The following is a 72,089-nucleotide window of genomic DNA, read 5'->3' as shown; positions in this document are numbered from 1 at the left end:
AAACGTTATGATGCGTTTGAACTTAACAGAGCTAGCACACTCAAGTCCCGAATCAGAAATGATTGTCATGAACGCCGGATAGTTCCATGACCATGAGGCTTTCAGAATTCTGCAACGATTCAAGTAGGGGGATTTTTTGTTAGCAGTCGACCCAACACCATCCTCCAAAAAAATTACAAATTTTTGAGGGAGCCGCGGGAACCCAAATTAAACTGAAAACCAAATCATCACCCCCAACGTAGGTCCTTGAAGCAAACGATAAGCAGACTGAACCGTGTATTCTCTTATGGTGTGTTTGGAGTTGTACTATTATGCTTAAACTTGACACTATTTGGCTTACCAGAGACCAAAGGAATTGTCCTTTGTGCTACTCTCGATCAGCAGAAGGGAGTCACTAGTCTACCATAGGTCACCTGCTAGTAATGTAATTGTTCAAGTTTCACTTTCCCTCTATCAAAATCTGTAATGAACTATGAACAATAATAAAAGCAGGATTTCAGAACATTTTCCCTTTTTTCCACATATTTGATGTTTTTACTTTGTTGAGTTTCAAGGAACTCTAAACAACTATGTATGGGTCTTGAAAGATACTTCCAGCGAGGTGTGCACGGTGTGCACTATGTGTGCAAGCCTGTGCGTGCACTATGTGTGCAAGGTCAGAGAGCTGGCAGGATGAAGGAGTAAGGCACGCTGTACTTTTTAGTTTCTAACCTGGTCATGATTGAGCTGGCACACTCAAGTCCCCAATCGGAAATGATTGTCATGAACGCCGAATAGTTCCATGACCATGATTGCGGTGCCACCTTGGGTAATCGTCAGCATAAATTCCAATGAAGCATTGTTGTGCCTCGAAACACATGGAAACTGCGACAAGAACATCTTGGAGGAACTCACTCCATCCAAAATGTCCCAAACTTTCCTCGATCAGTTCATCCAATTGCCGCTGCGTCAACTCTTTAGGTTCAGGGTGGGAAGCCACCTCCATTTGAGTGTCTTGATGCGTCAGCTCTATAGGATGAGAAACCGGCTCCATTGGAGTTATCTCCTTGGTCTCCATTTGAATTTGTCGTTGAACTCCAATCACTTCATCCCACGATGCAGAGAGAGATGAAGAAGACGCCTCCATGTGGGCTCTGTTTTTTTTTTCTTTTCTTAGGATATTGTTGCTGAGGCAAGAGGCTTGGGTGGTGGCAAGAAGAAGATGTAGAACTCTTTTATGTTGGTTTCAAGATGGTGAACACCTTCTTTTTGACCCTGATTTGGTGCAACAAACAACCGAGAAGGTGAATAAAAAACAAGCGAATATGAAGACGTCACAGAGTAGGCAAAAGAGTTATGCTAACACGCGACAGAGAGAGTTGGAGTTTGAGACGGGAGATCATGTGTTTCTTCGTGTGACACAACCTACCGGAGTGGGAAGACCGATAAAGTCAAGGAAGCTAACACCGAAGTTCATTGGACCATACCAGATCATCGAGCGAGTCGGTAACGTAGCTTATCGTACTGTGTTGCCACCTTTTCTATACAAGATTCATGACATGTTACACGTGTCACAATTGAGAAGGTACATCCCTGATCCCTCTCATATTATCAAGGAAGACGATATTCAGCTTATAGACAACCTGTCTTTTGAAGTGAAGCCAATAAGGATCGAAGCAGATAAGGAACAAGCAGGTCCTTTTGGTGAAAGTAATTTTGAATCAAGTCACGGGGCGATGCTACTTGGGAGCTAGACGAGAAGATCAAGGAACAGTATCCGGAAATCTTCGTTGAGGCTTAAGTTTCATGAGCGTTATTAAGTGACATTCAGGAGTTTTCGTTCTCCGTCTGCCCCGTCTTTTATGGGCGCTATTAAGTGGCAGTTCAGGGGAGTCCGTTCCTCGTTCTCACCCGTCTTACGAGACATTATTGATCGATCCATTATGGTAGTAGCATATAGCCGCATTTAAGGCACTTACATATGATGTTATGTTGTTCAATGATTCGCCAATTAACCTAATTTAAGTTGTTAGTTTACTTACTATGTTTTGAATTCGAATAGCATGTTTTCTCTTTTTATGTGAGGTAATTACATGGAGTTAACCCTTTGTGTTTGCTACGTGTTGTTTGGGCGCTTAACGCTATTAGGCGATGAAGAGCCTCCTGTCGATGCTTAGTTGTGTATGAGTGATAAGTGCCAAATTTACCTGATTTTCTATATTAATTTGGGTACTTATCTGTTCTAAATGTGTAAGTTATATTTCAAATTATCCCTCAAATAGGTTAATTTAGTAAGTAGATAGTTTATATATAGATATTATGTAAGATGTGTTAGTTTTATCATTTAGACTCTTTGGTTTTTATTGTAGGAGAAAAGTCAAGAAGATCCAACTATTTGAAGATCAAAAGGGGCTAAAAATATTGAAGTTCGCTTAAGCCAAAAGTTGGCTCGCTTAAGCCAAACTACATGGCAGTAGCAGTGGCAGATATATTGAAGTTCGCTTAAGCCAAATGTTGCCTCGCTTAAGCCAAATTACATGGCAGTAGCAGTGGTTCTGGAAGACAATTCGGCTTAAGCGAGAAATGGTCTCGCTTAAGCCAAAGACCTTACCTGAACGTGAAGAAACCTGCTCGCTTAAGCGACATCTTTATCAGCTTAAGCGAGATTGTTGTCCTGTTTTATAAAAAGCTCGACCAAATCAGAATTGAACGATCTCTTGACATATTTTGGACCTCTTAGAGAGAAAATTGCATAGAGAAGAAGGAAAGGAACTTTGGGAGCTTTGATCCACCATCCATCGTGCTGGAGACACACCGAGGACGGCACGGGTCACCGCTTTCACCTTAGTTTCCTCTTGTAAGCTTTGTAAGCAATCCATGGATATGGGTTGCTAAGTTTCTTTGTTTGATTTGGATGTAGCCTTTAACTATGATTTGTTCTTCTTGATTTCTATATGTAATATAGTTTCTATCACATGATTCAATGGTTGTCTCTTGTTTTTAATGCTATGTTTTAGTTTGCGCACCTAGAACATATCGCTTGATTCGGCGTAAGAGCGGAAGCTACGGCGTCTAGAGTTCGACCTAGAGTTAACCATCTAATAAATCTAATTGCTAGGAATAGATTTAGGTTTGTTAGTCCCTTAAACATCTGAGCTTAAAGATAACTTAGCTTTTCTATGCATGTGAGGAATCAATGTTTAGGAAAGTAAGTTATAGATATCCACTCATGTGAGGAATCAATGAAGTAGGGTAGAAATGGTGTAGATGAATCATGGATAGGAATGAATATTCATGTAGAATCATAGGACACTAATAGTTAAACGGTGAACTCCAATTCCAACAGCTTTCTCTCGTGATATCAATCATCTTTTATTCTCGCTTTATTTAATTTACATTAGCATATTTGATCACTAAAATCATCAACCCTTTTGGAAATCCATTGCTTGAGTAATTTCACTAGAGAATGGCATTTGTATTAGCAATTCCCTGCGGATACGACAAAAACCCTATGCTATACTACAATTGAATCTTGAGGATTTTGAAAGTAGTATCAGTGTAGAAAAATCTTTCAACAAAATGGCGCCGTTGCCGGGGAATTGCGACAATACAAAAGCATTGCTTTAGTTTTCTTACTTTGAGCAATTGTGAATATAGTGTATAGTTTTAATTTCAGTTAAATTTTCCTTGTTGTTGCTAATCTCTTGTGTTAGCTTGTGTTTTCTTGTTCATTCAATCGACTAGCTTAAGAGAAAATAGCAACAAGAAGCTTCTGAATCACCCACTTCCAAAGATGCAACAACCATCCTTAAGAGATCAGGTAATGTGGTGTGATATTTGTTTTGATACTCACTATGTGGGTTATTGTCATTTACAAGAAGAACAAGTTCCACCACCACCATACCTACCATATTACTCCCCAGAACATGATAAGATTGCTAGGCTTGAGGATACCTTGGTCCAATTCATGCAGATTTCAATAGTAACCAAAAGAATACCGAGGCTTCCATCAAGAACCTAGAAAATCAAGTGGGGCATCTAGCACATCAAATAGCTGAATATGGTAAGGTTGTTGTGGAAACAAAAGAAATTGATAAAGAAAATAAGGAAGAAGGTGAGGAGGAAGAAGAAGTAAAAGAAAAAAATGATCCACCAATTCACAACTCACCTCAAAATTCCCCAAAGGTAAAACATGAAGAGGTTGAGGTAAGCTTTGAAGTTTTTTATGATTTTCAGCATCACCAATGCAATGGTATGATTTATATCGTTGAACATACAGATTCTGTATTTGGTGATAGGTTTGATGAAAATATTTCATTGAATACTTCAAAGAATGTATATAGCTTAAATTGTGAATTAGGGTTGATTGAAAAAAGAAAGAAAAAGAATGATTTTTGGATGGCTTGGAAAGGTTTTGATAGAACACTTGATGAAAACCAGGTCAAAATGCCAAAGAAGCGGAAGGGGTTATACTATAACCCTTGTTTGTGGTCACCATGATAGTTTTTGTGTCAAGCTAATGACGTTAAACAAGCGCTTCCTGGGAGGCAACCCAGTGTTTAGTTAGATTTTCCAGTTTTCTAGTTATTTTAGTAAGTGACATGGCGATTTTGTGAAGTTTCACTTTAATTTGTGTTTTCATGTGCTTCACAGCTTTTGATCACCATATTGAGTATGTTCAAAGGCTTAGAGATCAATGATTTGATGGATTTGTAAAAGATAGGGTTGTGACTTGTTTTTGCATGTGAACTTGAGTAAATTGTGCATTCTGTGATTTTCTGTTTAAAACCTGAGTTTCAAAGTTATAGCAGGTCTAATTTGATGCTTACCATGCATATGAATTGATGATTTTTGAGGTTGGTGTGTTTTGAGAAAATTGAGGTATGTAGTAGTGTGCTCATGATGAAAAACAAGTCACTCTAGGTGATTTTCTGCATTAACTGTGCAAAATTGCTTTCCATAACTTTTGAACAAACTCATGTTTGTGTTTTAATGTTATTTTTCAAATATTAGAATAGGATCCAATGTGAACTATTTGGCTTTGAAGTGAAAATGCATTAAGATTGCTCATTGTGGAGTTTTCTTGATCTTGGAGTGTGCCATATGGCGATGTACTTCAGCTGTGCAGTTTAAGGCCTCTCACAAGTTTTAAATGATATGAATGGTAAGTCTAAGGACTTAGAAAGCTAGGAAAATGTGAAAAGAAGAAATTGAGGTGTTGGGTTGTGAAAATAGCAGAATTGTGTGTAAAGGATGAGTTAGAGTATGAAATAAGAATCTTTTGTCTCTTTTCATGATTTTAGTCTTCACACAAGTTTCTTAGATGATAAGTAAGTGATTTATCCTCTTATGAAGCATTGAGAATTGATGAATCAAAATTTGAGGTATCCACTTATGTAAATAGTCAAAAAGAGTGCTAAATTGAATTCATGTTCTTTAATGATTAACATGTGGAATTCAAGTGAATCACAGGTTTAAATTGAAGATAGAAATGCCTCATCATGATTGAAAATCAAGGAAGAAGAGAAATACAAATTTTGGAGGTTAGACTTGTGAATTTTGGCAAGACTTAACAGTATTATGCTGCATAATTGCAGGTACTTCGCTTAAGCCAGCCAAATGATCGCTTAAGCCAAAATCAGAAAGCAGTTACAGTGTACCAGGGTTCAATTTCGCTTAAGCCAGAGCAAGTTCCGCTTAAGCGACACTCTAGAAAGAAAAGATAGCACAAGAACTGGCATGTTCACTTAAGCAAGGAAATGTCTCGCTTAAGCGAGATACCTATTAAAAACAAAAAAAAAAACCAATCACTCTTTAAAAACACAAACCCTACCTCACACACAAAATCATGTATCACTTCCTCTCACACACAAGAGCACGTAACTTAGTTCCATTGCACACACGTGAGCAGGATTTTCAACTCTTTGGTTCAGTTTTCTCCATTCTCTCCTTGTCAATTGTACCAGGGATTTTGATTGTGTAAGCACTGATGAGCATTGAGGAATTTGTGATCTCATTGGGAAAAGAATTGCATGCTTTGAATAGGACTGTTTGAGGCTCTTAAGTTTGGTTACGGGATTGTAAACTCAAATTGTTATATGCTTCATATGTTAAAGGTTGTGCACCCTAGGTGTTTGACAAAATGCATGAATGAAAATGTTAAAATTGTCTTCTACCTAATGCATTAGATCTAGGCTGTTCAGGAGCATATGTTGCAGCACAGACAGGATCGTGATGCTTGGCCTGAGGACATGCCAAATTCCAGGGAGGAGGAGAGAGCTGCTGGACATGGAGATGGAGATGAAGCTACTACTTCTGCAGCAGCTAACTTGAGAGCTGATGATTACATGTTTGATGATCAGGAGCAGGATGGAGTTGAGGATTGATGACCACAGCCACTGATCCAAGTTCACTTTTATTTTCTGTCATTTCATTTTCTAGCTTTATTACTTTTATTTGTTTATAGTACTTGTTAGTATGAACTTGGTATTTTGTGTTATTTTGTTGTGTTCTTAATTGCTAGCACATGTTTGGATTTTGGATTAGGAGTTTGTTTTTCTCACTGTTCTGAATTGCAAATGATTGGTTGTTGGTTTAGGTAATGAGCATGGGCTATGAAAAGCTAGGTTGAGCATGATGTGTGTTTTTAAAAGTTCATAGTTCATTGTGATTGCACTCACTTGGGGTCATTATATGATATGAATGCATCATTCACATGAATGTCATAGGCTCATTTTCAAAATGCTTGAAATCAGGGACTCCTAAGCCTAGTGAGGAGTGTAGCCAAACACTTGGTGAGATTCGAGAGATTCGCCATTGTTTTGCACAGTTTTACTTGTTTGAGTCTCTAACTGTTGAATTGCATGGGAATGATAGAAAATGATCAAGGCAATTTTGTTCTTTAGTGTACATAAACTACTTAGCCAAATAAGCCTACCATTGATTAGGAATTCCAATTGCACCCCTTTTGAGCTTGAATTAAAATTTTGTTGTTCTTTGTATATGATCCCGAACTTAAATGGAAAAAAAAAATGTTTCTCCCATACTTTTTAAGTTAAAAGAGCATTTATGTGAGGATTGTATGCTAATGTGCTAAGTTGGGGGGAGTGGAGGCTTTGATATCTTTTTGTTTAGTTTTCTATCCTTTGTACATATACTGATAAAAAAAAATGCTTGTGTATAGTCTATCAAAAACAAAAAAACAAAAAAAGAAAATGATTGAAAAAGAATGGAAATGAGAAGAAAAGGGGTTATGTGCATGAAATTGTGTAAAAGGGGTGAAAAAGAGGGTTGGTAGAAGGAGAGCGAAAAAAAAAATTCATAATTATTGTGTGAATCCAAATGTAATTGCTCTCTTGACTTGAAAGTATCTTGAAAATCTAGAAAAACCAATTTTCTTGATAACCCTGGCCACATTACAACCCAGAAAGACCTTTGTGATTCTTGAGTTTCCATGCAGTTTTAATAGTTGATGAGACAGGTAACAAGTTTGACATGTTGTGATTCAATGGCTGATTAGTGTGAAACACTTACCTCATAGAGAATTGAAGAGTAGTGAACAGTTTGATGAGAATTTGAATGGTTCCCTGATTGAATAGTATTAGATTCAATATTATGCCAATGGTTTCATGCTGGTGTGTTTTTGTATCATTACTGTAACCATTTGTTGTGGGATTCACATGTTCTAGTTGGTAATTGATACTTGAATCATGCTTGTGAAAAGAAACTGAGATTAGTAGTTCATAAGCCATGCTCGTTCAAGAACCTTTGTGAATATGTTTTTTTTATAGCCAATACCTTTTGTTTGAGGACAAACAAAGTTCCAAGTTTGGGGGAGTTGATAAGTGCCAAATTTACCTGATTTTCTATATTAATTTGGGTACTTATCTGTTCTAAATGTGTAAGTTATATTTCAAATTATCCCTCAAATAGGTTAATTTAGTAAGTAGATAGTTTATATATAGATATTATGTAAGATGTGTTAGTTTTATCATTTAGACTCTTTGGTTTTTATTGTAGGAGAAAAGTCAAGAAGATCCAACTATTTGAAGATCAAAAGGGGCTAAAAATATTGAAGTTCGCTTAAGCCAAAAGTTGGCTCGCTTAAGCCAAACTACATGGCAGTAGCAGTGGCAGATATATTGAAGTTCGCTTAAGCCAAATGTTGCCTCGCTTAAGCCAAATTACATGGCAGTAGCAGTGGTTCTGGAAGACAATTCGGCTTAAGCGAGAAATGGTCTCGCTTAAGCCAAAGACCTTACCTGAACGTGAAGAAACCTGCTCGCTTAAGCGACATCTTTATCAGCTTAAGCGAGATTGTTGTCCTGTTTTATAAAAAGCTCGACCAAATCAGAATTGAACGATCTCTTGACATATTTTGGACCTCTTAGAGAGAAAATTGCATAGAGAAGAAGGAAAGGAACTTTGGGAGCTTTGATCCACCATCCATCGTGCTGGAGACACACCGAGGACGGCACGGGTCACCGCTTTCACCTTAGTTTCCTCTTGTAAGCTTTGTAAGCAATCCATGGATATGGGTTGCTAAGTTTCTTTGTTTGATTTGGATGTAGCCTTTAACTATGATTTGTTCTTCTTGATTTCTATATGTAATATAGTTTCTATCACATGATTCAATGGTTGTCTCTTGTTTTTAATGCTATGTTTTAGTTTGCGCACCTAGAACATATCGCTTGATTCGGCGTAAGAGCGGAAGCTACGGCGTCTAGAGTTCGACCTAGAGTTAACCATCTAATAAATCTAATTGCTAGGAATAGATTTAGGTTTGTTAGTCCCTTAAACATCTGAGCTTAAAGATAACTTAGCTTTTCTATGCATGTGAGGAATCAATGTTTAGGAAAGTAAGTTATAGATATCCACTCATGTGAGGAATCAATGAAGTAGGGTAGAAATGGTGTAGATGAATCATGGATAGGAATGAATATTCATGTAGAATCATAGGACACTAATAGTTAAACGGTGAACTCCAATTCCAACAGCTTTCTCTCGTGATATCAATCATCTTTTATTCTCGCTTTATTTAATTTACATTAGCATTTGATCACTAAAATCATCAACCCTTTTGGAAATCCATTGCTTGAGTAATTTCACTAGAGAACGGCATTTGTATTAGCAATTCCCTGCGGATACGACAAAAACCCTATGCTATACTACAATTGAATCTTGAGGATTTTGAAAGTAGTATCAGTGTAGAAAAATCTTTCAACAATGAGCTGGAAAAGGGATAGTAAGCGGCGGAGTGAAGATGCGAGGAGAGGTTTGATTTTCTTTTGCGGGTTGTAATTGAGTCCTCTTCGTTATCTGCAAACTCCATTACTAAAACCCTGTTTTTACCACTGTCTGAGTATGTGTACTTATTTTGGAACTCTTTTTAGAATGATGCGAACTACTCTATAATTATGTATATATTATTATGTTGGGTACAGGTTTAAGGTTTGCTATTATGTTTCGAAAACCCTTTGGCTGGAAAGTCTTACTAGTCAAGGTGACATGTGTGCTTGATTTAGCGACAATGTGTTTAGTCCTTTCAAAAAAATTGCCCTTGGATTTTAAGATTGCAAAATAGTCCTTAGACTTTGATAGGTTTCCAATGTGATTCCTCAGTTGAGAAATTGGGGCGTTACAAAGGGGTATTTAAAACCGTGATTACTTTAGAGCGAGAAAACTCATGAGCCACACTCTTTAATCGTGGGAAAAGGTAATTGAACATAAATTAGGGGAAGAGACGAGGATAATAGAGAACCAATTTGGTCTTATGCAAGGAAGGAATACAAAAAAAAAAACCATCTACCTCAAATGAAGGCTGATGGAAATGTATCGAAGTAAAGAGACTTGGATATAATTTTTATTGGCATAGAAAAAGCATATGATTGTATTCAAGGGAAGTGCTGTGGAAGGCTTTAGAAAAGAAAGGTGTTAGCGTGGCTTATATTTGAGTTATACTAAACATGTATAAGGGTCCACTACAAGTGTGAGAACTCCTGGAGTGTTACTTATGACTTCCTTATAAGGATAGGCTTACCAAAAGGTTCAACCACCTTGAGTCCTTACCAGTTTAATCTGGTTATGAACGTGCTTACCAAGGATATATAGAAAAACATTCCTAACTTCACGATGTTTGTAGGTGATATAGTTTTAATTGAAGAATCAAGGGAGAGAACTGTAAATTTGGAGAACGACTTCGGAATCTAAGGGTTTACCGATTAAGGAGTAAGATAGAGTATCTACATTGCAATCAAGTGAATACTCATTTTCATCCCTGAAACTGTATGTGTCGGGCAAGTTTGTCCTTGAGTTTTCACCCAGATGATGGGTTTTAAACTCCTTAGTTAGTCTTAGGGTTTTAATTTCCCATTGTAATCATGCTTGAGTTCTATTTTCATTGTTATATTTTGTTTTATTAATGGAACTGGCTTAAATTTCATTTATCTAAGTTTTGAATATGTTCTTAATTTCTTATCGATCGACAAAGTTTAATTTCATATTACGTTTTAATTCTAATCTAAGGAAGTTATAAATCAAGGAGAGTATTCTTGAATAGACTAAAAGGATGAAGTGATTGTGGATTTCACTTTCTAAATTGTTTAAGCCTCTAACACTTATTGGTTATTAGATTTGGGGCTTCTGGGACTAAAATGGTTCTTGTATCTTGAAGAGGCAATTTTCACTTCTTAACTTGAACAAATTGAATTTTACACAATTGTATAGTTGAGTATCACAAACTCCCAATTCACAATTGCGGGTAACCCAAGGATTCTATAAATAATTTGAACTAAATATCTTTTGCAATCAAAGATTGTCGTCTAAAAGAGGAATTAATTCTCAATGATTGATGCTTTTTCTTGTTAATTTCAATCATCATGTCGTTGTGACACGCACCCACCCGTGAAATACTTTGAAGGCAAAATACTTTTGACATCTTGACGTCCTTACACCTTGTACTGCATTACGAGCAAAATACTTTTGACACGCACCCGTGAAATACTTTGAAGGCATGGATAGTCTTTGAAGAAGTAGTATCTAAGACTTTGGCAATGGGTACCTTTTGATGGATCATTATGGCTGCATAAACAAAATCATATTTCAAAGTGTCTGGGATGGAGAAATAAGGATAATTTTCAGATTATCAAGAGGAAGTAGATGGTCGTGGACAAGCCTTAATAATTTAAACGGGCTTCAAACCTATTAAGGATAAAACTAGAAGGGAATTTGTAGTGTACAAGCGTTGAAAGAGCATGCATGGATTACATGATCATCAGTTCTTTGGCAATTCGGCCCCTTTGCTAAGCAATTACTAATTAATAATAACTGATGATAATTATTGAGATTTTCTCTTTTAGGTCTCTGCTAGGGTTTTGACCTAAAAGCTTAAGGTTAAACCAACCCAGAGTGCACCCTAAGAAGAGTTACTTTCCTCTAGATTATGCTAGAGTTGCTTTTGTCTGTGACCTTCCTTTCTTCTGGCTTTTGGTTTCTCAGCTCTTTCTTGGATCCTGAAGGCGGGAGAAAGTCCTTTTGTTACACTTACAAAACCATGGCTTCTTCAAGTAGAATGGAAGAGGATCAGAATATGGAACATGACCAAACTTTGGATGGAGCTACTATAGAGTTGCAGGTAGATGAAGCAAACAGTGAAGAGCTAGCAAGAAGAACAGTAGCAGCGAAGATAGTGTCCAACAAACCACTTAACAAGAACACCACCAGAGGCATGATCACAAGAGCATGGGGTTCTCCTCAGGACCTCCAAGATACAAATATGGGAGTCAACACCTTCCTATTCACCTTTATAAGCGAGGAGGAGGCAGAGAGGATAATGAAGGAAGCACCATGGCATGTTATGGGGAACGTGCTCAGCCTTCAACATTGGGCACCTCAGATCTCGATCTTTGAAGTAAACTTTGACTTGATTCCTTTTTGGGTCCAGATCCACGGTCTACCGTTGGATGTCATGACCACTAGCAACGTTTACAAAGTGGCAGTGCAAATAGGGGAGGTTTTGGGGGTAGAAAACCCCAATGTAGGAGGGAAATTACTGAGAACTTTCTTTCGAGTTAGGGTAAACTTGAACATCACCAAACCCATTCCAACGGGGTTCTGGGTACCAAGTAAAAACCTACCTAAACTCTGGGTTTATTTGCGCTACGAAAAACTCCAGGGTCTATGCTTTAAATGTGGGGTGATGGGGCATGAGCAAAAGGAATGCAAGAAACCAAGAGCTATGTCAGCGGTAAACCAAAGGAACCCCAGATACTCCCCGAGTTTGGGGGTTAGCCAGGCCAGGTCACTTGCAAACATAGCTACCACCAAACCAGCAACGAATACCAACAAAGGAAAAGAGCAGGATGATAATCCAGGAACAAACCAAACGAGAACTGAGCTTGATTACTGGAAGATGAAACTAGGACCAACTCCAAAAAGCTTCGTCATCATTCCCCCTGGGCAGGATAGGATAAACAAGTATCAGGAGGACAATACTATAGGCAGAGAAAAGACAAAGGAAAGCTCGACCCAGCACTCGAAAACCAGAAGCAAGATGGAAGAGGATCCAGGTAGCGAGGAGGTAAATTCCCAAGGGTCTTCGTCAGTCAGGGCTAGATCTACAATGGGGGAAACAATTATCCCACAATCCAAAGTTGAAAAAGCAGTAAATGAACCTGAGGAAGCCCTATCTCGTAACGCAGGCGAGGGGGAAGGAAAATTGATAACAAGAGAGGATAACAAGGGAACACACAATGAGCTTGCCCAGAAGGAGGACCACCGAGGCGCTCAGGATAATTGGTATAAATATGACCCAATCAAAAGAATGATGGTTAAAGAAGATAGTGAAAAGTTTATCAAGAAATTCTCAGGCTCCTAGGAAATAAGGATTGAGGAAGTGACAGAGGATGAAACCATACCAGAACCCCTAGTAAATCAGAACACGGGAAAACAAAGCGGGGGAAAAGGTGCTAATCAGGCAGAAAATCAGGATAATGGCCAATTGGACCCTGGAGAAGGTTCCTCAACCAGAAGCAACTCAAACCTGAATGAAGTCGAAGCAGAGGTCACTCGTCGCCCTCTGGGATCTCATAAGGAGAGTGCAGGTCTAGGGCCACAACACTTAGATGATCTAGGCCTAATCCCAGAGGATATTGGGCTGAAAAAGAAAGTGATAATTCTGGACTACCTTAGCCCATAGAAGGGAAACTCAAGCGGATTTGGAGCTGAATTAACTGAGGACGAGATTGCTAGAGCAAGAACCACAATCACTAGACCAGCCAAGAAGAAACCAATGGAGAGAAAGCATGCTTACTTGGTAGACCTACCGGAGGATGAGGAGAGTGACAAGGAGACCACAGAAAGGGCTATGCTGGATGGAGAAAGTGAAAATAAGCTGGCAGTAGGGTTCCACCTAGCACTAACACTCAAGAGAAAGGCTTTTGGCATAGAGGAGGGATACAGGACAGGAGAGAAACAGAAGAAACACCAGAGAACAAGCTCCTTCTTTGAAGGAATGGAATCAAAGGCTGAGGAGGCGGGCCACCCCATGCCCCCAACTTCACCATGAATATACTAAGCTGGAACTGTCGGGGGATGGCTGCGCCCGCGAAAGCTCTTGAACTCAAGGATCTTTGCAGCAAGATTCAGCCGGCCGTGGTTTTTCTGATGGAGACCAGAGCTCCAAAGGAAAGAGTCAGTAGATTAGCAAGAACCCTAAAATATCCAAACTGGTTTTGTGTGGAAGCGGAGGGGACTTCAGGGGGTCTATGCTTGCTTTGGAAGGACAATTTCAAAGTCTCAGTTTTGCAGGCAAATACAAACTTTATTCACACCAGGATTAGAGACAACCAGAGAGCTACTGAATGGTGGGGATCTTTCATTTATGCTAACCCCACTTTCAATGCCAGGAGGAATTTTTGGATGACGCTGAAGAACCTTCAACCGCTAAACCAGAGACCCTGGATGTGCGTTGGTGACTTTAATGAGGTAATTAGCAACAGTGAAAAGGATGGCCTTCACCCGCCAGTGAGAAGCAGAATGGAATTATTCAGAGATTTTCTTGATCAAGCAGAATTAATGGACATCGACCTCAAAGGCAACAAATTCACATGGATTAGCAATCCAAGACAGGGTAGAATCACGAGAGAGAAACTGGATAGGGTGTTGGCAAACTGGAATTGGAGGAAAATATACCCCAATGCTGTAGCCAGGGCACTACCAATCATAAGTTCTGATCATACCCCAATCCATCTGGAATTAGTGCCTAAGGTGAGGACTGAGGCCTATTTCAAATATGAGGCGTATTGGGAAGAGGAAGAGGACTGCCCGAGAGTGGTAGAGGAAGGCTGAAAGATGAGCAGGGAGGGTTGTAGTGGCTGGCAAGAATTCCTAAATCGAAGTAGTGACTGCAAGAAGAATCTAAATAGGTGGAGCAAGGAAAAATTCAAACAGGCAGACAAGGAAATTTTCTCTATAAAGAAAAGGCTGCAGAGACTTCAGAATGAAGACCCCAATCAAGATGTAAGGGATGAGATAGCGTAGCTTCAGGATAGGGTGATGGAGTTGTGGAAGCGTGAAGAGATCTACTGGAGCCAGCGGTCCAGAGTCAAGTGGCTGAGGTGGGGCGATAAAAATACGAGATTTTTCCATGCGTCCACAGTGCAACGAAGGGACCGAAACAGGATAGACCGACTCAGAATGGAATCAGGGGATTGGATTGAGAATGAAGCGGACATTCACCAGACAGTTCTTGAGCACTTCAAAGGTGTTTATGAGAAAGCACAGATAAATGAGGTGGAAAAATGTTTAGAAGGAATTCCCAAGTTGGTGGATAATAGAATCAATGGCATGCTCAATGCACCTGTCAGCGAGAGTGAGATTAAAGAAGCAGTTTTTGACCTAGGTGATCTAAAATCTCCAGGCCCTAATGGGCTTAATGGGATGTTCTTTCAGAAGCAATGGGCCACAGTTAAAGGGGTGGTAATCTCTTCAATCAAAAGCTTCTTTGAGAAAGGTGAGCTCCCTGATGAAATCAACGAGACCCAAGTGGTTTTAATACCTAAAGTGCAACAACCTGAAACTATGAACAACTATAGACCCATAAGTTGTTGTAACTTCATCTCAAAGGTGATCTCACGCATAATTGTGTCCAGACTTAAACCTATCATGGAGAACCTGATTTCCCCTTTCCAGAGCGCTTTCGTGGGTGGTAGACAGATTTAGGACAACTTACTCTTAGTCCAAGAAGCTTTCCACTTCATTAAAAAAACAAACAAGAATGGGAAGGAAAATGCAATCATCAAGCTCGACATGAACAACACTTATGATCGTTTGGATTGGAATTTTCTGGAAAGAGCGCTCAAAGCCTACGGGTTCGATGGGGGCTGGATCTATCTGGTGATGAAGCTTGTCAAAAGCGTCTCTTACAGATACAAAATCAACGGGAAGCTTGGAAAAAAATTGATTCCAGAGAGGGGAATCCGACAGGGTGATCCCCTCTCTCCATACCTCTTCATCCTAGCTATGGACAGTCTATCTCGCATGATTACGAAAGCTGAAAGTGAAGGCCTACTGAAAGGAATGAAACTGGGACCAACAGCCCCCCCTCTCACACACCTCTTCTTCGCCGATAATGCGATCCTTTTCACAAAGGCAAAGGAGGAGGATTTATTTCAACTCCAATCCATTCTGAATACTTTCTCAAAGGCTTCGGGGAAGAGGGTAAACACGTTGAAATCTGGATTAATAGGAGGCACCAAGATGGATGCAAGAAGGAAGAAAGAACTGGCAGATATTCTCCACATCCAAGTTTGGGACTCCCCGGGAATGTATCTAGGAATTCCAGCTCAATGGGGAAGGTCTAAGGTGAATGCTCTGGCGTGGATTAAAGAGCGGCTAGTAGACAAAATTCAGGGATGGAAAGGAAGACTCTTGAATCTGGCAGGAAAGGAAACACTCATTAAAGCGGTACTCCAGGCCATACCGACATATGTTATGTCTATAGTTAAATTCCCGAGAACTTTCAGCAAAGACCTCAGCAGCAAAATTGCTAATTTCTGGTGGAGAGGGGACAAGGAACGTGGAATCCACTGCCGCAAATGGGAAACTTTAACTCAAAGGAAAATGGATGGCGGCCTAGGCTTTAAGGACTTAGAGCTCCTCAATATTTCTCTGCTAGCGAAACAGGCTTGGAGGTTGTATTGTAACGAAGAGTCCTTATGGGCTAGAATTCTGAAAAGCATATACTTTGCAGACACTAAATTCTTGGACGCCAAACTGAGCAGAGGCCCTTCGTGGGCATGGAAAAGTCTGATGGAAGGTAAAGATTTCTTAGTAAAAAATGCAAAATGGATTATTGGCGATGGTCAGATGATAGAGATCTGGGGACATGACTGGGTAAGCGGAGGTGGAAGACTGGACAGAGGATCCTCGCCTGCAGGAACAAAGTCAGTGAGCTGATAGATGGTGTAAATAAAAGATGGAATATCCAAAAGATAAGGGAATTGTGCGACCCAACTGATCTAGGAAGAATACTCCAGACACCTTTCAGCTGGTCAGATGGGCTGGACAAACTTGTTTGGCCCCATGTGGTATCAGGGAATTACTCTGTGAAATCAGGATATGCTCAAGCCAAGAAGACTGCCTCCAACTCTCAATTCAGCGCCTCCTCCTCCACTTCCCCTGCTAGCTCTCTCTGGAATGTTATTTGGGGAGCTACTCTGCCACTCAAAGTAAAAATTTTCCTCTGGAAACTCTGCAAGAATGCGGTAGCAGTCAAAGAAAACTTAAATAGAAGAAACTGTGCAAGAGATAGCTACTGCCCTGTCTGTAAAGATAAGAAGGAATCAGTGATCCATACCTTCCTAGATTGTGAGTGGACTAGAGCAGTATGGTTCGGGGGGCCACTACAGATCAACCCAGGGGACCATAGGGAAACAGACTTCGCAGCTTGGTTGGCCAAAACCTTTGATAGCTTTAGAAACAGAGGTTGTAACACCCCGATTTCGGTGGCGTCACTTTAGTAACCGAAAGTAAACTTAATGCGGAAAAACGTGAAATATTTTTTTTTCGATAATAACTAAGACAAGACTGAATTAAATAAAACCCAAAAGCGAAAAGTAATAGAGCTAATATACAATATATAAACAGTCCCCGCTGTAAGTAACAACCTCGTCACGAGTAACCTCCAGTGACGGAAAGAAAAGTGTAGCGCCCGAAGGCAAAATGTACAAACCAAATCTAAAGGTAAGTGTCCGCAACACTATCCCTCAAAACTGAGAATAAGCTGGCCCATCGGCCTGAAACAAGACCTCCTAAGTCCAACCAACTCTCTGTGATTCCCGTAAAGAAACCACACAAAAAGCTATAGGTGGGAAACTACCCTGTCCCGAATGAAACAAATAATGTTCAGAGCTAAGACTCTACTCCTACACTAATCCCATCTCGAGGAGCTCACACTAACACTCAATCCTACATGCTGGCATGATCGTCGTCCGAATTCGAAATCCAGAACGACCTAGTCTATGTACACCATCCGTCCTCCGCTCGCTATCGCGATGCGCTCCTGTTCCATCATCCCAACTCTAGTTTCCCCCGAAGGGTGAACCGTTGTGAACCAGTCCGCCAAAGACATCTGACAAAGGGCGTTTGTCCGCCAAAGCACACACAGAAGACGCGAGGGTCAACTCCAAAGAATTACATAAATAATAGCACCAATAGATATAGATAAGAGAATAGCCACTTAGGCTTATAGCTAGGGATAACATCCTAGGGTTGCATATTTCCACAAAGAATATAACGACTGTAAATCACAGTTAACATGCATCAAGTAGAACTAACAAGTATCAAACACACTGATCATGTAGTCAGATCAGCATAAAACCCGAATAACGTCACTCTGCTTGGCGACGGAACAAACCGACAACGTCACTCTGCTTGGCGACGGAACAAAACAACAACGTCACTCTGCTTGGCGACGGAACAAAACAACTACGTCACTCTGCTTGGCGACGGAACAAAACAACAACGTCACTCTGCTTGGCGACGGAACAAAACAACAACGTCACTCTGCTTGGCGACGGAACAAAACAACTACGTCACTCTGCTTGGCGACGGGACAAACCAAAGGTATTGCCACTTATAGGCTGGGCACCTCGAGACGGTCGTAACACTAGCCTCGTGTTTAACCATTTCTGCTCGGGCGTCGCTTATCACCTTTGGCTATAGTCAAGACGGTACAAACTCTACATGGTTTGACCATTTCTGCTTGCTATGCCGAACATCAACAGGCACGATACAACTCTACATGGATGATCGTTACCTCCTGTTGTGCCAGGTATAGTCAGGACCGATCCAACTCTGCATGGCTGATCGTTACTTCCTGCTATACCGAAGTACTCTGCTTGGCACTTCATCGCGCACATACATGGGTGCAACCACTCACGATGACTCTTCGGGTCACCAATGCTCTCACGAAGTCTCACGCTTCAGTGAAGTTTCATGCTCTCACAAGGTCTCACGCCTCAGTGGAGTTCCATGCTTTCCACAAGGTCTCACGCCTCAGTGGAGTATCCCGCATTCACAAGGTCACACGCCTCAGTGAAGCTTCTCGGCTCATCCCTTGGATGGCTATCAAACTGCTCAACGAGCGAAGGAGTACCAACATACTCAGAACTTACCAAACTCCTCAACACTTGGATCCGACGACACTCCTCGCTTTTCCAAAACTATGATTTGACTTCCAATGCCTTCCTTCGAGGTTGTTATCATTACTTAAAGATTTTGAGGTTATTTAAGGTCTTATGAATTTTCTTTATAAAATAGATTCCCTTTTGTCTTATCGCAAGTCTTATACATTTGCAGGATCTCCCAATCCCAAGTCGCTTCCAGAGGAGGTCTCGATCCACTAAACAAAATTAAGGCCCGAACCTCGTTCGTCCTATCAAACTTTCTCCAAACTCTCAAAATAAAATCGGCATGACCTGCCCGCTATTCTCACCATTCAGAATCTCAGATTCCAGTACAGAGCATATTTAAATCATCACAATCAACAACATGTCATATATCAATAAATCGCATCATAAACACTTAGCACTTAGCATATAAAGCATGCACCACACATCCTAGATTACCCACATAGCACATAGCATGTAAGACAATCTCAAAAACATTCAGTAGATGAATCATCTACATTGTCAGCCGAAGCCTCAGAAAACATTTTCCAATCACACACAATTCCAGTGCATAAACGGTAAACAATGTCGAAACATCGACCCTAAGCATTAACTAGAGATTCAGTGAGAAGCCCTCACCTGCAGATTCTCCAGGATTATCTTCTAACTCTTCCTCACAAGCAAAGCGTTGCTCCTCAGGAAATTCCTCAAAAGTTCCTTTAAAGCAAGGTCACAGAAATACTATCAGAATCTATCGAAAACTAAGTTATCGATACTTACTAAGGTTACTCGAAGTAATCTATACTCTAAGGTACGATAATCTAGCGCGAAAAGACAAGTTTTCGGAAAAGGAAATTTTTCCCTTCCTCCCCTATAGGGCTCGGCCACTTTTCACAATTGTGGGGCTCGATTTTTCTTCGATCAAACTTGGTTCCTATGCTTTCATTAGCCGTAACTAAGGGTATTCTGAACTCGGAAAAATTATCGGATCAAAAACTGTCGCAGGGGTACTTTGGTCATGATTTTTAACTTAGAAATTTCAAAACTGAAATCCCAAAAACCAAATTTTGCAGGGACGTTACTAACGACGTTTATGACAACTAATCCTACTAACACTAAGCTAAGGCGATAGTTTTTAGCCTAAAGGTTGAAGCTTTACCTCAAAAACTCCAAAAATGGGTATTTAAGGCTAAAATTGATTCCGGCGGAATTCCGGCGACATAACGGAAAATCTAATCCGGCAGAAGTGATCTTGGGCACATATAGAAGAGGTTTAGAATCAGAAATGAAAGATTCAGGATAGTTTTGCAAAAACCCATAAACTATCCACTCAGAAAACTCTACAGAAAAGCTATGGAAAAAGCGATCAGAGGTAAGGATTAGCGACTATACCTCGAAGCCTTGAAGTAGCAACTGATTGATCGAAGATCAAGCAAGAATTGAAGAAAAGCTCTTCTTCCTCTTCCTTCTATGGAGCTCGCGGCCTTGGAGAGAAAATGGAGGAGTTTTTGCAATTTTTCTCACCTTTCTTGCTATATATAGAAAATGGTAATTCGCGGGAAAATGAAAGTTTCGCGAATCTGATTTTTCCGGCATCATTCTCCATGAATTCTAAGATAGGTTTTGGCAAAAGAATTCCTAAGCTAAGAAGATGTCTCCTTGTATTTTTGGCAACTAATGCAAAGTCGGTGCAAAGTCGGTGTAAAACTATTTTACCCGATAAGTTGCTTTTTGCATCGAATGTCGGAATGGAAAACTTCCTTCTGAAGAAAGATTGAAATCATCAAGAGAAATGGGTGTACGCGTGTAGAATATCCATTTGAAGCTCTGAATAGATAAAGTCTTCATTGTCGAGAAATTCTAGGGTTTTGAAATACCAGGGATTCGGTTTCGGCAAACTTCCGATGATTGGAATCGGACGTTCGTAGATCCTAGAGTTTCGCCTCGAAACGATTGTGATATATGGAAAAAGAGAAGTTCTAACATTTCTCTGAAGATTTTTGGAATTAACTTCCGTCGTGCCTAAAAGTGAAAATTAGCTATATACTAGGGTTTCTGACCTAGGTTAAGCGTATAACGATCGTGCTATAACTTAAATCGACTTCGATAAAATCCTTTGACTTTTCCTGAACTTTCTCCTTCATAAATATATTTCCTTTAATAAACTTTTGTTCAGGTTTCCCTTCTCAATACGTCAAACCTAATCGTGAATAAGATTTTATTCACTTAGCATAAGCTTAAAAACTTGGGTCTTACAGAGGTGATCTCTTTGACCAAACTGTCTCCTTGCTGAGCTACACATTGTGGGGAATCTGGAAGGCAAGGAATGAATGCACCTTTAAAGGCACAATTCCAAATCCCAGAATAGTGATAGAAAGAGCCAATGCCTGCCCGAAGGAATTCACTGAGTCTTCCTGCAAAAATCAACATAGAACTGACCAAATTACAATTTCAAGGGAAGAACCAGGCTGGAGAAAGCCACAACAGGGATATCTAAAATGCAATACTGATTCAACTTTCCATACCTCAACCAAGAAGGCCACTACAGGGATAATAGCAAGAGACTCCCAAGGACACATGGTACACGGAGCCTTTTTCAGATCGGTGACCTCTACGGCCTTAACAGCAAAAGCTGTAGCTCTAAGACAAGCGGTATGTATTGCCTCCAACATGGGATGGGAAAAAGTTACCTTTGAGTCAGACAACCTGCAACTTATTCGGGCATGCAAAGAAGAAGGTCAATACTGGGAAATTGAACAGATTATCCAGGACATCAAAGGGATGAGAGCAGGGAAAGAATTTTGGAACGTCAACTGGACCAAGAGGGCTGGAAATGGAGCGCCTCACCTTATTGCAACCCTGGCAGAACAGAGATCTTTACCTCTGGATTGGATTTGGAACCAGCCTTTGATTCTGCAGCAACAGTTGAATCGAGACATCCTTGCAAGCAACCACCACGCACAAACCACCTAAGGAACTTGCTCAGTGCTCCCTCTTCCAGCGGGATTTGGGTTTGGCACCCCACCCTTTAGGCTACGCGCCCCAGCATTTTTTTTTTATTCCAAAACTACCCATCGGTAAATGATTTGCCGATGTCAAAATAACAATCGGTAAATGTCAAAATATCCTCAGTATGAACACCTTTATCCCATTACCCAGAACACGAAGAACAATATCGGTCAATCATTAACCGATTCTTATATTGATATCGGTATATCATTTACCGATTGGTAATCTGGCAGTTTGATCACCTTTTTCACCATTACTCCTCCCTCCACCAACCCCTCCACCATTACTCCTCCCTCCAACAACCCCCCACCAGCCCCCCATGACTCGCCCAAACTACCTTATTCTACCATTACTCCACTCCTCCCTCACATTTCACCTTCCCACCACCACCACCATCTCCACATTTCCACCACCACCACCACCACCACCAAGGGAAAGCTTTTAACTTCTGGTAAGTGGTGTTAGCTTTGGTACTTTATTTATAGTTAGTTTAAGTAGTTAGTTGTTAGTTTAAGTAGTTAGTTTAGTTAGTTAAGTTGGTAATTTAGGCTGCTGAATCGTGAATCGAATCGGTAAATGAATTGCCGTTAATGTATCGGATTATGATTTACCGTTATTATACCGGAATTTGATTTACCGTTATAGGGTCGGTTATTGATTTACCGTTTTTGTTCCAGGGATGACAGAGTCCTTTTTCTTTGGTGAATCACAATTGATACATGCTGCTGGATTGGAAAATGATAATCCAGAGGAGCAATCATCACTAGCTGAACCTCCGATTATATCTATAGATGTCTCTCATTTGTATCATACTGATCAGGTACTCATTGCACAAATTTTTGCATGCTTTGTTTGCTTTGTTTATGCCTTGTTTTATGCCTTATGCCTTGTTTATCCTGAAACAGCGTTTCCCTTTGAAAGATGATCTTATGAAATGGGTTCGCGACATTTCTATGGCAAATAATTTTGTTTTGGTGACAACAAAGTCTGATAGTGGTGCGAAGGGAAGAAAAGAATATGTCATTCTGGGGTGTGAGAAGCATGGTGCGTATATTCCCTACAGAGAACCGGATCTTGTTGAAGGAACGTCAACACAAAAGACAGGTTGTCCTTTTAGGCTATGTTGTTTTCGGTGTTGCTTATGTTTAATTTGGTTGTGTAACCGTTTAACTTATTGTCATGGATTACTACATGCTTTGAATTATTTATATGTTGTCGTTGTTTCTGTTTTTTTCATTATAAGAGTCATAATATTAAGACTAAAAATATAACACATGTAAATAAAACGAGGCAAGAGTCATAACATAACATAAAAAGTCCTAACATATACATAATAATGGATCCCACATAACAAGTGTAATAAAATCACTCTCCCCGACCCTGCCCCCTGCGACCTCTGGGTCCACGAGATCGACCTCCACGAACACCCTCTCCAGGATCACCCTCTCCACGAGCTCTGCCTCCACGAGCTCCGCCTCCACGGGGTCTGCCTCCACGAGCTCTGCCTCCACGAGCTCTGCCTCCCGCAGCTGCGGCTCCTCGAATAGCAGAAAAGGCAACTCCCTGGGTACCAACGAAGGAACTCCGTCGAAAGAGATCGAGCGCCCTCTCCGTGAGGATCCGGGGCTGTGTCCCTGGAGCAAGAGCACCTGGCACCTCCAGGGACTGCTCCAACAACTCCACACCCCTACGTATGGCAGACTGCATAAAAATAATATACAAAAATAATTTCATTAACAAAAATCACAATTGAATGAATAAAAATAATATACAAGTTTAGAATCCAAACTTACCACGGCACTAAGCTCCTCCCTCCTATCCTCAGGGATGATGAACACATGTGACACTCTGCTATACCACCTCATGTAACCCTCCACCGCCTCTCCCGGATATGTAGCAGGTATCCCCTGAGGGCGGAGGTGCGGCTCAAACTCAGCATAGGCAGCATCTGTGGTCTCAGCAAGGGACCCCGTCGTCTGGATCTCAGAGGGGTGTCGAGGGATGTCCTGTATGAAGCCAAACTGGCGCATAACCCGCTCTGGTAGATGTCGGCTCACAGACCGGCCGTAAGGTGTCCGGATGTAGCCGGAATAGAGGGCCCTGGGATCCCGCGGTCGAACATCTCGATGGTCCTCAAAAGGGGTCCATGTGATATCATCCACTGTAAGCTCATCGAGCATGACTCGTCTCTCATCCAGTCCGGAATGCGCGATCCGAGACGTGGACCACCGCTGCGCCCTAGGCTGGTCCTGTGTGTAGCCGGGGACCTCCGTCCTGATAATGACGCTGCTGGATATGTACTCATACGCCCATGACAGCACGAGGGAGGTGAACCCACCGATCTGCGCTGTCTTCCTGCGGGATGCACGACTCAGCTGTTTGTACAACGAAGCCAGCGCAATCGCACCCCACGCGTACTCCGACACGCGACCGAGGTCCTCAAGCATCCCGATCCAGTAGACAGTAGTGTGGTAACCACCACTCTTGCTGGCAAAGAGGGTGGCACCAAGCTGGTTCACCAGCCAGATCCTAGCAGCATCCTCATAGCGTCCCCCTACAATGAAATGAATTAAGTTAACAGTTATTAATAATACTCTAAAAATAAATACAACTTAATAAAGTAATTATTAAGACATACCATCCATAGCAGACGTGTACATGGTCTTCAGAGTAATGAACCGAATGTTCTAGCCACCCGCCGCCTCAAACTCAGCCAGATAAGCAGCAACAGATCCTCCCAGGAGCTGGGCGCAGAGCGCTGCAACCTCGTCTCGCTCCCCTCTGCCCGGAGTGTAGAACCTCGACCCTGTGGGAAGATGGAGAAGAGCAGACACATCGTCCAGGGTGATAGTCATCTCCCCGAACGGCATGTGGAAGCTACTCGTCTCCTCATGCCATCTCTCAACAAGGGCCAGTACGACAGCTGGGTCTGTCTCCGGTAACCCGCACCAAGGCAGGTGATACAAACCTGTCTGCTGCAGCAGCTGTCGCACATGTGTGTGGGCCTCTGAATCGCCATCACAGGGGAGGTTCCATACCTTCCCCCCAACAGTGGCCACCCTCAATGTCCGACGGTCCACGTACCGCGGGTCTATGCGAAGAAGTGCCTGCCACGTCCAAGGAGCCTTGTGGTCAGGATAATGCGCAAGAAGTGACAGATCCTCAGGCCCCCCGGGAAACGGTGCCACCCTCTGGATGAGGTCGTCATCCGCACCGCCCTCTGGCACCACATCTGGCATAACATCAGCAGCATCAATCTCCTCCTGCAGAATAAGAGGCTCCTCCTCCTCACCACTAAGCTCAGAAGAAGAAGAAGACTCCTCGCCACTAGGCTCAGAAGAAGATGTCTCCTGACGAGGTAACTCAGCCATCGGAGACAACGGAGCAGGGTCCAGCTCAGCCGGAGCCCTAGTAGCAGACGGAGCGGGGGTAGCTGACGGAGCCCCGACCGGAGTAGCAGATGGAGCTGGGGTAGCTAACGGAGCCTCGACCGGAGTAGCAGATGGGGATGGAGACGGAGCTGAAGCCTCTACCGCCTGAGTGGCTGCAATATGGTCGCCGCGCCTGGTAGAAGCATGCAAGCGCTCGTGTCGATCCGCTGGATCCTCACTAGTAGAAGCATGTCGTGACCTCTTCCTCCCGCCCTTCATTCTCGCTATCTGTGCAAAACAAACAAATTTAACAATACTTGTCATAATAAGTAAAGCATTTTCACATATGAGCATATCATTTGAGTCATTTTTTAACTTAATCAGGAAATTTCCAATCAATCGTTTAGCAACTAACCATAGGAAAAGGAAAATATAGAGAATTAGTTGTTAGTTTGCATGTGAATGTGATTAAATTAAATTTCTAGCTGTGTTAAGGTCAAGCAACCATCATCACAAGCAAACAAAAACAATAAACAACTTTCCTAATTACAACACATGAAGCATATGATTTGAGCGCTTAATCTTTTCCAATAAACAATAAACAATAAACAACTTTCCTAATCACAACACATCAAATCTATCTTGATCTTTTCCAATTCTCAACAAATCAGCAAAGTAATCCTGGAAGCTAAATACATGCCATGGTTAAATATTGGAAATAAATTTTGGAAGTCTGCACTGTCATACTGTCATATCGGAAAATCATTTTCCATTACCATATCGGAAAATCATTTTCCATTATCATATCGGAAATTGATTTTTCGATATTACAGTAAACCCAGAAACAGACCCAAATGCACCCCACTCGTGCCCGTACTCGTTTCATGGAATTTCAGGCAACAAAACACAACAAAACCTACCTCTAATCATCAATCAACTACCCTAGTGTTCAACCATTGACCTAATTCAAACTTCAAATGTGAAAATCATTGAAATCAAAACTTACCTTTTGAATGTAATGGAATGGGTCTTTGTGGGAGCTTTGATGATGATTAGAACCGACCTTTGAGATGATTGAAGTGGTGGAACCGAGCTTTGAGAGAGGATGCGATTGAGGGAGGGAAATTTGGGTTTTGAAATAATGGGTTTCAAAACCCAAACTGTCGTGTTTAAATGTTTTAAACACGATCGGTAAATGATTACCCGTTATAGAGTCGGGTAATCATTTACCGTTTTTAATCAACTGGTTTTCTGGTAATTTCGCCCCCCAAGGTGGGGCGGCCTAATGGGTGGGGTGTTAAACCCAAATCCAGCCCTTCATCCCTCTTGATCTTGATGGTTGTTCTCTGGTGAAGGTAGTGGAAGAGAGATCTAGCTTTGACTGTGCTAGCTTGTGGTAAGGTGGTTTTTTATTGATTGCAGCAGAGGCATTCAAAGCTACATAATGGTGTTTAGTCAAGTTGGAAAGGACAGAGACTTGTGGTTGAGGTCCCAAGTCTTTTAATTTTGTCCCCTACAATCAATTATCCTCTGCGTCCTGTTTCGTTTTTTGCTCTCTCTTCACTGTCTTTGAGGGTAATCCCGTGGTCCATAAACCCGAGACACTCCTCCACTCAACACCTTGCGGGTGAGGTTTTATTGTTTATTTTTTAGGCTCTGCATGTAGGGTGTTTGATTTGGGCTCCGGCCTTGTAATCTTTTAGGGCTTGGCCCTTTCTCTTTGTTATGAGAACATTTGTCCCAAAAAAAAAAATAACTGATAACATCATCTTGTGTATCAGAATACAGGTAATTAATGTCCCAGTCAAAAAAAATGACCCAGTTTACTCAAATTGATTTATCAAATTTAGCTTGTTTAATTTTCCTCTGTATAAAAATAAATAAATTGATTTATCAAAATACGGGGCAACTGTTTTCCGATGTATCAAAAAAAAATACGGGGTAATTAATGCCCTTTCACTGTCTTGTCGTGTTTGTTTAACGTTGTATAAATATAAGTTCGTATTCAAATTAATAATTCGTTTACTTAATGATTTACTAGTAGCAGTTTCATGCATTTTGTTAGTCATTTCTATTTCATATAGACAGTCCTCTGGGATTCTCGAATGTACACTGTACACAATAGCTGTATGGCTAAACCACTTGAAACAATAAGATATTTTACAGAAATGACATTATTCCCCGCACCACAAACAAAAAATGGGGAAAGGGGGGAAACTAGAGACTAGATGATACACAAACAGAATGATACATGTTTTCCTCCTACTGCTTGGTTCCCACGATTAAATCTTAATATATGGAACCATGATGCAAATGCAAATACACATCTTTGCAACCGAGAGAAGAGGGAATTGGGGGAAAACACTATGAACACAGCGAAGCAATATTAGAAAGCAAATACTTGAGCCAGTGTCATAGCTCTGAGAGAATGGCAGGAATGTAGTGCGATAACTCGGCTGTTAGAGACTGAAATCCATTTACAAGTTGCGTATGGAAATCCTGATCTTCCTCACCAATCAATCTGAAATGTACCCGGATGGCACGTTTACATACAGCCATGAACTCAAGAAGAGCAGCTATAAGTTGCTGCAGTTCCTGTGATCGCAACCTTGTTGCAGGCTCCCCAGACAAGAAGGCTGTGCAAACACTCAAAACCCCACTATTCACCTGCACAAAAAGCAGTGGCTGTCAGAATTGAGAAACCTAAAGTAAAGCATCCAATGTTCATATCTGGATTTTAGCTCATTTAGCAACCAAAATGCATATTGCATATGATAGGTAATAAGAACCAATACTACAACATACTTGTACTGCAACACTGCCTTGAAGGATTCTTTGTAGACTCTGGAGTCGTGGAAGTTGATCCCCCTCAGAACTTCGAGGCTCTTCAAGCTCATTTCTTAATGCAGCTGTTCGCGTTTCAATCATTCCAATTGCATTTTCTACAGGCGAAAATTCAAGGGACTCAGATTTGATTACCACTAGCCTATTTACTAAAGCTGGAAATGAACCCTCGGTCTGAAGAACAGTGCGTCTCTTCCATTGATCTTCCAATCCACCTTGAGTCTTGCCATTTTTTGTAAATGGGGTATCAAACAAGAAACGGTCAAACACACGAGCACGGACACTTCCAGTAGAAAGAGAAAAAATTCTTTCTCTTCTACTTCCTAAATCTTCATCTTCCATGACTGCATCAACGGCAGTAATCTGAAGGTAGCAGACACCAGGCTGTAACTCCTCTGCCTTCACTTGCCTAGAATCTGGAATAATGTGCAAAGTATGATTACCATCCATTCTAGACTCGTATATGTGACTAAGCTTTTCCATTATATCCCCTAGACGCACATCACGTGGCTCCCGATATATATATTCCTTTTTGTCAAGTTTTCCAAATCTATCACCGTAAAATCCAACTCTGTAGTATGTTGCATCAGTAAAAGGAATTGGACTAGATTCCTGTTCAAGTATCGACTCATAGATTGTGGTAAGTAATGTGTGACATTTAGCTAGCTGTCCATAAGCCCTCCTGCTTTTGTAAACTGGAATTACAAGTTCCAGAATGCTTGCACAAAAATGAAAAAGCTCAGCTTGTGAAAAGAGCTTATTAGCAAGCTGCAGGTACTTCACAGCAGAGTCAACTGTCAGTTTTGAAGCACCATATCCCTCTACCTCTGCAGCAGATGCTTCAGATGTGATCTCACTGCTGACCATGGGACAAATCTTACGTAATGAAGCAACATGGTCTTTGCTCCAAACACCATCATTTCTGGCAACAAGGGCCTGCATCAAACATAGTAACAGAGTAAGTGTGAAGCTCATAAAAAAAGTGTTGCTATATAAATCAGATCACAACAATGAAGAATAAGAAATAAGATAATGAGGTCTAATATGGAATCAATGGCTACTCTTAAAATTTGAGTTAGGTCAAACTCTACCCCAAAAGTTAGCTCAAGGGTGAGTTCTGGGTGACAATTGTTTTAACTTGAGAACAATGGGGATCTTCTCAACAGCACTCCTAAAACCTAGGGCCGAGCATCTGGAGCGTGAAATTTGCAGATCATCTATGGGTCCCATATATGGGTGCTCTCCAATAAACGGATCTAGGATAGGTGTGATATAATCTTAAAATTTGGGTTAGGCCTAACTCTACACCGAAAGCTAGTTTATAGGTGAGGGTTGTTTTAACGTTCATAAGGACTAGGTTTATGGGTGAGGGTTGTTCTAAGTTCTAACCTTCATAAGGACTATGTTAACCATATCTCTAGTCAACGTGAGACTTATCAACTACTACTGATAGAAAAAAAAAACATTGATAGAGTTAAATGAATGACGTCTACCATTTGGGTTATCTTTTAATGATCAGATTTGACTATGCTAACTCTTTAGTAATCTCTATCACTTTAGATAGCTAACTGTAATATCTAAGGCTAATAATAGGTCCTTCAATAAGTGCTAAGGCTTTGACTTTTTCAATGAAAGAAGAAATCTTTGAGGGAAGGAAGTACAAAAGGATCCCAAATCCTACTACAGGGATACAGAAACTACACTGCTACAGTGAGTAAAAAGGAAAATAAAGTGTTATAAAACCCATGAAAAAGCTATAAAATCAGCCTAACCCTCAATTATACATTCGCCGAAGGCCAGAGAAAGAATCTTTTATGTTTATTTTTTTGTTTGAAAAGGGAGGATTCCCCTTCACATCCGCCCAGAAGCTGGAGGTTAATTTTGGTCCTTTTAGTTCCACTCATTCTCAATATAATCCTTATATTGTTCCAAACCAGTCCTTAAACTAATAATGTTTTCAAAATCTGCCCTGTTACTATAACTCTGACACTCAGTTCACTCAGTAAGCGTTTATTTGTGCAGTAAGTGCTCCTTTACAAGTTCTTTTACTTGTAAAAGAACTGGCTTGTAAGTAATCCATTCTCGAATATGTGCTTTTTTCAATAGGTGATCGTTTGGATGCACATTTGTACTATAAAATGTCAACTAGGGGACTCTATTGACGTTATGATAAAGACAATTTTAAAATGTTTGTAATGATGAGATGAGCGCTGATTTAAAAAAAGAAGCTAGAAACCAAATTGAAAATGAAAACCATGGCAAGTAAAGCTTTAATTTAACCTCTAATTTTTATCCTCCCTCCCTCAGTTCTTATCACTAAGTGTGATATCAACATATATAGAAAGGTCTCTAGGTGTACTTTGTTCAAGTTGAAAAGTTTTCATGCATGAGCAGACTAGACAAAAGAAAGGGAAAAAGAAGAAAAGGTTAAGTTTCATTTAACAGCTAAAGCTTTAGGCAAGGGGGAAAAAAGTAAAAATATTCATTTTCCGGGCATTGATAATTTGAGCTGTCCAGTTGGAAACACTATAACTCGCTAACTGAAGGAGAATTGGGAATAATGTACTAAATTTGTCTTTCGATTGTAACCAAAAGTTTGTATCTGTCCTGATTCAACAATCATGTTTTGTCTAGTCACAGTTTACCCAATCCGAAAAGAACATTAACAAACAACCAGAATTAGAAAAACATGACTACATACACCAGGTAAAAAAAAGTAATTATTAATCACACTGGCATTTAATGTTTAGCTGAGCCTAGAATATGCCCATCAATATAATTTATGCATCATGAAAATTCCTAGTCTGCATTCTTTATGCATAAATAAATCATGTCTTTACCTGCATCACAACACCAGCAACGGCAACGGCACACTGAGCAGCTTCTGCCCATGACTGCATTTCCTGATGCGCATCACATAGATGAAGCAGCCACATTATGTGAAGATCAGGAACTGGAGCAAATGCCATTGCCAATTTATAGAAGCTTTCAGCAGTAGCATATCTATCCATAGTCATCACAGGGCCCTGGAACAATAAGATTACACTTAGTATTGAAATTGATGCCCATTAAAAAGGTTCACAATGATCAGGAATACATCCTTAAACAGATGAGCATCCAGAACTGGCAGCTTTATTTCTACCTCCTTCTTGAGAGTTAAACATAAAATTTAAAACAGGGTATCAGAGAGCATAGGAAGGCTCTGATATCATCTTAGAATTTGGACTAGGTCCAACTCTACCCAAAAACCTAGCTTTGAGGTATCAGAGCCAAATTCTAACATGGTATCAGAGTCTGTTTATTGGGCCACAGGCCACCTATAAATGAACCACATGCTTCAAATGTCCAGCATTGGGTGTGACAAGTGTGTTTTGAGGCTCTTCATATGTGCGTGTTCAGTTGTTTCCTGTGGCAGATACTAACTTTGTATACCTTCAGCTTTGTGGTTGTATTTGGAGGATTCCTTATCCTCTCTTTTATTTATATTCAAATCTAACCCATTTCCTGAATGAACACCTTTACCGAAAGTTTAAGCTCACATGAATGATTTTAAGCTTATATAACAGCTCTAATATGCCCGCTCACATCCTTTATACTTGAATCATAGACAATGCATAAGCCCACCGACCTTATGCTTAAATACATCCTTTTAATTTCAAAAAAATCACTTGATCATTTAAGTTCTAATACCAATCATGACCTATCTCCCAAAAACTAGTTGACTGAAGGCATGTGAATGATTTTATACTTTACATGTTGATTATGATAATGATTGCGAATCTTTCGATTTCTAGACGTTGGTTGATTTGTCGTATAGCTTTTGTATTTAGCAGATTCCACACCCTAAAGTTTGGGATTGATTTAGGATTTATTTCCTCAAAGTTGTATATAAAATATAAATATGTACAAACCATTTGATAAATACAAGAGAAATATATTCTGACCACATTTCTCTTTAAACACGTCTAAATTTACTTATGGAAAGAAAAAAAGATAAGAGCTTGGACACAAGAATTATGGATTTTTTATTTCCATTTCTTAATATTGCTGTTTCTAGTATTTGCATATTTTCATGGGAGGGCATAAATTGACATTTGGTACAAGAAAAAGAAGGCATGACAGTCATCATCCATTACAAATGAAAACAATGTATATCTGGATCAAAGATATTAGATAAAGAGCTGACTTGGTATTAAAAATTGTGAGTATAGCCCCAATATATGTAACATAAGAGCATAGTGCAAATAGGTTACCCCAGAGTTGAATTGCAATAACTACATATATGATCTTACTGCATTAAAACCCATGATGCATAAATAATTCAAACTTACCAACAGTGCATGCTCCAAGCTAGCATCAAGGGCCAAAAGAGAACTGTCAGAGAGATATTTCACTTCTGACCAGGACCACCTATTCTCTGTCACTTTTTCTGGTATGGCCACAAGAGCACTCTCTTGTAATCCACACTCCTTCAACAGGCAAGCACTTTCAGTTTCATCCTTCATTTCTTCTAAAGATTTCCTAAGTCGTCTTGCTTCACCACTCTCTTCTAGGCTTCCATCAGATCGCATTTGAGTCACTTGCACATCAGACATTAGCTCTGATAATGTGATAATCAACATTACTCTTAATCTTGCTGTCTGCATAAAGTAATGAAATGAACACTGCACAAATTGGGGAAAACAAAAACAATGTTTAGATTAATATGATGTGAAACCAAACAGAGTAAACTACCAAAAGTTCAAATAGATGAAAACATACCCTCACAAGTATTTGAAGCCCAACAACTGCCCTTTTCCTGATGTTTTCATTTCGAAAAACAGCAAGCCGAAGGACATGGAAAGTGACTTGCTTTAGAAAACGATCATTTTCCCTTGCCATTAGAGTTGCCCCATGTAAATCAAACACATTGTTAAATACAGGAAAAAAAGCTTTCCAAAAAGCGAGTGGCTGATTTCTCGATAGAAAGCCCGTGAATACTGCTGTGATGCAATCAAGTTTTCCATAATCAGTGGTAATGCTATGCGATGCTGCCATCGTAGAGAACTTTTCAGCCACCTCCAAAACCTGAAGACTGACAGCAGCACTCAAGTTTTCCTCCCAAAGTTCCTACAATATATACACACCGACACCCAAGAGCTGAGAGAAATGTCTCTGTTACCAAATGTAAACAGATAAACAAATACATACACATATTTTCAGAATTCAGAATTGTGCATAATGACAAGAATGCTTAATTCACAAATTAAAATTACAATTGAAGTCCACAAGAGGATGTAACAGCATGAATTTATAAAAAGGAATTTACAGAAACACATGACATCCTTGCTTTAACTGATAAAACATCTTAACAAAATTATAAACTATTAGAGTAACACATGCGTGACTCAAAGAAGTACCACATTGTATAAATAAACAAGTGTACAATAGTATACAAGTTAAAGGAAACACACACCTATTGCCTTAAGTGGCTTAAGGTTTTGTGGTGCGTGGATGTAACTTATATTTCTAACAAAATATTATTTTAATTAAATAAGAAGAGTACCAATTTCTGCCTCAATAGTGGGTGTAGTGATTCTCGAAGTGCTTGAGCAGAAGCTCCAATCCTAGAGGACTGTGCTTGAGCAAGAGCTTCTCTCAACGAATATGGCTGGCTAGGGGAGCTTAACTGTGAATTTACTCTCTGCCATAAGTATCCACTATCAGGTGTTCCCTGAGGCTGCCAATAAAAATTTAAAGGCATAAGATGCACAAACCAAGCAGTTACAATACAACAAACCTTAAAATTATACTACAATATTATACTAGTTGGCTCACCCTGACTTCCTGCCTTGAGGCCTCCGATAGATAGTTGTTGATTGCAGGAGAAAGTCTATCAGAGTACTTGGGAGACGCAGGCGCCTCCCCTACAGGGTTGCGAGAACTTGAGCCAAGTAACATGCCATCAGAGGGCTTTTTGTGCTGTAAAATAAACTAGAGTTAACATGACAATAACAATTATGATAATTGACAAAACAAGATTACGAGACAAAGGAAAAGGCCATCCAATCCCTAAGCGTGTTCTGCCTATTTCTCTTTAGAATTTTATCATGCACCAACTTCAAAATTTATAAATACAAAAACCAAACCAATCACATGATCCAGACGAATGAAAAACTAATGTACATAGTTTAACCTCAAATAGAAGTAAGCATTCCTCCATAAGCTTGAAAAACAATCTAGTCCGGGCAATGCTTTGCTGCCATGCCTTGACAAGAGATGCATCATCAAGGGTTCGAACTATTTGCAGAATCACAATGGATACTTCACGCTTTTCAACAGAATTCAGGTTGTAAAAAACAGGCATTTCATCTAATATCTGAAAAGATGACCAAAATATATTAGAGAAATTAGAATTCAAGGAATAAAATAAAAAAGAAAAATGACGGCAGATAGTAAACACATCATTCGGCACATGGTGTTACCACAAATATTGACCATTGTATGGAACAACTATCCTAAAAGCTTAAGCTGTTATGTGAAGAGTGAAGACACATGAATGGTTTTATACAACATTTCTAACACACTGCCTCAGGCAAGAGCCTATTGGGCTTGAGGCGTGTACAAGCACAGGTTCACCTACCTGTGCTGCAATTCATTAATTTTTTTACGAAAAGAATGGGGGCGTTAGGAACTGAACTCTAGACCTCTTGGTCAGAGGCTATGATACCATGTCATAAAACCAACTAACAAAAAAGCTTATGCTGTTAGGTGAAGGCACACCGCACATGAATAATTATATATTAAATTTGTAACTTTAATTCAAGTCACCTACACTGTTGTGGGCAACAGCAGATCCATTTTTATTAAGGGAAAAGTTAGGAAAGAGGGCAAAACAGCATTTGTACTTGCAAGGAGCGCAGGTCGCCTACAAAGTTTTTTTTTTTCTACATTCTCTTCTCCTATAAGGCAATTTAAGTTGGAAAAGTACTGGACTATAAGGTGCATGGTGGCCAAAAATGGGCCAGACCCATTGTGTGTTACTGTTGGAAGCCTTCCTTTGTATTAGCAAAAGGCTAAATCCATGACTCAAACCCATGACCTCGTAGTCAAATGACAGAAACTGAACCACTGAGCTAAATCTCCACTTCTGTAGAAGTATTAGACTATCTATAAATAAATATTGGTCAAAGCCCAAATTACTACATCTAATACCAGTTAACAACTTGTGTTTTAACCAGGAGGACAAACAGAAAATAGAGAGAACAAGAATAGTTAACAGAATTTACATCGGTTCAATCTGTGTAGCTATATACTGTTTGAGATATACTCATGTAGCTGAGCAGACTAGTGCCCAGTTAAGTTACAAAAACTGTTAGCTACTGTTGTAATTTTAGCTGTTAGTTGTCCAAAGACCGTCAGTTTGTAACAGCTTCTGTTATATCAAGCTAGCTTTGGCAACAGTTTTATCCAGCTGTTCAACAGACCAGTGTAGTCAGAAGCGCGCTTTGAAGCGCTAAAGCGTGCTAAAGCGCGCTTGAGGTGAAGCTGCGCTTCAAAGCGCGACTAAGGCGGAATTTGGCGGAAGCGTGGCGAAAGCCCAGAAGCGTGATTTTGAAGCTTCTGCCGCTTCTGCCAGATTCCCCGTTTCCGGGTTTTTTGACCCGTTTCTGACCCGACTTGTTAAAATTAGGGATTTAAAACCTAATTTTCAAGTATTCCTCTTCTATCTTGAGTCTCTCTCTCTCGTTGAAGCTGCTGCGTCTCTCGCCGTCTGCACAGCCGCCGCGCCGGCGACTCACAATTTGCAGGTTTGACCCTCTAACTCTCTGTGTTGTTCCTCTTCGACCCTCTCCCTCTGCTGTTCCTCTTCGATTCTCTCTCTCTCTGTTGTTCCTCTTCGAGACTTCGACCCTCTTTCTCACTTACCTCTGCTCGATCATTGTTTTCTTCCATTTTTTTATTAGGCAAAATAAGCTTACAGCATTTATATATTATCCAAAATAATGATGCTTCCAGCCGTGTATCCACGTGGTATTTTGATGGCAATAGCACATAGCACACCACTTAGAAAATTAATTTCCTGTTGTTAATTTGTTATTGGTTCTGTAAAATGGCATAATAGCTATAATATTAATACAGGTTCTGTAACTGTTAATGGGTTCTGTAAAATGGCTATAATAACTATAATATATAATTTGTTATTCAAGTGGCTATAAATTTCGTGTGTATTATTTATTCACCTTTTATCAATTACACCATTTAGATGCATATAAATATTTATAAGTGTAAATATATATAATATATATATAACTGGCAAAAGAGGCTAAAGCCTACGCTTTAGCTAGCGCTTTAGCGCTTTACGCTTCTGGACCCTCCACGCTTTATTACTAAATCCCGCTTCTGACTACCTTGCAACAGACTGAACGAATACAAGAAATCAAAACTATGTTCAATATACATAGGTTTCAGAGATTACAACCTGGATTTAACCCTTCCTCACTTTCCCACAAGTTCCTACATTTTCCTTCATTTTCTTGCTCATGCTCAGATTCTTTCATAGATACTACGACCAGTGAAACCGAAAAATCAATATGATAAATGAAGATTCCAAAAAAGAACCTCAGCGCTAATACTCATATCCAAATACACTCAGGTTCTTATTGTTGTGCCCTGATTTAGAACACTCCATAACCAAACCACTAAGACACACAAAATGAGCCTGATCTGGCCTGGGTCTAATTTAAACTAGGTCATAGGTCCTCCGACGTGAAGTCTTCAGTATTTCCAAATCTGCTAAGGGAACAGATTAAAATATGCCACATATACTGACATATACAGCAGGGGCTAACGACCAAAATTTGTGGCAAGATGCGCTTCTGAGTCTATAGGCTAATTCCCTCCGCTTCAAGTCGAAACTGGCCGACGCAATTATTAAATCTTGAATAATTACTTTCGACGTGATAAATTATTTATTAAACTCATGATTAAAGAAGCAATTAGACAGTAGCCAGTGTAACCTGAAAAGTATATGAGATCTATAAACACAGCATTTGCCATCTTCGTACAGCTCATGCTCTCTGGTTTAAATTGAATTTTTACAAAACTTGTGGTGAAAAACTATTTCATCCACAGCAACAAATGATAAGCAAATAATATTTGCAGTTTATTCCTAATATCCTTGCGAACATTATATAGTTCCTACATGTCACAATTTTGTTCAACTTCCAAACAGCTCTTGTCCAACTACACCTAGATGTTCACTATTGCAACATGGGACAAGCAGTGATGCCAGGTCTACCATCAAGTTTCTTTTCCCATTAACTTATAAGCATTTAGGAGTACAAGTATGCGTAAAAGCCTCAGATTCTGATCCATTAATCTTATTGCCCAAGAATATTAAATCAGAGGAACTTCACAAACTTATTGAATTAGGAAATAAAAAATCCACATTAAGTCACAATATAAACACAACTAGACATTAGCAAATCAGAAGTAAAGTAACTCTACACACCTGTCCAATAAGTGGGAAATAGAGCTGAGCAATATACAACTTATCTTCTGGCTTCTGGTATCTGACATCAAACTCATGCTTGCACAAGAGCACAACCAATATTCTCGCTGCCTGCAAATGGATACACAAGGAGGAAACGAAAGTATCAATAAAAAATTTATGAAGTAGAAATAAAACAAAAGTTATCAGGTAGAAGAAAATAAGGATCTATTCCTACTAAATCACCTTTGCTCGTAGAGACAAATCTTCATGATCCCAAGTAACAAAAAGTTCTTGTATCAATACAGATGAAAGGTAGTTCCTATGTAAGAATGAATGAACAGTCAAATATACAGGTGATTGATGTATACATAAAGTTTCACAAATCATAAATCATAACTGAAGTAGTATTACTCCATATGTTTCAGGACTTTAATTTAAACCCACGCCCTAGTACAACAAAGTATAGCATGGTTTCCCAACATTTAAGAAAAATAAAATCCAAATCAGATAGGTCAACCAAGACTAATTTCCAATGATTAGAGAAAAAAAGCATCCAATCAGAGAGATCAACCAAAACTGGTTTGATGTCATGAAAGAGAATACCATAAAATCAGATAGGCCATAGGTCACTTAAGATAGTTATCATCAGTAAACAATATTGACTACTTCGTAAGGAAATGTTTGTGCCAAGGACTACAACATGCCATACATAAGTAATCAAATAAACATTATATTTATAACAATGAAGTACCTATCTGAAGGGTCTCTCCCAGGCATTTCAACAAAAAGATCATGGTCACATATTATTTGTAAAAATGTAAGTTTGCATTCGTGAAGAACCGATTGACATACACCAGAGAACTTATCAAGATATAAAGATACCTGCAATAGATAATAACATTTGCATGAGGTCCAAGAATCAAAGCATGGAGAAAAACCAGAGGAAAGAACACAAAAAAAGAGACTAACACGTTCACTGAAACAAAATTTAGCATGCAAAGGGGTTGAATCGAAACCAGCAATTTCAGAGACAGGAACCAAACTGAAAACTTACAAATTTTCAAGAGTAGTCATTTGGTCTATGGTTTTTCTACATTCCCTCAATCTCTAGCTATTGGAATACACTTCATGTGATCTACTTATGTTAGGATCCAAGAAAAACCTCCACTTTGGAAGGTTTATTCTAGGCTTAAAGGGTCCAAAGGCCCCTGAAATTACAAAGGGAATCAAATCCAGGACCTAGAAAAATTTTGCATCAAATTGGGTCCCTAGAATTTTTTTTTTAATTCAATTAAGGCCAAAGTGTGCCAGAGCTCAATTTTGTCCTAGTCAGCTTTTCCACGTGGCTTTTTAAATTTTTTTTAATTAGAAAAATTAATTAAAAATAAAATTTTAATTCCAAGTCAGTTATGTTAGCAGAAAAAAAAAAAACTTAATAAAATCCTAATCTAAACATAAATCTCTAATCTAAACATAAAATCAAATCCCTAATATAAACATAAAATCAAATCCCTCAAATTAACCCTATCTATCCATCATCAGCCCCAATTTCAACCCTAACGAAGAACACCTCCAGAGAACACCTCCACCTCCAGAGAACACCTCCACCTTCATAGAAGATGAAGATAAAACAAAATTTCAAAACAAGAAACAAAAGAAGGACATACACGCTTGTATTTCCCCAAACCCAGATTGTATTTCCCTTCATCCCAAAAGAAGAAGAAAAAACCCAAACCCTTTCAACATCTCCATCACAAACCCAAACCCAAATCTCGGATTTTCCAGATCTGCAACTAGCAAGCCACAACCAGCAAAGCCACAACGGCGAGATTCCCAGAAGCGGTTCCATGGACAATTTCTTCAACGAGCTCTTGAAGGATACGCACGCTTGTATCCACCCCCACGCGGCCACAGAGGACAAAAATGAAGAGAAGAGGAAGAGATTAAGAGATTCAGCCATGGCCTTTGGGCACCGCCACCACATGTTCAGAAACCAGCCATCGTTCCTCTTCTTGGTTTGGGACAGATCGAAATCCCATTCTTCGTGTTCATCTTTTATGGGTATGGTGGGGGTTGAGATTGGACACAAAGTTCGAATTTTGGGTTGAGATTGGGCAGAAAGAGGAGTGTTTCCTTCTGGGTTTCTGAGATTGGACACAGTTCAAATTTTGGAGTGTTTTGGTGAGGTGGTGTTGTACGATGGTGAAGGAAAAGTGGTTTTGGGGTTGAGGAGATGATAGAGGAAGGCAGGTCGGGAGAGGGTGCGGAGGATGAGGGAGTAAGCAGAGGAGGAAAGAGGGGAGGAATGATGGGAACGACACCAGTTGAAGAAATGGAGTTTGTGGGAAGGGTGAAGAGATGGGTTGGATGGGATTTGGAGGATGACATGAGGAGGTGCTTCTATTGAGGAGGGAGGAGATTCAAAACAGAAGTTGCAGCTTCAAATTGGGTATTTGGGGCTTAATTGAAGAGATTGGTTAATTAGAGCTGAAATTAGTTAAATTGGTGATTTTATTAAGTTTTTTAATTTTTTTCTGCTTAAATAAATGAGTTGGAATTAAAAAATAATTTTTTATAATTTTATAATTAAAAAATAAAATAAAAATGACACGTGGAATTGCTGAGTAGGATAAAATTGAAGTCTGGCAGCATTTGTCCTTGATTGAATTAAAAAAAAATTCTTAGGGACCCAATTTGATGCAAAATTTTTCTAGGTCCTGGATTTGATTCCCTTTGTAATTTCAGGGGCCTTTGGACCCTTTAAGCCGTTTATTCTATAAGGGAGCGTGGAGACAAGGAGAAGGAAGCCTAATTGTGTGGGCTATCTTTTAGTTTAAGAGTCGAACTTTTATTTTAGGAGTTTATCTTCTATTTTAGTAATCTGTCTTTATTTGAAGAGCCTATCTTTATAGAGTTAGATGAATATAAATTTTCTACACATCTGCCCAAACCACCTAAAGGTGAGATTCCACCATTTTTCCCCCAAAAACTATAGTACCTGAACTTTCTCTCTATTGCATTTATTCCAGATTTCACTCATCCATCTTAAAATTTTCATTTCTACAACAAAACTATTTCCTAGTTGGCTACTCATTACATAAAATTTAGTCATATCTGGTAAAATTATCCCTTAAACTTGAGCGGTACTTTTCTATCATGGATAACACCCAAAGCATCCCTACATTTCAATTTTAAAATCATATGGTTGACATCTCTCTATTTCCCATCAATAAATAGAGCCCCTAATGCGGTCAGACATAGGAACTAGGAAGTCTCCAATTTCGTCATTAATATGCAAACAGCATTATAAAATTCAAGAAAAATAACAACCAAATATACGGGAAACGTAGCATACAAACAGCATACCAGCTCAAAAACTTGTCGTGGCTCAATAATGGATAGAAGATCATAACAAAAGAAGGCCAAACTACTGTTCAACCGTTTTGCTAAGCTTAAACCCTTTTTGCAGCGTTCATGCACCTCAGTAAGAAGGCAATCGTACAACTGCATTATACATCTGAATACACCATCCTTTAACTGCATTGGTGGGATATCTTCACCTTTTGTACAAAAAGGAAAGAAAGATTGAGATCAAAATTCAAGCTAGAACCTAAGCAAATTCAAATAGTAAATGGATGTCATTTTTTGAACTTTGAACACAATATATAAATTGAAAGAAGACCAACAACCTCTCCACTACATCATACACAAAAAACACCAAATGAGACAGCTAAGTATTTAGTAAACCTGTTAAACTGCATAACTGTATCTGTTAAAGCTAAATACAGCCATCATGTCTATATATATTTTAGGCAGAGATCAAAAAATTAAATCATCAACCACCACTGTGGGACTCCGAATTCACAATTGAATCCCCAAAAAATTATTCAGATAATTAAAAGTTAAAAATTCAAAAGACACTCAATTGTTTAAAACATCAAATCAGAAGCTTTTAAAGTTACCTATCGGAAGACTATGATAGAAGAGGCGAGTCTTCTCCAATGCCATTGATTTAACAATTAGCTCCAGAAAAAACCAAGCCATTGCCAAAACATCATCATACACAGGTCCAACACGATACCCTTTAGCCTGAAAAGTGAACTCAATTCTATTTACTAAACTGAAGAGTTAAATGAAGCAGACATTTTAAGATTCTTTTTTAGCAATTTACACACAAGCATGAAATCCATACACAAACACACAAATAATAAAGTCAAAATTAGGTAGCACATCCTTAATAGAAAAGTAAGTAAATGCAAGCAAAATTAGTCTATTTGCAAAAGAAGATAATTATGGATGGCTCCTAGTCCAATCTAAATCTACTATGATAGCTGGTTAAAAAGGGATTACACAAAACTGCAAATAAATAGTTGAAGAAATACTCTGCCTCAATTTAAAAACAAAATGCCAATAAAAATTGAGAAAGGAAGTGGGTGAAAGATATTTACACATAATTATGTCAACTGTAAATAGTTAGCTGCACAGAAAGACTACTGTAGACCTGAAAGTTCCCACTTCAACGAAATAATACTAAGTTCTTAAAAACATGATCTTGAAACTCAAGCATCATTGTCAAACCTCCATCCATGTAAACTTCCTACTTTCCCCCTAACATTAAACCAGCATATGCACGAAAATGTGCTAATACATGAGAAAATTCAGACAGATGAATGATGGTATTAGAGTAGAGTACACATTACTCTGATTAAGTAGTTAGTTACTGTTAGTATTGCAGTTAGTATTTCTGATTCAGTTAGATTCAGTTAGAGTGAGCTGTCATTACAGCTGTCATATAACAGATTCTGTTAGAGTAGTTAGCTTGCTTAGCAAGTCTTGCATTCTCTATAAATACTGAGACTACTCTTTGTACTCTTCAGCTTTTCAATAATGAAATTCAGTTACACTTCTTAGAGTTCTTAACAGATGGTGGTAATGGTTACATAAAAAGCAGGAATTGGAATAGACAATAGATTAGGAATATTTCAGTACCTTACTTCGTGCCAGGCTTCCCCAGACAGTGGATAATCCAGGATATACTGGTGGTTGTCGACCACCAAAATCATCAAAAGCACAATCCACATAGTTGACTAGAAAATGATTTCTTTCAGCATCATCAACCGACTCTTGCTGTACCCTACAAATTAAACTCATATTATATGAAAAATCAAATGGTGATCACGAATTTTAAGAATAAATTTACATTCCTTTTTACAAAACATACGAGGCATGCCAAGGCTATTTATATCCACCAACACATGGGAAGAGTTTAGTGGTAGTATTTAGTTAGTGTTTTCATCAGATATCTTTCTTGCCCAAAAACTGTAGTCATGGTACTGCAAACCATATTCTATTTCACGTGCAGACTTGAAGGCTTATTAATGAATTTGATGCATGACACAAATACATGCAACTGCAAGGAATAACACAGAATGCATACTCCCTGTTTGTCTCAAATCTTCCTTTTTGAGTGGCTTTCAATTAGGTTTCACTAATTTACAATTATTAAGAAGCAGAAGTTTAAAAAGGCAACTGTATTTGAATCTCTTAATAACCTCTGTACATAGAGCAGTAGCCAACACACAGACCATACCCATAATAGATGTAAATACATCTCTAAACATAGTCACTTAAAGAAATTACTATACCATAGCGGTACATATTCAAAGAACAAGAACTCTTCCAAAAACAAACTACTGATTTATAAATGAAATAATTGTCTGATTTGCACATATAGCTAGCATATACAACTTTAACTAACTTAAACTTGGGTCTATTAGAGAATTGATGTGAGAAGATATGATTGCATTGAATGATCAGTTACATACATGTATAGGGATTTATAGTTATTGTTTCAGTCGCATGAGTAACTACCAGTCTACCACTGTAACAAACACTACCAGACTACACCCAACACTAACTGAGTCAGTTCTATCATCTATGGCAAGGATACATTAAAAATGCACGAATGATTATGTTGTTAACAGTATACTAACACAATACACTAATATAATATAGGTTAAAGGTATACCTGGTTACAATATTAACCATAGCCCGGAAAGCTGCAACCTGGAAACAATAGGGACAGATGAATAAATAGACTATAGAGTGAAAGAAGCAAATAATACATGCAAAGAATGGAAAGGGAGGATTAACCAACAAAATATACATTAAAGGGAAAATATAAAAAATAAATGCAGCAAAAAGGCTCTTTTTAAAACATGAGACAAAAAAAAATGAACCAGCTAATGAGCAAACCTGTAATGTTTCTCCACCATTACCAATAAGATGAAGTAGCATGTTAAGAATTGGGTGAAGAAACTGAAGTAATGCAGTGGAATCAACATTCTTCAAACTATTAATAGCCTGCATTCCAGAATTAATAAATTTTAATTAAGTACTCCACCAAAGGACATATGATAAGTATACAACATACACATAACGTAACTTAAAATGGTTAGAAGCATACTACATGAACATAACAGCGGCCAAGGAGTACAGAATCAGACGGTCCACAATAAAATTAGTCCAAATAAATTTACACATTTAATTGTTTTGCTTTTAAAGTCATCAATAGCGAAAATATAAGTACCATCTATAGCGGTGGTAATTAAAATAATGATTTACACACTATCTTGCTTGGCTAAATGTCATTCTTCAGTTCTGCGGTTCTGCCAGATAAGTAACAATTTTTGGAATTACGATAGGGTACAAATGTGGAAATGCATATCGGAGAGCATCTTTTTTTAAATGAAAAAAAAAAAACAAAACTTTGTTTGTTTTGAGAGAATAGGCAACGTAAAAATTGAAGGTAGGATGAGATGTCCTTTAAAGCAGAAAAAGTTAAAAGCACAGAAGTAAAAGGAAAGAATCACTGAATCAATAATGAAGAAAATCTATCTCAAGAGTCAACTCTCTGCTTACAACAAATGAAAAATCCTCTTTTTTCAGTACATTGGAATTAAAAACGAAAGGTAACAAAATACAGAAACAAGGATGGTTAAATATCTAGCAGCAGCACAATTGCATCAACTAACAAGCAAACTTGCAGGTCAACCGGGGAAGACTTATATCATGAAGACATGAACGAACTATCCCCAAAAAACTTAAGTTTAGGGTGAAGACATATGAATAATAGAATATTATATTTCAAACACAAAGAAAGGCCCTTATTAAATCAAATTCAGGCATCTTTCTAGAACCAACACAAAAATCGTTTAGATCACACATGGACTAAAAAGATATGGCCTAAGTAGAGCTTATAAAGACCTGCGCAATCCTCACCTTACTATCTAGCTTTTGAGGTTCAATTAGGCCTAGCCCAAATTCAAAATGGTATCAGAGCCAATCTAATATTGGGTCACCCATCGTTGTACAATAAATCAACCTGGGATTTCCCAATGCAATCTACCTTGCCTCCGATTTTCCTAGTGCATTCAGCTTGACATCATAAACTTCCATGGCAATAAAAAAAATTCCTCCTATTCAGTAGTGCATTGAGAACCCACATCGACAAGAGATATGGCCAAAGTAGAGCTTATAAAGGTACAGGGAATCTTCACCTCACAACCCAGCTTTTTGGTTGAGTTAGGCCTAGCCCAAATTAAAGGGACAAAAACACAACAAACATTTTCCCTCCAGATTTGTATCAAAATATATAAGCTAGATAGATAATGAAGAAAAAGAGCTTTCCAAGGGGAACATGAAATAAGATAAGATAAAGATTTCTAGGCAACTGCTTGACTACATTTCATTTCAGCCTTCAATAATTAAGGAGATCAGAATCTCAAGATTTGTTCTACTAGTGTTCATCACGTACACATATACTACTTCCATTATATATGGCAATAGTATTCCCACGAGAAGGCTTGTACTAGAGCCATAACAAAGTCATTCATGAGCTTTCACCTAATAGCTTAAACTTTTATGAGAATTGGTCCTTGACTTTATATTGGATCTTCTACAACCAAGTGGTTGCCATCTCCATTCTTATAAGGTTGAATTTCCGCATATCATAGGGGGTAGGCATGTGTTGTCCAAGTATAAAAGGTATCTCGCATGAGAAGGCATGTATGAAGTTATTTATGAGCCTTCATCTAATAGCTTAAGCATTAAAGAGAGACATTCCGTGAAAAGTTTTTTTAGGAATGGAAAAGCATATTTACACTAAATCAACCAATAGAAAAGAAATACAAGCATACAAACAAGTCAAATCACCATAAAAATGTAAAAAATCAAATAAGGCTTCTCTCCAATACACACAATGAACCCAGAAAAGTTATCAAATTGTGAATCACCAAGCTAATTTTCAAATTGTAGCATTCAGAAGCAGAATGAGAAATAGTTGTAAATATATCATATAAATTATGTAATGCTTCAAGTAAAAAAATTCATGATATCCTTTCCAGTAGATTTAGGGCAATAAATAGCACCCAACAATGATTTCAAAATATATCTGGTACTAAATAAGTCCAGAAGCACAATTGAGATAAACACGAAAAACTCAAAAGCTGGAGAACAATAATGATACCTCCAGAAGTTCAGAACCCCAAGGCGGACTTGTACGAAGAGTGTGGCGGTCGTATTCAAGAAAGAAATCTCTAATACGTTCATTGATAGGGTATAAAGAAGAACATAGCCGTAAACGCAGTCTGAAGACGTTTTTCCCATCTTCCAAATAATCCAATCTCTCCTATTAAAGAAAGCAAAAAGAACATAACAAATTCAAACTACAGAAGAAGTCTCAAGCCAAATAAACTCAAGTGAAGTACAATATAATATACAATTCAAGACCAGTAACCATCATCTCAAGAACGTGAAGTTAAGTGATAAGTTTCATTCACAGTCCTAGGATGTTTAAAATCCTTAAAATTTGGGAAAGTTTGAAATGTTTTTACAAGGGCAAGGATGACATGATAATATCTCATTTCAAAGAACTCTGAGCCAAGACGAAGGTTTTAAGTAAATTTTTCAATCTCACCCTTTACCTCTCTTTTCCATCCAAACATGCTCATGGGTTCACACTACCCAAAGAGAAAGGGAGAACAAGTAAAACATAAAAGTAAATCAAGATGTGAAGGTGTACATTAATATTAGAACACATACCCGTCCTGCATCCTGGAGATAATGAGGGACCAACTCTCTCATAATTGGAAGATTTATTTCTGATCGCAGCCTGTAAAGAAACACAAAAATCATAAACCTCCACAAAATAAGTGAAGAGTATATACATTCTTAGAATTCAGATTAGGCCTAACTCTAGCCCAAAAGCTAGTTCAAGGGTGAGGATTGCTCTACCCTAAACGTGGACTTATTTAACCATATATCTAGTCAATGAAGCTATACTACACACACACACTGAATTACAATAAATACAAGGATTACGGCTACCCTATAATGCATGATACTGTACAGCTGTAGTTATCCTATTTACATCCTTTCTAATGTTTCAAAATTCAGCAGTAAAATTTAGATATAGGATTGCCAATACAAAGATGGACATCGAATTGGTAAATGGTATTTCTATCATAACCAGACCATATTTTTGCAAAAGCAAGAACTAACAAGCAACAAATATCATTAATGAAATAAACATTTATGTCTAACCAAAGAAGGATCAAATCAAGAGAACATACTGAGCATGTGATGATAAAGGAAGAGCTGCATATCCAATTACCACCTGCAAAAGTTTAAGGGAAAACAATTCAAAGGAATCAAAATACACCCAGAAACACAAAACCACTATAAGCAGGAATGAAAAACAGGAAACTAAGTGGGGAAAAATGAACTTACTGGCTTTGGAGCTTCCAATTTTGTTTGTAGATCAACATGAAATAGAGTAAATAGGAGGTGGTGCGTGGGTGTCCACATTGCAGGAAGTGAAAGTTTAATTTCATCATGGTAGCAAGCAACCCTAGCCCCAGCAGCAACTTGGGTGTGACCCCACTTCTGAAATGATGCATCTAGACTTGGATCTCTAGGATACACTGCCTGGGCAGATTAATCACACCAAAAAAACAAGTTAAGAAAGTAGAGCAAGTGTCATGATTTGCAATAAAAAAAATGTAAGGTCAATACCTCCAATGGCTGTCTACGAATATCAGCATCATCCTCCCTGAGTTCAACCCGTATGAACAAATTCCTTTTCCTACCCAAACTTACAGTCAACGGATACACATACAGGCAGTGAAAAAGTTGCAAAAAAGGCTCGTTTCTTGTTGTAGTGCGGAAGTCAAAAGCATGGAACTATATGTCAATCAATATAGAGCATATTAGCATAGATATGGCAAATAGAAAAAGAAACATAAAACTACAGTATCACAATTTCTTCATCGCTGTGGTAAATTTAAACACCATTGGCATTTATTATCATAACCAAATACAACAGTAATTAGCAGGACCCAAAGATTCCTTAAGAGTTATCAGAAAAGAACTAGCAATTAAGAATGCGTTGAAAATTAGACCATACTTGAAGTGTTAAGATTATATGGAAGCTCCCTTTTCTCCAACCATCAATTAGATATAAACCAATTAAAAAATGAAATTCTTGCATTGGATATTGAATGAAGTATAACATAAAACAATTTATGTCTCTTCACTCTAAAGTCCAGGCTTTTGGCACAGTTAATTCATGACATGGCATCAGAAGCTCTTTTCTAAACTAAATAAGTTAACACAAGATAGGTGGTCCTAAGCAATGACCACAATTAAAACCCAAAGGGTTCTTGCATGTGGCATGCTAGAAATGTAATACAACACCATTTATGTGCTTTCACCCAACAGTTTAAGCTTTTGGAATAGCTGTTTCGTGAAAGATATGTCTAATTTTATTTAATTATATATGTCTACTGATAACAGCTAGTAACTCCTTTTATGTAATTTACTCAATCATGATAATTTTTAGGTACACACAATAAAGCTACTTGCTTGATCATACACTCAAACATCCATAATTACTCTTCTTCGCAGAGACACTAAAGAACCACTCAATCACGAACTTGGTTATAAAAATGCACTTAGAAGTAAAAAAAAATGTTACTATAAATCCCTTCAAAGTTAAAACAGTAATCAATACTCTAAAGGGTGGGGGAACTCTGATGGGTAACTTAAAACCGTATATTATCAGCTCCATTATTAGACTTACATCATCAGCATAAGAATCTGAATTTCCATGTTGATTTGATCCATTGCCCGAAACTTCTTTCCCATTACTACCCTGAGGATCATCACAACCATTACTAGGATACTTTCCGGCCAGTGAATCTGCAATGCGATCCCCTGGGTCAACAGAATCATTGGTAGTGCTACCATTTTCTGACACATTTTCCAAATCAGCTGGCGATATCTTGTGCTTTTCAATTTCCAGTTTCAAAACACCTTTGACAGGTTTATGCAGTTTACGCTTGGGATCCTTGACATTTTTTCAAAAAATACCAAGAAAAGAGTATCAATACAAACCACAAACTGTTAGATCATAGCAAGCATATAAATTTGTCTTCTCGAGAAAAGAGAAATGCAGACAGCAAGAACTCAGACTTATAATAAGGATCACAGTGTAACATATCCACTAAATTATGTAGTCCAAGTGCAGTTTCTTTTTAGTTAAATTTTTTAAAGCCCAAACAATAAGATCATCTAAAACGAGTTTGAATTTGTTTCAAAAATTTCATTTAGAATAGAAATGAACACATGAACATAGAGAATGATGCAATCACAGTTTAACATTTAATTAGATGAATATAATAGTTAAACCCATATGAGAACAAAAAAAAACAACAAACAAATAAATTCAATGCATACAGCACACTGAATGATTGCCATATAGTTCTCTCATGTTAATTATCAATATCACTTTAAAGTGCCATAAATAGCAGAAATCTTCAGCCAGAATTTTCATCCCTTAATTTAGACTCTCAGAACAGAAGTAAAGTCTCAACCAAATGAAATCTGACGCACATACCTGTAGTGATTCCTCAGTATAGCTTTCTTTGACTTTATTTAAGTTTGAAACCTCAACTACAACAGAATTTCCATTCGAGTAACTCAGTTTTCCATCTAAAGAGATTTTTGAAGTAGTCTCAAAAACACCTTCATGGGAACTTGAACCAGATACACTTGGAGCAAGAGGGCTGCTCGGAGAAGCAGGCCCTACCGAAGCTGTACCAACACTGCTATCAAATAATGATACAATAGTCCATGCGAAGGACTCTTTGTAAGGCATGATTTGAGACCACACCTGCAATTTTTGCTTCTCTCTCTCAGTCAAGTGAACCTGTCCAGTTGAGGTGAATATTAAATCCCAAAGAACTGTTCCAACAATATATCCATGCACAAATAGTATGGACACGGCACATTAGATGTATTAAAATCCAAGATACCAATCACACAGCACATTATGAATTAAAATAAGCAAGCATTCACATTCAACAGCAAATATTCAGAGAACTTATTTATTTCTTCAGAGGAACTCAAATCTAATCTAGAAAACGTACCTTTGTACCCTCCTATTCCTTTCTAAATCAATAATTTATAGAGTACAGATCACTTTTCACTTTTCAGAGAATCAAAGGACAAGCTAACATCATGGGTAGTGCAAAGACTATTTAATTAATCTGGTCATTTTCATTTTTTTTCATTAAATGAAATAAATTACGTGATTTTCAATATTTTTAGAACCACCATAACCCGTAGAAAAAAATATAAAATATTAAATAAAGAATGAAGATTTAAAAAGAAATGAAACTTTTTAGCTCAGAGCCCTATTTAAGTGCCTAGGTTCATAATTCATGGCATCTATCAAACCACATAGTGCCATTAGATATTAATACATTATACTCTTTTGCTCTCCCTTTCTCATATACAAAGGTTTGATCCTAAAGAGCTTCAAACCATAGTAGTCAATAGCGCGCTATTAAGGAGCTATAGCAGCATAGCATCGTGTCGCAGCCTCCTACCGCTATAAGGTTCCCGGCGTGTCACAGATTGAGACCGCGGCTGGAGCAGAGCTAATAGCAGCCATAATCACGGGAAATTGCGGCCCTTCACAGCCAATAGCGGTGCGAAAGAGTTCAGTGATGTTTTTAGGGGAAAATTTGGAAATTCGTGGGAGGAAAAATTAGGTCAAACACGGTAAGTCATGGAAGAAACACTCCCGCGCCTCATTTCATCCTGGCTGTCTGCTCTCTTCTCAAGTCTTAACCGCCTTGTTCGACCACCCTCATCTCCGGGAACTGCAGCCTTTCTCCGGCGAACACCGTGGGTTTCTCCAGCGGCCGTTGTTTCAGGTGGATTGCTCTTTTCCCCCTTTCTTTTCCTCTCAGTTTAGCTCTTTTTCCTCTTCTTACCCTGTTTTCTTTCCTTTTCTCTTCTTACCATGTTTTCTTTCTTTTCATCAATTCCTCTCTTTTTTTTTCTTCCCCTCTTCCAGTCATGGAATCCTCCTCTCAAGCTCAACCAACCAACACTCCACAAATGTATATAGTATTAAACTGTTCATATATTGCTATCATGAATGTTATGAATTTTGAATAATATTTATCATTTTTTAGTATTTATATGTATATTGTTAGGATCTAATTATTATGGATTAAGATTTATTTTAATTTAGGAGTCTATCTTTTTATTTTAGAGTCTATCTTAGGAGTTGTTAATTTTGGGGTTGGGTTATCTTTTAGAATTATAATATATTTTATTTTAGGAGTTTATATTTTATTCTAGTAGTATATTTTCTTTATTTCAAAGAGATTAAGTTATTGTTATTAGGATTAGTTCTTATAAATAGGAGTACCCTCCATAGGTTTGAGTCATGGATTGAATTATGAAGTTGCAAGGGAACCAGCCCTTTTGGAGAACCAGCCTCTTATTTATCTTTAATTTCCAGTTCTAATCAATAAAAATTCCAAAAATATTTCCTTTTATCTATTTTCTCTATCGTTTCCCTGTTAGGATTTTTCGGATCCACATATATAGTATTAAACTGTTAATTATATAAAAGTATGTATAAAAAATAAGCCCACTATTAGCTATACCACTATCCCACTTATGGGTCCAGCTGCTATCAGGGATTGACTACTATGCTTCAAACATCCAGAAAATAAAAAGACTTGAGCTTGAGTTGCATTAGACAAACGTTTCTTTTAAAGAGGCATCCCTGGATTGCTCTTTGAGATCTGACTTGGAAGGGCACATCCTTCTAATCGTTACGTTATAGAAGTTCTAATTTCTATCCACATGACATTAAATATTTAAGAAATAGTTAATAAATAGACAATACAAACACCTATATTATGCTATAGAAGGTCTTCCTGTAGAGTGTAGATAAAAAAAAATAGGTGGCATGAAATCCATTGCTCAATCACAAAGAAAACAACTAATACAGCAAAGGAATAAAAGCTTCGATACATACTGGATCTTTGCGTGAATAAACAGAAGGAGTAACCCCGCCCTCTTCAGTAGTATGCTTCTCTAACTGGATTAACAAACAAACTGAAGCAGATGGCGCATCTAAGTAAAACACTGCACGAGGTTCATAGGTAACTTTTGCCTGGAAAAAGTATAAAAGGAAATAACCATTGTCACTACAAAAACACCCATTGATTTAGTGTTTTAAGAATAATAATATCCAAGAAAAATTGTTAAATCAGGTCTTGCATAGCTTACATCCCGCATTTCAGTCAGTAAGACATGAAAGTAGAAGTCTTCTGATAATTTTTCTCTTCTCTCCCTATTGTATAAGCAAATTGTGCCATAAAAGGGCTCTACAAAACATTAGAACAAAAACAGAGCCTTGAGTCGCACACTTGAATCCACTCTCAGCATAAACATTAAAAACTAAACGGCATTGGCAGCAGCATTAAGAGAAGAAGCAATCCATCAACATTATCCCACCGATATCAATGCCATAAGACTCACCAGCTAATCCTGCTTGAAATTGTAAAGACTGAATTTTTACAGAGATCTTCATTCCACTGAGATGGCCAACAGAAAAGGAATAACAAATAAATACTCGGTAAAGCGAAAACAAAATGGAAAGAAAGAGAAGAAAAAGCACGACTCGGAAACAACGTCGCAGGAATGCCATACTGTGATATGGGAGTTTCCGGTATCCTCTGCCCAAATATCAATGAGCGCTCATTTTCCCAATCAAATGCCGGCTCATAAGCAGGAAGCGGAGATTGACTAAAATGCTGTACATGAAGTTATTAAAAGAACAAAAAAATTAGAAGCTAAACAAGATCAGCACTAATATTTGCTTTTCAATACATAATAAACCACAAACTCTGAAAACAAGCTGGCAGGGAACCGTCCAACGGAATTAAAACACGAATTAAACCAATGAACCTTTGGAATATCCGAATGTTCTCCATCAGCGGCTTCCATAAACTGCCTTCCCGAAGTACTAGGGACATCATCTTCACTAATATCTTCCCCCTTCGTTCGTCTCGCACTAGCAAGCCGCATTTCTGCATAACCATTAAATTCTTACTTAAAAAAAAACTTCGCGCCGCAATCATTAATCACTAATTAACACAACCCAGAACTCATCCACGTGCCATTAATATACTTCAAGCAAATAAGGCCATTCACATTCACAACATGCACTCTCCCAACACTCCAACACGTGTTTTTCAAACCCTTTTCAAAATGCAGTAGCTAATACGAAAATTGAAAACAGGAAATGAGAAAAAGCGAAATACCAGTCTCAATGTCAGTGTCAGGGCCCTCATATATCTGATTCTGAAACGACGGCGCTCCGATGCTGTCGTAGTGGCCGTACTTGTTCTCATCCTTGACCCAATCCGTGGTGTAGCAATGAACCAGCTCATTGAGATGCGGCCATTGCTCCAGATTCTCATCAAACTACACAAAAACAAAAAACCGAAGCAGAAAACGTCACCGTCTTGCGCATTCCAAGAGCAAGGAGTAAAAAATGGAAAACACCGCTACCTACCTTATTCCGCCACCTGGTGGTGGCCGGAGTGGAATCCCGGCGGTGCCGGAGATGCAGCATCGCGGATCTAGGGTTTCTCCACCGGCGGGGATCGGAAACTCGAGAACCACGACGAGAAGCGACGACGTTCAGGTATCACAGTGCAGGAGCAGGAGCATTCGCTGGATCTGGAAGCAGAGGAATGAGCATTGTGAAGATTGGGTTAGAGAGAGAAAGCTAGAGAGAGAAAGAGAGAAGAAGAAGATGAAGAAGAAGAAGAAAGAGGAGTTGGTACCTGAATGAATGCAAGTGGTGCTGAGAAGTGAGAAGAGAAATGAGTCAAAACAAGTCTGTTGGGAGAAAACGCCAAAGAGGGTTCATATGGAAGAGGTGTCGGACCTCATGTCTCTTTCTAAACTATTGTTATTATTTTTCCTACTTTTTTCTTAGATCTTATTCTAGTCTATTTTTCTTAGCTAATATTTTTGGGAATGAAATTAAAGGACTAAGCTATAATAGAAAGTGATGATCTCATAAGATAGAAAATCACCAATTATTATATGCTTCCAAACAATACAAAATATGTACCTAAATGTAGATCTCATGTGTGCTTGAAAATTTGATATGATTTTCATAGGTAAGGAAGAAATAGTTTTGGAAGAAGTTATGATAAATCATTTTTGTAAAAAAATATTTGTGAAAATTGAAAGTGAATTTTCTATTTACACTTAAAAAGTGAACCTTTTCTTTTGGTGTAGAATTAAAAGTGAATCTAAACCAATTATGGACTACTTTGAGCTTGCTATACACTAAATTTTATATATTTTAAAATTTCAATCAAGTGAATTCTCAATTGTGTTTCTGATAGTGTAATAAGTAATTAGTCTCTAAAAAAAGAAAATATTTCTCACAATCTTTGACTATATTAAATGTTGGTCAAATAAGTCTTTGTAGTCAGATAAAGTACATTAGTCAAGTTAATCCCATATTTAACATAATTAGGAAGCACATATGTATTTCATTCTTCTAAGGATTGACTTTGAGGATTGAGTCATTTGTTTTGCTTTTGATGAGTTTGGTAATAAATTTTTCAGTTTAAATTCGATAATCATTTCATCATATGTCAATAAAGAATAGGTTAAGTAATTAATATACGTGCTGGTAGAATTATTATTATTTTTTAATTATGATAACTCTACTCCTCTCACTTTATGGGTCAATATTTTCTTTTGAACAGCTTTATGGGTCAATATTTGATTTCTCAAAATATAGTTAAATTTGGAAAGTGAATATTTCCTTGAAACTTTATTTTTTACTAAAAATAACTGAATGAATATCTGAAATTATATTTTACCAAAAATGAATGGAAGAGGATCTTGAACATGTTGAAGCTCATTAAATATAGAGTGCATCTTTTTTCAATCTTTTTTTTATACATCGAAAAACCTTTTTTCTTTATGAGTAACGCTATATGGCACGAGGCCTGTAGTGCACGAGCAGACACGAGTGACGTGGCGTTTCATTCAATTCCCTTCTCCCATCACCAACAGTCACCAACAGTGGAGAAACCAGAACCAAACACCACCAAGGATTCACGCGATCTCGACCCTCCACCATCAAATGACAGCCATCGACGGTGGCAACTGCCGTGTACACTATTCACGTCCTTTCAATCAAGCTTGAGTCACCCCGTTTGCGTCGTGGCCATAGCCACTAGATGCCTCCACCGAGCCTTCACCGCATGAGCCTACCATGGTCTTTCTCTCCCAAGGACGGTGCCGATCCGAACTTTGAAAGCCTTCACCACCTCGTGGCCTCCAAATCAACTCACCTTATTGCACAACTTCACCATGGTCTTGCTCCTCAAGGACGACGCCGATCTGAACTCTGAAGGCCTTCAGCTGAACCGAATCCATACCTCCCACCGCTGCTGTTGCACAAACCGCAGACATTGGCGGTCCAATTCAACAACAACCCTTTTCTCAACGCCACTTCAACCCCTCCTTCCACACCGCCATCTTCCACCGCCTCACCCTTGAAATTCTGCGAAAGCTCAGATTTTTATCCCCCTTATAGAATATTAGGTTGATGATGTATTGGGTGTTTGACAAATTGAGGATTGAGATGCCAAATCCAAGGTACCCACAAAAGGGTTTTTGTGTTCCTTCAATGTAGAACAGGTAGGCAATGCTCTAGTCTGATGCAGAGTTTGCTTTGTGATTTTTTTAAAATATTATCTATGAATCATAAAATACTGTTCGTGCCTTGGTCGTGCCTCTGCAGGTCGTACCAAATATCATTTTCCTTTCTTTATACATCGAAAAATCTTTTTTCAATCTTTTAAAAGACAGGTCTTCATATAATTTAACCGTTGAAAATATATCAAAATGATATTTGGTGACGCATATTTTTTATTTTAAGGTTAGAGGGCATAATTTTTTATGTACAGAATAAATTTGTTAACTTTCATTCTTCCTATATTTGCTTTTCTTAAACTGATACTAAACTATACACCAAAATAATTGCCAGTACACCACACAAACAAAAAAGCTGATACTAAATTAAAGCTTACTTATATATCACGGTTAATAGCCTAAAAATAAGGTGAGGATTGCAACTCTAAACTAATTCCCGTGTAGTTTAATTTTTCAATTATTTTACATTTTCCTTCTCCAGCTGTTTCGAGCAGCTTTTTTCGCTTCTAAGAAAAGCAATAATAGTAGTGGTGGTGTAGTAGCTCTTGCCTTTTCATTGTAATTTTATAATCCTACTTTTTCTTGTCCGGTAACCAACTCAACTATGAAGGATTTTAATGACCAATGAGGTCTTTGACTAATAGTAAGCAAATTAGATTCTCGTCAGGATGAAAGCGTAAGTTGAATTCAGGAAAAAAAAACTAGTTAGTTTTGAAGGACATGCAACCGTTTTTCGAACAGATTGTGACATCCGTAAAAAAAACGAAGGACATCAAAGAAAGATACGGTTCGAAAATAAAGGGATCTTGGACATGTTTTTTTGTTTATGAAAAGTTATATTCAGAACTTCACGACGATGAATATGAAAGAATAAAAGACTAGATACAAAAAGGAGTGTTACCAACTCATACATCATTTGGATTGAATAACGAAAACTTAGAGAGAAAATCAGTGATCACCCTATTAGTATCTCTAATGTTATGTGAAAAATGAAATAGATTAGAAATTAGAAGTAAAACCACGGATCTTACTAACAACTCCACTCCAATATGCATTGTGGTTTGTCCCACTTAAAATCTCCTCCATAACAACTTTGCAATTTGATTCCACAAACAAACTTTAACACACACACCCCCCCCCCCCTTCTCTTTAGAAAATCGCAAACTTAACTTCAGTTCCAATTAGACTTGTAAATTGTTAAAGCTTGATTAGTTGATTGTTTTATAGTTAGTAATGATCAGCTAGTTAAATTGATATTATAAATATATACTAATTGTTTTTGTAATTTTGTTAGATATTGTTAATGAGAATAAGGAGTTCATCTCACAATCTGTTTTCTCTCAACTCTTCTTTCTCTAATCTCATTATTGTGTGTGGGTGAACACTATCGTGCAAAATTGGGTTCTGCGTGTGCGTGAACCCACTGGATTCTGTGTGAATCCGAAATTGAAGAGGGGGAGTTGTGACCTAGAAAGACTCGTGATTGGGGCTCTGTGTATTCTGAAGTGCAAAATTGTTGAATGTCGAACAACAATGGTGATTTCTCGATGCACTTGCCAATTCTTGATGGCAAGAATTTTGACAGGTGGAGAATCCAGATGAGAGCAATCTTTTGGTTCCAAGAGGTCTATGAAGTTGTTCAGAATGGGTATCAAGAAATTGGGGAAAATGTCACTGATGCACAGAGATCGACATACAAAGACATAAAGAAGAAATATTGCAAGGCTATATTCCTAATCCATCAATGTGTAGGTCGGGCGAATTTCGAGAAGATCGCTGGAGCAGCGAATGCGAAAGAAGCGTGGGACACCTTGGAGAAAGGCTATGACGGTGCATGGAAGATAAAGAAGGTGAAGCTTCAAACTATGCGGAGACAATATGAACTTCTCCAGATGGAAGAAAATGAAACGATCTCTGAGTATTTCACGAAGCTTCTGATGCTGACAAACCAGATGAAGAGTTGTGGGGAAGCTGTGAAAGATCAATCGGTGATTGAAAAGGTACTTCGAACCTTAATCCCAAATAGTTGCTATTGAGGAGTCTAAGGACCTTGAGACCTTCAAGATCGAGGAACTTCAAAGCTCTCTTGAGGCCCATGAACAAAGATTGAATGAGAGACACCCTGACAAAGGTTCAGATCAGGCTCTTTAAGCACAAGCTAGCAGGAAGTTCTCTGGCCAAGGTGAAAAACAAAGAGAAGTGGCATGGTGATAAATTGAGGAGTAGTGAAGGGTCTAAGTATGAATATGGTTCTACATCTCAAAGGCCTGATAGCAACTCAAATTCCCAATATCAGGATCGTGACAGCAAAAAGAAGGCCAATAAGAATTTTGGGAACAAGAAGAAGATTGATAAGAAGAAGGTGCAGTGTTATAACTACAGAAATTATGGTCATTTTGCAGCTGAGTGCAGATTCAATAAAGAAAGCAGTAGTGAGATGAAGAAGCCAAATTAGCACAGGAAGAAAACTCTAATGAAGATCAAGTTCTGTTGTTGGCAACCATGACAAATGACCATGAGAATGACAATAATTGGTACCTTGACACGGGCTGCTCCAACCATATGACAGGAAATAAGGAGTAGTTCACATCCCTTGATGAAACTACCAAGAGCAAGGTAAGGTTTGTTGACCATAGCTCAATTTCTGCTGAAGGGGATAGGAATGGTAATGATTCAAAGGAAAGATGGAAAGAAGGCTTTCATCCCTGATGTGTTGTATGCTCCTAAAATGAGGAGCAATTTGTTGAGCCTTGGTCAATTGTTGGAAAAAGGCTACTCAATGGAGATGAAACATGAAAGGTAGATTAATGAAGGTGTTTGATAGAAAAGGACAACTAATTTTGAAAGCACCACTTTCTGCAACACAGAACCTTCAAGATTGGCATCAATACTATTGGCCAACAGTGTCTTTAGTCAGCTGTGGAGAAGGACACATGGTTATGGTGTAAGACCCGGATTTGCAGAACTGGATTTAAAGTTTAATTTCCGACTCACGCGTAGGATCGGTGTAAGCGTGACAGGAGTTTACAGTTTGGGAAAAGTTTAACGAAGAAGAAAGTTCAGGAATTGCTTGAGGATGGTACCATAATCGTTTTAGGAGTTAGTGCGAGTCGTCTGCACACCCGCCTTATGGCGAGAGTGTCCAGAATAGGCTAATTCCGCTCTTAAAGCAATGTTTAAGCGAAATTTCAAATCCTTGGAAAAATAAGAAGTTCTCTTTATTTTTCCTTCCACCAGTGTTTCATTTCGGAACCCTGGACTGTACGCACGATAGGATTCACTTCTCGGAAGTCCGACGACGCTAATTTCTTTTCTTTAAAAACCCTAAATTCAATCACTGAATGAAGACTTTTTCTATTCGGAGCTTTTAACGAAGTTTCCATCCGCGTTGCCAAATTTATTTCGACGTTTCCAATCTTTCTTCAGAACAAAGTTTTGTCGTCTGACCTTCACAGCAAAAAGTATTTTTTCGGGGCGAATTAACTTACACCGCTTTTGGATCGTTTTTCTCAAATTCAAGAAACCTGTTTTGAGTTCTGGAATTCTATCGCCAGAATCTCGCTTAGAATTCACCGATGAACGTGCTGCAAAAATAGGAATCGCGAAATTTTCATTTTCCCGCGATTTCACTCTCCTATAAATAGTAAAAAAATCAAAATATCCCACCATTTCACCCATTGGAGCCGCAGGTTTGAAGGAGAAAGGAGGGAGGAAGAACTTCGTCGTTTCTCGACCGATCTTCGAGCAGTTTGTCTCTATTTCACGGCATCGAGGTAACTTGCTTGATTCTTACCTCTGATCATTCTTTTTGTCGCGTTTCTTTAGTTATTTCTGTGCTCAAAGTTTCGAGCTTTTCGTAAAACTGTCTGATTTTCCTGATTTTTCTGTTGATATACCTTCCATGCTTGCCCAACAAACTAGAACACTCGCCGTTGTTCGCCGATTTCGATCGAGTTGTCAAAGATCTGAAAAACTGTATAAAAACCCTTTTGCGCACATATTGAAACTTTATTGTCGAAAAGTCATAATCCGACTTAGTGCCTTTAGGATTAGTTGCTACAAATGTCGTTGTGAACGTTCCCATCAAATTTGTTTTCCAAAGTTTTAACTTTGAGTTTTTGAGCTTTAATTTTGGACCAAAATGCCCGGTCGTTCTAAAATTTTGACCCGGTCGTTCTAAAATTTTTCCGACAGTTTCTTTACCTTAGTTTTACCCTTAAACTACCTAGGAATTAATTTAGATCGAAGAAAAAGCGTTGGAACCCTTTTCTCCTAAGTGGCCGTGAGCATGTTTAGGGGGGGTAGGTTTTCGTTTTTCGATAACTCGTCCTCTCGTGTTCGATTGTTGTACTCTGAAGCTTTAAATGCTTTGTCTATCGTTAATTAGTTGTGTGTGATCGAGCTAATCGATTTTGTATGGATTTCTGCTTTGTTTTCTCCGAGGTTCAGTTGAAGGAACTTTGGGTTCTACGGACCAGCTTTGTGAGGAGAACCTATACCGCGAGGCTGGAACAACTCGAGGTTAGGGCAACTTACCTATTAGCTAATATTGCATGATAGGCGTCGATAAATTCGACTTGCATATTACTTTGATATTGGATATGATGATGAATTATTGCTATGTTGTTTTCATAACATGTGTTGTGATGTTGTATTAAATTATGCGCCTTGACGCGACTTCGGAGCGAAGAATCACTGAACTGATTCCTTTTGATCTTTCGGGTTGGATGAACAACCCTAGGCAAGTCCAAACCCGAGGTTTGAGACCTAGCCATCGTTTGTATACCTAGACTTTTCCCGGGGGTTACATTTGGGGGGATTTTGGCAAACTTAGAAGGATTAGAATCTTGGAAACTAGAGACCTTAGAGAACTTAGTTTTCAAAAATGAAACTCATAACTTGACTAATTAAATTCGAAACGTTTTCATTAACGAATAAACCATAGGGAATCTAAAAGAGAAAATGATTGCGAAAGACGGGGAAAAGTCGACAAGTCTTGAAGTTACTGGGAATTGGCGGACGCCACGGAAGAAAGTCACGGTGACGGGAGGAGGTTGTCGAGTACTTTGATACTCTTGATGTTGGGGTTTATGTCGTCTTGATCATCAATAAACACTTGGGTTTACACATTGTGATCTTCTTTAAGCTAAACATTTGCGTTGTGAGGACGATTCGATGTTTGGCTAACCATATTGCATCATGCATACATTCGAGGTTTGTACGATCGAAAGATTGGGCCTCGGTGAAGTTGGGACGGCTTCACGAAGGTTGGGACGGCCTTCATCGAAGAACACATAGATGTATCTTCGGCATAGCGGGCAGAGTGGTACGACCTAGGGTGGTTGGGACTGATCTGACTATGCATGGGTTTGTAAGCGACACCCGAGCAGAGTTGTCGACACTAGGCCTGTGTCGGGCAGACTCGTGGTGCCCACCCCAAACAACTATCCGGATCATATTGAATTGCATTTCACGCATACATTCACCCTGACTGGAATTGTGTGTTGTTTGCATTACTGAATTAATGTTAGAGCCGATAACATGCTAGGAATATATATATATATATACATATATAAACCTTCTCACATATATATATATACCCCTTATCACATGGTGTTTGTATAATTACTCTATTCCGTGAGTTGACCCTAGCGGCTTGGCTTTGGTATGATGTTTGTGTTTGGGCGGTCGGCCTGCTGCCAGATGTCGACGGCGGATTGGGTTTCGATGGTCTCTCCCTCGGGGGGGATCAGGCTTGAGCTGGTTGACCGACATGCCCCCACCGCTTGGGTGATCGATCTTGTGGGTCATCGGGCGACGTACCGGGGAAGGGTCATGGAGGACCGGACTGACGAGCGTGGACGTCTGACGAAGGGAGTTCTACGACGCATGAAGCTGAGCTTCAACTTACCGACTTCAGTTCGCTGTGGACTCGGACTCTGACTTCGACACTGACGTTGACAGCTACTCGCCGAGCGACGAGGAGGAGGAGGAGGAGCTTTGAGCGGTACTGGGAGGGTAGGTTAGGCAGGCGTCATATTTTGTGTAGAGCTCTGATTCGTTTTGCTTTTGGGACAGGGTAGGTTCCCGACGCATGGCTTTTTGTGTGGTACTCTTACTGAGGGATCACAGTGAGTCAGTCGGACTATAGGGGTCTTTACTTAGGCCATTTTGAGGCTGACTTACTCTTGGTGGATTGTATTTATGACTTTTTACTCACACTTCTGGATCTGTACATATTTGCCTACGGGCACACTACTTTGGAGTCACTGCGAGTGCGCATGACGTTGGAGTGCAGCTGAGGCTGTGCATGTTTATATATGTTGTACATCTGTTAGTTTAGTTTGCTGGGTTATGTCTTTATTTTTCTATTACCATAATTAATTAAAAAGAAAAAAAAATACCTGTTTTCCGCGTAAAGTTTATTTTTGAGTTACTTAAGTGACACCTGGAAATCGGGGTGTTACATATGGCATCAAAGGTATGGCCATCTAAACTTCAAGAGTTTAGATATGCTTAGCAAAAATGGATTTGTGACTGGATTACCACACATTAAGGTAGCGTTTGGCCCAACTTTTTTAAAGCTTAAAAGTTACTTATAAGTCAAAGTTAAAAATAAGAGCTTTAAAAATAATGCTTAAGCTAAACCATCCTCCAAGTACTTAGTTAATTCATTTTTACTTTCACTTGATTCAAAGTATTGGTTATATCCATAACAATCATCCTTATCAGCGTAAAATTGCATTCTTCCTTGCGAGTTGTTACCTTGAGACCCATCTATCACACCTTTAAACTCCTCAAAAATTGCTTTTAAACACACCTCCAACTTACTTATAAGATAAGTTGACTCACTATACTTGAAAGAGTCACTAATCAACCGCTTCTGAAATTCTAATTTGTATATGGGGTCCAATACCAAAGCAATAAACATTAACATGTTAAAATTATCAGCTTTTCCCCAATACTTATCATATTTTGTCTTCATTTTTTCACCTTAAGACCATCCTTCACAACCAAATTCAATATATGCGCAGAACAACGCATGTGAAGCTGGTCTTCGTTTAGGACCAAGTTACTCCAAGATTGTAGCCTCTTCTTGAGATATCCAACCCCAACATCATTTGAGCTTGCATTATCAACTGTGATAAATAGGCTTAGACATCACCTCCCCTTTATGGCTAGTGACTTGCCAAAAAATTTAGAACTTCTTATGTAAATTCGAATTATTGTCAATGAAGTTGACTGCCAAACACATATAGCAGTAGGTTTGACATGTCCATGTATTAGTGGTGAGGCAAACTCTGCTAGAATGATGGGCAAGATAGCTCTTCAATTTGATCTTCTCCATAATCCAAAGCGACAACATATCACGAGATACATTTAAACCTCGGTTCAAAAACATGAAGAAATTCTATGAAAGCTTCATGTTCCACTACTCTAAACGGAAGCTCCATAGCTACAATCATCTTCACGAGTACTTCCCGGCACTTTTCTTGGTCAAACTTTAGTGTAGAAGGGGAAGAACCAACATTGACCGTTGAAGACGAAGAGTTTGGATTAGACTTGCATCTAAGTGTTACAGTAATTGCATCTTGCTCTGTTAGTTAACACGGGATCTACAGTGAAATGGTCCAAAACATCAGACTGGTTAGTCCAGCTTTTCCGTTTTCTAGAAGATCCCACATCAACGTTGTTAGATCCATCTTGTGGAGGAGTAGATAACTCGTGATCCATATGATACACCTGACAAGGTGAAATAGGCAAGAATGAAACACAAAAATACTTGTACAAAAAGGGAAGTTGATTTACTGTCTATAATAAGTGATCAAACTCAAGGTATGTAACAATGACCATTGTCAAATGAGGGAACATGGACAACAACAACTAGCAAAGACAAGTTTACATGATCAATTTGTGCTAAATGAGGGAACATGGACAACATCAACTAGCAAAATTATGCACTAGAAATTGAAAAGATGAGAATTCAGAATCTTACTTGATAACTTACAATAAAACTCATGAAGGTATGCTTCAATTTCACTAATGAAAATTATTGAATTTTTTATCTTTAAATAAATGGAAGAGAAAAATCTACCAGCTCATTTTTGTAGAACAAACCAATAACAAAGAGAGAAAACCTGAGGATGGTAATTGATCAAATAATAACAGATTAGGAACAACAACATGATAACTTTAGATTGATTTACCTCTGTGTGGTCCCTCAAGATATGTCTGCAGTTATAGTTACCATCATCTGACCCTTGCCACAACGAACTGTCTGCAATATGAAGTAAAAAGAACACTGATCACTGGAAAATGCAAAACGAAAATGGCAACTTGTAATATTATAAAAGTTGAACACTTAACCATCTCATGTCAAAAGTTGCCGAGTTTGACAACACTTAGCAGATAGGAGCACATTTAATTTACTAGTAGCTGGTATCTAATAGACAAGAGAAATATCTTAAGGGTTTTGCCTTGAAAACCCAAATAGAAAAAGTAGTTTAAGACCTTGAATCAAATTGAATAATCACAACTATAGTGAAATGGAAAAGCATAGAAACTCACCGATCAGAAAAAGCAGAAGCAGCTGAAGAATGTAGAAGGTAGGAGCAGCGAACATATGATAGTGGAAGATGAGGAAACTATGAAGGAAAGAGAAACCAACAAATCATGTTTCAGCGATTTTGAGAGGAACAAGGAAAAACCCAGAAACGAAAAAACAAATGAAAAGATGTATAGCAGTCCACACAATAAAATACATAGTAGAATGGAAGAAGAAGAAGAAGAATAAGCTCACACTTTGCTCTATGAAATCGTTGTTTCTTCTGCTAATGCGGCTCAGAGCAGTGACGAAGAGAACCTGAGGTGGAGTGGTGGCGGCGTTTGGGATGAAGAAGAGGAAGGACACAGTGGTGGTCGTGCGGCGACGACGAGATCGATTGCGGCAGCGGCGAGTTCGATTGGAAAATTTGGGAATTGGGGTTAGGGTTCATTCATCTGGTTGAAAGTTGAAACATGGAATTGGATTTGAAAATAGAAAATAGGAAATCAATTATGAAATGGATTGATAATATTAGATAAGAGTTTTTGAAATAAAAAATAAAAATTTTGAATTTGGTTTTGGTTATGGATAAACCGGTTTTTTAACCAAATTTAAAAACTGGATATCCAAATTGGTATCCAAGTGGATAAGTTAAAATCGGTTATATATGAAACCGAATATTTTTTGAGATGGTTATGGTTTGATTATGGATTGGTTAATGAAACCAGGTATTTTGAACACCCCTAATTCCAGGCTCGGGGAGCCTGCTTGAGGCCATACAATGCTTTGTCCTGCTTGTAAGCCAGTTCCTCCTTGCCTTTCACAACAAACCCAGGTGGTTGTGTCACAAACACCTCCTCATCCAACGGTCCATTTAAGAAGGCAGACTTAACATCCATTTGGTGAATTTGCCAGCAATTATAACTAGCCACTGCTACAGCGAGTCTCACTATTTCAAGCCTAGAAATCGGTGCAAACACCTCATTATAGTCAAGGCCTTGTCTCTACAGAAAACCCTTTACTACCAGCCTGGCCTTAGACTTTGCAATTTCACCATCCGGCTTCAGCTTGATCTTGTAGAATCAGGGAAGATTTCATATTCACTGAGTCTTGAAGGAGCTTGTCTCTACCTTTAGGCTATGTTTGGATTGATGGTGCATAATGGAGAAGAGCGGAACGAAATATAATGGAATGGAATGGAGCGGAACGAAATTGAGCAAAAATCTCATTCTCCTGTTTGGATATTTTGTGATGAAACGGAACAAAGTTATCACTCAACTGTTTGGATAACGAACGGAACATAATGAGTTATAACTTTATTATTCCTATATTACCCTTATTATAACATATTAATTTTCTTTAAAGTCCAAAATTCTTTCATTAAAAATTTGTCAACCGACAGATTTGCTCTTCAAATCTGCTTGCTTAATTCATGATAATTAATTTAGATCCATCCAGAGACTTGTACTAATAGCTGGTTGTATTTTAATTATTATGACTCAAAGATGCAGAAGCCTTGTTCATGTAGGTACAAAATCAACATCTGTTTTTCTCAAGAAGATAACATATGAATGCTAATTTTTTAACCGCAAAGCAATTGATTGTGAATTCTCAGTGACCAATACACATTGCTTTAACAAAGTATACAAACACACATTGCAAGGAAAGAATACGATGGACAATGCATTTGAAAACTCTTGTTTTCATTCAATGGCTGCTGAGATGCTGAGAAGGAACATGAAAGAATACATTTCAATTTCATCAACGTGGCTGCCAATTTTTTTTCTAACGTGAAGGCAGAGATTTAGGTCACAACTTGCAGGAGTTATGGAGGGAGGTTATTAGGGGTAAAATAGTATTTTTCATAATTTAATTAATGGTCAGTTTTCCTTTCCATTCCTTTCCATCCAATTTGGGGGGGGAGCAAATATGAGGGAAACCAATGGAGCATGATGGAGCTTGGACCATTACTTACCACTCCCTTCCATCCTATTTTAAATAAAACAAACAATGGAGCCTTTACTCCTTCCACTCCACTCCACTCCACTCCTTCCCCCTCCCCCAATCCAAACAGACCCTTAAGGTCTTGATGGGATATTTGTTGTTGCAGTAACAACTCTTTCTTCATCTTCATCAAGATGAAACACTTTCCCCTGTTCAGTACCACAACTCTTGTGATGTCAATCCCAACACTGCCCCTCATCAAGCTTCAAATCTCTGCTCAGCATGAACTTCTGAGAAATGGGATTGCATACTATATATGCACCAGTAGAATGATAACCAAGGAAGATCAATATTTCACCTCTATTATCAAGTTTTCTCCTCTTTGCTTATGGTACATGCACATGACAAAGTGAGCCAAAAACTCTGAAATGACTCACATTTGGTCTTAGACCTGACCATGCTTCTTCTGGGGTTTTATTATCCAATCTCCTTGTAGGACTTTTGTTGAGAATACACACTGCAGTTGAAACCGCCTCTCCCCATAATTTCTTTGGCAAATTCTTTGTCTTCAACATGCTTCTAGCCATGTAAAGAATGGTTTTATTCTCCCTCTTTGCAGTGTCATTATGATGTGGTGTAGTGCTCACGCGGGTGATTAATGACAACCAGTTTGCTTTCTTGGGTGGTCGACATATGCTTGACAGTGTGGTTGTAGTAAATGAGCTGCTGGATGTTGCAAAAAAAGCAAAGAAATCAACTCTGGTATTTAAAGTTGACTATGAAAAAGCATACGATTCAGTAAGTTGGGAATTCTTAGAATATATGATGAACAGAATGAATTTTAGCAGGAAATGGATTCACTGGATCATGAACTGTATTAGCTCCGCTTCAGTTTCAGTTCTGGTGAATGGTAGCCCTTGTGACGAGTTCAGGATGTCAAAAGGATTACGCCAAGGGGATCCACTTGCCCCGTTTCTTTTTTTGATTGTGGCAGAGGGACTAAATGGGTTATTTCACAGTGCATTGAATTTAGGAAAATTTGAGGGATTTAAATTTGGCGAAAATGCGGAGGTTACTATTTCAATGTTACAATTCGCAGATGACACAGTATTCATAGAGGATGCAACAGTACAAAATGTGATAACTCTGAAGTGTCTCTTACGGTGCTTTGAATTGATTTCCGGCTTAAAAGTCAATTTTCATAAAAGCAAGCTGGCGGGGGTGGCCGTGGGTTTGGAGGATCTTAACAGGTTTGCAGCTGTGCTCCACTGTAAAATCATGAGCATCCCATTCATCTATCTAGGCATTCCAGTGGGTGGAAAATCGAATAGTCTGGCACTGTGGGAGCCGGTTGTCAGTAAGCTGAAAGGGAGACTCTCTTCCTGGAAACAGAAACACATTTCTTTTGGTGGAAGACTTTGTCTCATACAGAGTGTATTGTCCGCGTTACCTCTGTTTTATCTTTCTTTCTTTAAATTGCCTGCTGGAGTCCTCAGTGCTTGTACGGGAATTATACGGAGATTTCTTTAGGGCGGTGTGGATTTGGAGAGTAAGATTGCATGGGTGAAATGGTCTGAGGTTTGCAAACCTAAAGATCATGGGGGGCTGGGAGTTAAAGACTGGAGCTTATTTAATACGACTCTCCTTGGAAAATGGCAGTGTAGATTTCTTAGCGACCCAAATAGCCTTTGGTGTAGGGTGGTAAAGGCGAGGAGTGAAAAATATGGTGACTCACTGTGGTGGAGAGATGTAAAGGCTATTTGCATGAGTGATGGTTGGAATTGGTTTGAAACTGGACTGCAGAAGTCTGTTTTTTAGGGGGATGCTACCAAGTTCTGGGCGGAAAATTGGCTTGGAACTGGTTCTCTGGAGCTCAGATATCACAGACTTTATAACCTCTCAACCCAAAAACGCGAATATGTCAAAAACATGGGGCAGTGGATAAATGGAGTATGGAGATGGGAATTCAAATGGCGTAGGAGGTTACGAGGGCGTGAGAAGGGATGGTTGGAGGATATGGTGACAAGTTTGATGGTTGTGCAATTGACTGAAAAAAAAGAGTGACAGGTGGAGTTGGAGGCATGATGGGGAGGGAAATTATTCAGTTAACTCTTCGTATTTGTTTTAGCAGGCACAACATTTAGAGGAGCCAGAACCTGTCTTCAAGTTGGTTTGGTCAGTACCGGTCCCCTCTAATGTTATGGCTTTTGCTTGGAGGCTACTGAAAGATAGAATTCAGACGCTGGACAATCTTCGCAGGAGGCATGTTATTTTGAATCCGTACGAATCCTTATGCCCCTTATGTGGGCTGCAGGAGGAGTCCTCAACTTATCTATTTTTACTGTGTAATGCTATGAACCAAATTTGATACGAGTGCTCAGCTTGGCTCGGGGCGATGACGACTTTGGTGCCTACAACCAAGGAACATCTGCTCCAATTTCCTTCTATTGGCAGGAGTAAAGCTCAACGTGAAGGGGAATGTGTTATATGGATGGCAATTATATGGACCATATGGCTGTGTAGGAATAAGGCAATTTTCAACGGGTCAGCCTTTGACAGCACCACAATTCTGGAACTGGCACAACTTAGAGCTTGGCGGTGGCTGCGAGCAAAAGTGGAGGGGTTTTCTTATTCGTGGTTCGAGTGGAAGCAAAACCCGGGTGTATGCATTCAGTCTTTATGAATGGAACGGGGTCGAGAATTGGAGATGGGAAGCAGGAACTAGCTAGAAGCAAAGCTGGTCATTGGTGTTTATCATAATTATAACAATGGGAATGGGAACCGTATGATATTTGTGGGAAGGTTTTTGGTTTCATATCATGGGAATTGTGCTTGTATTGCGGGTTTGGCACAATTTGTGTTTATGTGCTACTGTGTCTAGTATTTCTAAGGTAGCATGTAATTTTAATTTATGATCTTTTCGGGTTCTAGTCTCTTTAACTAGTTCTCCTCTCTGTATTCGGGTTAGCACCCCTTGTGCTAGTTGAATGCAATTTTGGCTTATCAAAAAAAAAAAGGGGGCTATCACTTCATGAGTTATGTCCTCTTTAGTGTAGAAATTGTGAAACTCAGCAGACATCTACTCACCACCCCCATCTGACCTTAGTAGCTTCAGTTTAGACTCACATTGTTTCGCAGCTTGAGCCTTAAAATTCTGAAATGTGATAAACACCTCAATTTTCTTCTTTAAAAGATAGATCCATACTTTCCTAGTATGATCATAAATAAAGGTAACAAAGTACCTATTTCCACCAAGAGAATCCACCTCAAAAGGACCACATACATCAGGATATACAATTTCTAATGATTTCACAGATTTTGAAGGTAGATTGGAGACAAATGAATTTCTAGCTTGCTTACTAGTTAGACATTTTCATTACACAATTTCCCTGGAGTCTTAGGTAGTGTTTGACCCGACTTATTTTTTACTTTTAAGTTACTTTTAAGCTAAAGCTGGGCCAAACAAAATTTAAAAAAAGCTCTAAAATTTTAAGAGCTTATTTTTTATAGTGTAAAATAGATAAAAGCCGCTTATTAGAATAAGTTAGTCAAGAGTTACTTTTTACTTAAAAGTAGCTTATTTTTACTTTGATATATTATGTGAAAGCATCGCTCCTCTAGGTCTCACTATCGGTGGTCTCCCGTGTCTCTCATCGTGGTCGTTCTCTGAATCTCTGCATCTCCTTCACCGCCACTGCGCCACACAATCATTCACGGCCATATTTCTCTCTATCGCATCTTTGTTTTGGCTTTCCCCTTCACTTAACCTGATATCAGTGTTTGCGAGATCACGACCCAGAGTGTAAGATGGCGCGATTATATGACTTTGCAGCACCGTTACAAGGTGGATTGTACTCAGAGTTTATTTTAGGTGGGATCGTCGTTTCTAATCACACTTTGTTCGCCCCTGTTTTCCATCTTTGTTCTAAGACTTCGACTTCGTTTCATCAATTCATCTCTGTTTCAACTTTGAATTCTCTGTTCCACAATTTCGAACGTCGTCTTTGTTCACTCAAGAACCTCTTGTGTCGTCATCATCTTCTCTGCTCTCGCTTTGCTTTGAAAGCAGAGCTTCGCCTACTTCTTCGTTAATTCATCCATGTTTCAGTCATTGAAGTCTCTATTTTAAACTTTTAACTCTGTTTCAGACTTTTTCAAACATTGTCTTTTGGAGTCTACTGCCATTCTTTAAAATGAGAGGAAAATGGCAGAGTGGGTTGGGGTTGGCGGTGAACTATACGGGCAATAGTCATATAAATGTTTAGACCAACATATGTGAGAAAAGTAGAAAACATAGATTATTTTTACCAAACAATTTTTACCTTAAAAGTTACATTTAAGATATAAAAATATGAAAATTCCCAAACAGAACGTGGATCATTGGTAGAGCTGGGTATGCGGTTAGCCCGCACCGCATAGGCCCGCACCGTGCGGGGTCATCTCGCATAAGCCCGCACCGCGTATGCCCGCATTTAAACGGGTCTCTATTATGCCAGTCCACCCCCGCCCCACAGATAAGCGAGCCACAAGCCAAATTTAAAAATAAAAAACAATGTAATTTAAAAATGAGTTTTTTTTCATTAAAAACCTTATAAATGACTAAATTAAAAAATAAATGAATTTTTTTCCAATTGTCAAACTTTGTTGATACATAATAAATTCATAATTAGTAAACTCAAATTCATTCTTAACTTCTTGCATAGCATTACTATAAATTCAAATAACATAAAAGAAGTCTTACAAGTCCAAACTGTAAGACCAAGATTTGGTCAGGTGTTACAACTCTATGTTTTGATAATCACAAGTTTATTTATTACGTATGAACAATTATGGTACTCTAACGGTTGTTTGTTAAGTTGTTACAAACAGGCTCTGACTCTGATTTTAAGACTCAACTTTTATCAGAAGTTAAAGACTCAAGAGCAACCTACGCTACGCTTCTGCATTAACTACGTTCCTCTGAACAGTAGCAAACACTTCAGAAGATCTGAAGATTCAAGCTCTGATGTGGACTCTGAAGAATCAAGCGCTGAAACTCTGATGACCAGATGTTCTGATGAACGGTCTAGAAGCTGAAGGCTTGAAGCTCTGAGGTCCAAGAACAAGCTGGCTCTCAAGATCAGAAGCACTTCACATTCTGAAGACCAGATGTTCTGCTGAACGGTCCAGAAGCAGAAGTTCTGATGATCTGAAAATCCAAGCTTCGCTCTGACTCTGATCGGGTAAGCTTCACAAGTTCCAATATAAAGCGTCTCCCAAGATCAAGAGTCAACTAGGCTAAGGCATGTCATTGTCATTCGTACAAAAGCAGATGTACTTTTATGACTGCCTTACCTACGATACTCAACCATAGCAGGCTCTGGAAATTCCAGAACTGCCTTCCAACGGATACACACTCTAAACCTTGGAGTATTTAAAGGCTGAAGATAGAAGAAATCAGTTAAGAAACTTTGTGCATACACGTGAAATACTTTTATCGAATACCTTAGCAATATTTCTTCATTGTTCTTATTGTGTTTACGTCTGCTTGTTCAGAAGCACTTTGTTGTAAACCAAAACTTATTCACAAACTTTGTTTGTAGTTCCTTGAGAGACCAGCGAGGTCAGTATTCTTGAGAAGACTAAGGCAAGGTTGTCTTAGTGGTGCTAGTTCATTGTATTGTTAGTCACTGAGCAGGTTGCTAGTGTAGTTGTAACAATCATTGAATAGTGAATTGTCTTCATTCTAAGAAGGAAGAAATCACCTTAACGGGTGGACTGGATTAGCTTGAGTGATTTATCAAGTGAACCAGGATAAAATCATTGTTTGCTTTTCTCCTTCCTTATCTCTTGCACTTCGTGATCTTTAGTCCGAAAAGATTATCCTTAATCTTAGAGGGAAATTTCCAAAAGCTAAAAACCCTATTCAACCCCCTCTTCTAGTGTTTTTCATACCTTCACAAACATGAAGTCCTTAAGTAATGCATTCAAGTCTTACAAATCTTGTCGAACAAACATGCCTTAAAAATCTAAAACAAACCAAAACATCAAATATCCAAATCATGCATCAATCATCAATTCTTCATTACCACATTCTTGGATGTAGGTGACTCCATTTTTAGATTAAGCTCCCTCCACATTTTCATCGTCTTCTT

General features: G+C 38.8%; 3 protein-coding genes across 4 annotated transcripts; all 3 read right to left on the bottom strand.

The window, feature by feature from the left end:
* Window positions 1-22,909: 22,909 nt before the first annotated feature.
* On the bottom strand, window positions 22,910-26,732 carry LOC130745175 (protein MAINTENANCE OF MERISTEMS-like). Of its 2 annotated transcripts, XM_057597321.1 has the most exons (4): window positions 26,034-26,732; window positions 24,295-25,315; window positions 23,450-24,210; window positions 22,910-23,357 (listed from the first exon to the last, which is right to left on the bottom strand). In XM_057597321.1, exons 2-4 carry the CDS (start codon window positions 24,314-24,316, stop codon window positions 23,022-23,024), a joined length of 1,119 nt encoding a protein of 372 aa, XP_057453304.1. In that variant the 5' UTR covers window positions 24,317-25,315; window positions 26,034-26,732; the 3' UTR covers window positions 22,910-23,021. The 2 variants fall into 2 exon arrangements, with proteins under 2 accessions (XP_057453304.1, XP_057453303.1); XM_057597320.1 differs by lacking the exon at window positions 26,034-26,732 and having other exon boundaries at window positions 24,295-25,825.
* Window positions 26,733-27,140: 408 nt separating this feature from the next.
* LOC130745173 (guanine nucleotide exchange factor SPIKE 1) lies at window positions 27,141-53,688 on the bottom strand. Its single transcript, XM_057597319.1, has 31 exons — window positions 53,567-53,688; window positions 53,293-53,459; window positions 53,039-53,201; window positions 52,683-52,804; window positions 52,425-52,528; window positions 52,254-52,309; window positions 52,002-52,099; window positions 51,748-51,885; window positions 49,303-49,614; window positions 48,487-48,753; window positions 47,421-47,588; window positions 47,136-47,333; window positions 46,979-47,022; window positions 46,449-46,518; window positions 45,874-46,035; window positions 43,602-43,709; window positions 43,375-43,412; window positions 42,336-42,480; window positions 41,309-41,435; window positions 40,713-40,906; window positions 38,098-38,228; window positions 37,590-37,665; window positions 37,365-37,475; window positions 34,047-34,229; window positions 33,689-33,832; window positions 33,417-33,590; window positions 32,633-32,980; window positions 32,203-32,535; window positions 30,712-30,897; window positions 27,833-28,807; window positions 27,141-27,694 (listed from the first exon to the last, which is right to left on the bottom strand). Exons 2-31 carry the CDS (start codon window positions 53,350-53,352, stop codon window positions 27,440-27,442), a joined length of 5,490 nt encoding a protein of 1,829 aa, XP_057453302.1. The 5' UTR covers window positions 53,353-53,459; window positions 53,567-53,688; the 3' UTR covers window positions 27,141-27,439.
* Window positions 53,689-62,347: 8,659 nt separating this feature from the next.
* Window positions 62,348-64,520, bottom strand: LOC130745171 (uncharacterized). Its single transcript, XM_057597316.1, has 4 exons — window positions 64,267-64,520; window positions 64,035-64,111; window positions 63,674-63,744; window positions 62,348-63,209 (listed from the first exon to the last, which is right to left on the bottom strand). Exons 2-4 carry the CDS (start codon window positions 64,087-64,089, stop codon window positions 63,036-63,038), a joined length of 300 nt encoding a protein of 99 aa, XP_057453299.1. The 5' UTR covers window positions 64,090-64,111; window positions 64,267-64,520; the 3' UTR covers window positions 62,348-63,035.
* Window positions 64,521-72,089: the final 7,569 nt, after the last annotated feature.

Source organism: Lotus japonicus, chromosome 3, assembly GCF_012489685.1.
Source record: "Lotus japonicus ecotype B-129 chromosome 3, LjGifu_v1.2".
In the NCBI taxonomy this organism is placed as follows: domain Eukaryota; kingdom Viridiplantae; phylum Streptophyta; class Magnoliopsida; order Fabales; family Fabaceae; genus Lotus; species Lotus japonicus.
The sequence above is the reverse complement of the archived record's forward strand: the minus strand, read 5'-3'. Positions and strand labels throughout refer to the sequence as shown.

Bases quoted from the DNA above. Each gene is read 5' to 3' on its own strand.
- LOC130745175 (XM_057597321.1), bottom strand. From the start codon at position 24,316: ATGTACACGTCTGCTATGGATG. The intron at 24,211-24,294 runs GTATGTCTTAAT...ATTTCATTGTAG, and splicing joins GTACACGTCTGCTATGGATG to GGGGACGCTATGAGGATGCT. The intron at 23,358-23,449 runs GTAAGTTTGGAT...ATTTTTATGCAG, and splicing joins GGGAGGAGCTTAGTGCCGTG to TCTGCCATACGTAGGGGTGT.
- LOC130745173 (XM_057597319.1), bottom strand. From the start codon at position 53,352: ATGCTGCATCTCCGGCACCGCCGGGATTCCACTCCGGCCACCACCAGG. The intron at 52,310-52,424 runs GTATGGCATTCC...TGGCCATCTCAG, and splicing joins CCGGAAACTCCCATATCACA to TGGAATGAAGATCTCTGTAA. The intron at 33,833-34,046 runs GTTAAACTATGT...TTTATTTTACAG, and splicing joins AATGCTTACTTCTATTTGAG to CACAAAAAGCCCTCTGATGG.
- LOC130745171 (XM_057597316.1), bottom strand. From the start codon at position 64,089: ATGTTCGCTGCTCCTACCTTCTACATTCTTCAGCTGCTTCTGCTTTTT. The intron at 63,745-64,034 runs GTGAGTTTCTAT...TTCATATTGCAG, and splicing joins GCTTCTGCTTTTTCTGATCG to ACAGTTCGTTGTGGCAAGGG. The intron at 63,210-63,673 runs GTAAATCAATCT...TCACCTTGTCAG, and splicing joins TCTTGAGGGACCACACAGAG to GTGTATCATATGGATCACGA.